Source organism: Haliotis asinina, chromosome 4 (assembly GCF_037392515.1).
Source record: "Haliotis asinina isolate JCU_RB_2024 chromosome 4, JCU_Hal_asi_v2, whole genome shotgun sequence".
Lineage (NCBI taxonomy): Eukaryota > Metazoa > Mollusca > Gastropoda > Lepetellida > Haliotidae > Haliotis > Haliotis asinina.
In genome coordinates this window covers 7,014,565-7,082,500 of record NC_090283.1, presented here as the reverse complement: position 1 = coordinate 7,082,500, position 67,936 = coordinate 7,014,565, and the positions used below count along the sequence as shown (strand labels likewise).

At 39.5% G+C, this 67,936-nt stretch overlaps 4 protein-coding genes and 1 pseudogene across 4 annotated transcripts; all 5 read left to right on the top strand.

The window, feature by feature from the left end:
- The first annotated feature begins 13,780 nt into the window (after nt 1-13,780).
- LOC137282261 (multiple epidermal growth factor-like domains protein 10) lies at nt 13,781-17,048 on the top strand. Its single transcript, XM_067813990.1, has 4 exons — nt 13,781-13,832; nt 14,609-15,565; nt 15,787-15,907; nt 16,937-17,048. The coding sequence occupies exons 1-4, from the start codon at nt 13,781-13,783 to the stop codon at nt 17,046-17,048; spliced, it is 1,242 nt and encodes a 413-aa protein (XP_067670091.1).
- A 3,892-nt stretch (nt 17,049-20,940) lies between these two features.
- LOC137282259 (multiple epidermal growth factor-like domains protein 11) lies at nt 20,941-26,504 on the top strand. Its single transcript, XM_067813989.1, has 5 exons — nt 20,941-20,963; nt 23,553-23,602; nt 24,089-25,045; nt 25,265-25,385; nt 26,381-26,504. Exons 1-5 carry the CDS (start codon nt 20,941-20,943, stop codon nt 26,502-26,504), a joined length of 1,275 nt encoding a protein of 424 aa, XP_067670090.1.
- Nucleotides 26,505-28,519: 2,015 nt separating this feature from the next.
- On the top strand, nt 28,520-43,676 carry LOC137282258 (multiple epidermal growth factor-like domains protein 11). Its single transcript, XM_067813988.1, has 5 exons — nt 28,520-28,555; nt 29,928-29,988; nt 30,475-31,431; nt 42,981-43,092; nt 43,385-43,676. The coding sequence occupies exons 1-5, from the start codon at nt 28,520-28,522 to the stop codon at nt 43,674-43,676; spliced, it is 1,458 nt and encodes a 485-aa protein (XP_067670089.1).
- Nucleotides 43,677-49,221: 5,545 nt separating this feature from the next.
- LOC137282257 (scavenger receptor class F member 1-like) lies at nt 49,222-54,377 on the top strand. The gene is made up of 5 exons (XM_067813987.1): nt 49,222-49,408; nt 49,585-49,866; nt 50,594-50,669; nt 54,007-54,036; nt 54,347-54,377. Exons 1-5 carry the CDS (start codon nt 49,222-49,224, stop codon nt 54,375-54,377), a joined length of 606 nt encoding a protein of 201 aa, XP_067670088.1.
- Nucleotides 54,378-54,733: 356 nt separating this feature from the next.
- On the top strand, nt 54,734-56,826 carry LOC137282256 (ankyrin repeat domain-containing protein 50-like; annotated as a pseudogene).
- Nucleotides 56,827-67,936: the final 11,110 nt, after the last annotated feature.

The window sequence follows — 67,936 nt, the reverse complement described above, 5'->3', positions numbered from 1 at the left end:
CTGGTACTTATGTATGTATTTATTATAACTACACATGCTCAACTCAACTGGCGCTCTAAAGGTATTTTGATTGTTTGTTTTTTTTCATATCCTTACATGTAAAATGGGCCGGTGGTGTTATTTACCGTTGAATAAACGTGAATGAATTAACGCCGTCAGCATTTGGTTGGCCATTATCATATGTAGATATATCCGGTTAAAGTCTTAATATCAACAGGACCATCAGCTTTCAGACTGACCACTTGTTCCACATCGTCTGTTTGGGTCTGAAATTTTAGTCTACAGTCGGCCAGATAAAGAGATATATGGAGAATCTCTCCCAAGTGTCTACTTGTATTAATTATATGAACACGACTTGACAGTTACAAATATCTCAGGATTGCCGAGGACAGTTTTACTTTTATCAACGAGTGTTGATATTTGATATGAGAAGACGCGAGGATGATGTATTTATATCAAAGATCACTTTCTTTTCACTAGCTTTCGTTAAATATGTACATCTCTGTACAGGGTATTGCCATTATAATGTGTCACAGCATTGTGACGCCCTCGCGTTTACAACGTCATACCATTGTGAGCCATGTAACTGATGACTTCAGGGTAGTGTACAAAACCTACTGTCACAACGATATCTCCTGGGAAACATGTTTTGATTTCACATTAGCAATATCTTTGGAACACAGTAGTTTTCGAAGATAATTATATCGTACCTATGTACGTATGCATACAGGGATGTGTGTGTGTGTGTGTGTGTGTGTGTGTGTGTGTCTGCGTGTGTCTGTCTGTGCGTGTGTCTGCGTGTGTGAGTCTGCGTGTGTGTGTGTGTGTGCGTGTGTGTGTGTGTGTTTGACCGTGCACACGTGTGACTGTTGTAACGGACCTCCTCACGGTCGCAACGTCATTCGTGCAGGGATTGTCTTCCTTGTGCAGTATCAGATCCAGAATATTAGTACCGTTAAATGTATGCGGGACCTCCCCTGGGCTGTAAGAGATATTCCACGAAGTCACCGTATCGATTTACGCCATCGTTTATGCACGCGGCGAAGTTGGAGTTGCTTTGGGTGGGCCGGGATTGGTAGGGATGGTGTTGCTTTGGGTGAGGCTGGGTTGTTTTTGGTGGAGTCGGCTTGGTAGTGATACGGCTGTTATGGGTGGCATTGCTTCGAGTGGGGTCGGGTAGGTATGGAATAGGGTGTTTCCGGCAGGGTCTGGATGATACCTTTGGTGGGGTCGTCGCGCACTGATGGGGTCGTGAGATCGGGTTGGGAGGGCTTGGGTTGTGGGTGACGTCAGGTTGGTAGGGATGAGGTTTGTTGAGTGTGGGTGCAATGTGTCGAGTGGCGTTGGTAGGGATAAGGTTGTTTTGGGTTGGGGTCAGGTTGGTATTACTGTGTGCAGCTGGGTCGGTTTGGTAGGGGTGGGATTGTTTGGGTTGGGGTCGGTTTGGAAAACTTGAGGTCAGGCTGGTAGGAATGGATTGTTTTGGTTGGGGTCTGGTTAATCGGGATTCTGTTGTTTTGGTTGGAGTCGGGTTCGTAGAGTTGTATGGGGCTGTGTCGGGTTGGCATGGGTAGGGCAGTTTGGGGTTGCGTTGTTTAGGGTCGGGTTGGCAGCGTTGGGGTTGTGTGGAGGTCGGGTCAGAGTGGCAAGGTTTTGGTAGGGTTTGTAGGGATGGGGTTTGCATTGGGTGGAGTAGGGTTTATGGTGTGCTAAGGGGGTTTGTTGGAGTTGAGTCAGTTTGAGCTTTGAGGAATAGATGGTGGCTCGACTGAGAGAACACTCCATAAATATCATTACATAACTGGGCTAATAATTCTTGGCAAAATATTCTGATTTTGATGTGTATCTTCCTCAAGAACGAAACCGTCTTGTAGGAGAAATATGAAGCTGTAAGGAAATATTTTGAGACGGGACAAAACATGCATAGAAGAAAAGTCACAGTGTAAGTTTGCCTTAAAACACTCACACAACTCTCGCATCACTGATGTAAATATAATTTGATAGACACGTTCTTCCCAACATTTACTTCATACATTTACATTTATTGTTTCTCGTAATATCAACAGTATTATTATTAGCATGACAGTACTACTTTCTTTACAAACATCATCATCATTACAAGTATCATCATCGCTATTATCATCTCTGTCATCATCACTTCTATCATTACCACCCCCATCATCATCATCATCACGATCATAATCACATCATTATAACTAATATCATCACTATCATCATCACTATTATCATCTCTGTCATCATCACTTTTATCATCATCACCACCATCATCATCACGATCATCATCACATCATCATCACTATCATCTTAACTATTATCATCGCTATCGTCATCACTATTATCATCACTATCATCATCACTATTATCATCTCTGTCATCATCACTTTTATCATCATCACCACCATCATCATCACGATCATCATCACATCATCATCACTATCATCTTAACTATTATCATCGCTATCGTCATCACTATTATCATCACTATCATCATCGCTATTATCATCTCTGTCATCATCACTTCTATCATTACCACCCCCATCATCATCATCACGATCATAATCACATCATTATAACTAATATCATCACTATCATCATCGCTATTATCATCTCTGTCATCATCACTTTTATCATCACCACCACCATCATCATCACCACGATCATCATCACATCATTATAACTAATATCATCACTATCATCATCACTATTATCATCTCTGTCATCATCACTTTTATCATCATCACCACCATCATCATCACGATCATCATCACATCATCATCACTATCATCTTAACTATTATCATCGCTATCGTCATCACTATTATCATCACTATCATCATCACTATTATCATCACTATTATCTTAACCATTGATATTATCATCACTATGATGATAAGGATCATCATCATCATCATCATCATCATCACCAGGAGCAGCAGCCATACCACAAACACCACAGACACTACCCTGCTGTTTGTCATTAAGGACATGTCTATTAACATCATTTTTTATTATCATCATCACCACTGGTTTTTTACCTCTTTCCTTTTCACAAATTGTTTCATAACGAAGTAAAGTTTATTTCATGCTTCAGCATTGTCGACGCTGCTACAGTAAAGAGCCTACATTATAACAGCGCTGCATACCCCGTCATGCAGTCTCAACAATCTTGTCACAGCAGGAAAAATCAGTTCTATTATGTGTCCACACAGAGCGTACGCTATAAACACGTCAAAACCCTAGACGCAGTTATACGAGCCGACAAAGAACGGAGCTGAAAGGGACAGTATGGACAACTTTAATATCGCTTACAATGCAGTTTTTTCTTCGTAAGTTGTATTTTGTAGTTTGTTCTGAAATATTTTGCATGAGATTGTCAACGTATAATCAATAAATAAAGTCGCATGACATCTGAACTGAAACTGAAACTGAGGTGTAGGCACAGAAGCTCTGTGGTACTGTAGATGCACACGCGAACTTATAACCTTCAAAGGGGCGATGCATATTAACTAGCCTGATACTTCCATTTGAATAAATGTTGATGTAGGTTTCTTCCTATTCATAAGGATATAAAATCGAAAGTGAATCGTCTTTAAAATTTTGTTTAATCTCTGACCATAATGAAGTTTCCAAACAACTTGAAATGTTCATCTTTCAGTTTCCTCATCACGTATATTAATGAATTTAACGCAGGGTGAAACAGTTTTTACTCTAGATTCCGAAAACTTATTTTCAGAACTATTCATATAAGGTCCGTACAATAATATCTTTATTCCATCTCAGCTTGATTTCTGTTCGCTTTAACGAGTCATAGATAAACAGATCAAATATAAATGCAAATAAAGCATTGATTTCACACGGCTCTAAACTGATCGGAAGACATTGCATATCAAACATATATATGAGAGACATACACGATGCGTAAAAAGGAGTACGTTGATAATGCAAAGATCTTACGGAGAGAGAGAGAGACAGAGAGAGAGAGAGACAGAGAGAGAGAGAGAGAGACAGAGAGAGAGAGAGAGAGAGGCAGAGTTCAGGTTTACGCAGCACACAAAAATATTCAAGCTATATGGTTGCACTATGTAAATATTCGAGTCTGCACCAGACAATACAGTGATCAACAGGATGACCATCGATCTACGCGGTGACATCTGTCAACCAAGTCAGCGAGCCTGTCCACATTATCTCATTAGCCGCCTCTTACGAAAGGATCGACTCTAACAAAGATTTCGGAGAAAGGACAAATGTATACAAAATGTAGAGATGATATTGAGAAAATACACGGGCAACACATAAACCATACAGAGAGAATACATCGACATAAAGAGGTAATAAACAGAAAATACATTGGAAATGTGTAGACCATACATAAAAAATACATACATAAGACATAGACCATACATATTTATAAAATGCATACATAAGGCATAGATCAAACATAGAAAATACTGTCAGGGATACATCATGCATAGAAAATGCATATATGTGGCATACATCAGAGAGAAAATACACAGACAATGCACATAATCATGCAAAGAAAATGCGTATATACTGCGAATCCAGACATTAGACTCACTTATAGCACTGACTATATGTCATTTACATATGTATGGCTACATCGAAGATGAACTTTTCCACGAACGTGAGGGAACCAACTGTAAACTTTATGCTGATGTGATTGCATGAGGACCATGCATCTATCGTGCAAATATCGTTATGGGGTTGGCTGCGTTTTGGTGTAAATGTGTGCTATGTATTTGTCTTTTTCACAGACTTTTATGATTTATTGAACAATCTTACCAACATTACCAATTTATTTGACAATGCACCAGTTCATGTGTAAACAGTACTTTTAAACAGAATGAAATATTTTGCAAAATCTAGTTTAAAACAGTTGACGCAGGTAAGTGGCTACATTTATACTTGGCAGTCTAAACCATTCATGGGTAGTATGCATACACCATATATCATGGTTAGAAATTACATAACAGTTAGTAACATGCAGTTGATACATCGTTCTTACACAGATGATATATAGTCTGTTTTATTATATTATGTTCTATGCATGCCCCCTGTCAAGGTGTTCACTCAGGGTTGGGTACCAGATATCATCGACCGTTGTTTCACGCATAACTGAATCACATGTTCAGTGAAGCCCAACTTGTTAGTGGCCTGCTAATTTGTAAATACACTAGTAAGTGTTTATTGCGATTCACGAAAATCACTTATGTAAAACAAGTGACATGGGTGCCATATTGGCATCATATTGGCATCCTTACTGCAATCCACCAAAGTACACTATGTCTGCAATGTTAAAATATACATCGTGTGTAGCGATGTCTGTTATGACCATGTGTACCATGAAGCATACATATACCTGTCTCTCGATCAAGATTATCTTTGAAAATGTTTTCCAGTAGAAAGAACCAAAACGTGACACCCCACACCCTAAACGTTCCACGTGGAACACACACTTACTCCGAACAGAGAGTTTAGTGGGGGTCAGTTCTGATTTTCACACTTCCGTGAAAGATCTTAAATCGTCATTATTTATTTTTTGTACAGTCTGTGGTAAAAACTAAGCTCTCTAGTTTAATATCGTATTTGTGATAGAGATAAACTGCCTATTTCTGACGTTCTACTCCTTGATATTGCTGGAGTGTTGCTCAGAAGCTGAATTCACTTACACACACCTTTTGAAAGGTGTAGACTTCCATTCTGGTTCCCGTCTATATTAGGACTAACATGAGGTATGCAGTGATTAAGGTACAACGTTAAACGTTAACTGATGATGCTATGTCTTTTATGCTGTTGTTAGTGCAGGATTGGATATTGTGTTCGGCCCTCAGTTGAAACACAATTTCCATTGTGAAGGACACATGCACTTTGTTACCCGTATTTATAGATAGTCTAAATGTAACCATTATTACAATACATGCTTAAACAGTCACTGTGACAGCATTCGGGATGTTTTCTAGCTGTTCATTCACTCGTCTTACAAACAAAGCCACATCTCCCGGCAACATCAGCCATAAGTGTGTCTTCTCCAACACTCAACACTCAACACTCAACACTCAAATGCACTGAGTGTTGCATAACGCACAGTCAAAACTGTACAAGGTTCTCGGGAAGAAAGCAGACCCACTTACATGTAGAACACTACCACAACTCAGACTGGGGCTATAGATTTACACTGTACTTGTACAGAACACAGGACACGATACTCCATATGCAACCAACTCTAGCCTACAAGAAAGCATTTTTCATGAGCATCACGTGTGTTCATGCTAGTAATAAATTAATTATTTAACCCCACCTCTACCACTACCTCCATCACCAGCACTGCTACTACTAATAGTACTACTACTACAACCACCACCACCACCACCACCACCACCACCACCACTACTACTACTACTATTACTATACCACCACCACCACCACCACCACCACTACTACTACTACTACTACTACTACTACCATTACTACTACCACTACACCAACGCCACTACTTCCACCGATACTGCTAAGACACATACTACTTATGCAACACCAGCAGGGTGTTGTCCACTTTCACACATTATAAGTGGGTCGACCACTGACACAAAGTAGAGTATGCACCTGTAAATTATGTGTAGTGACCAATACACACAACTACCAGGAAAACGGTGCCACAATTTTTGAATGTAGTCACTACTATCGTCACCAAAACCACACGTAATCATGATATCGGCAACCACCATAACATATTTATACTATGTCTTCATACTAATCTCCTTGGAAATGATCAATGAAATCTCTGAAATATTTCCAACCATGTGTGAAGTTATGCTTTGTCTGAACGCAAGATTGAGTGAGTGAATCAGTGAGTGAGTAAGTTACGATTTAACGTCATAACTTCAATATTCAGTTATATCGTGACGAGAACATATTTGACAGTTAAATGAAACATGGTTATGAGATAAAACCTGTCGTCAAAAGACAGCAAAAGAACAGGAATAGCACAATTACATCCAAAAACTAATATGAGAAGTTAAAAATGAATAACTCTAATTGGACAGTGCAATATATAACACCAACAACGCCAGATTGAGACACCATGCACGTAGTTATTCAATGTTACTGCGTTTGTATACACACAAGCACATTACGTAGGTTTCTGTTGCTACAGTCACACCCACGTCACAGTGACAGAGGCGGTGTTTCCAGTACAGCGGTCGGAGAGTATATTGAACACACCACAGTACGACTGCATAATCCCCGGTCACAGTTGAAACTGAAACTGTCATGAATATCACTTAATACTAATCATTTTTTTACTGTATAGGCTTTAGGGAAAACTTGCAAAATGAATTCCTCATTTGACGTGACAACGTATGGTGTGGATTGATAACTACTTTATAATGTGCAAGACGTTTCTGGACTATTCATTGCCCCTTCATCGGGTGAATTACAGAACATGATTTTCGAACAAAATATAATATGCGTACACGATTAAAGGTCAAGCCTCTGTCCACCATTTGGTTATTTCGTCATGAGAGTCAAATGTTATATTCCAATGCGTAGCCTATAGCTACATCTATGTAAGGTCTTTGAAAGGGACTTGGAAGGGAACACACAGAGGAAGAAATGCCAACCGGCTTTTTAATGAGGAAATGCACGTTTTGCAGAATATTCTTGACTGAGAAAGTATAATATGGTCACTTACACAGTCTTGAACACAACAGAGGCGACATGTTCTGAACACATACAACATGCTGGCCACTAACACCCCGGATACCCCACGCGAGTCATTGGACTTGTCCCAACGTGTACCCAGTTTCTGCTAGGCGAACAGAAGCAATTTTGAACAAACTCAAATATGTGTGCTTCCTTGTTGGGCATGACAGACCGTTTAGTGGGTGAGTGAGTTAAAATTCATCGGCTTTATTGGGACCACATACTGACGAGATATATTATACACAATAAATACAGGCAGTTAAAGAACCAGTCATCGACGGACTGTAAAATAAACAGAGTCGGACGCGTTAAAGCCCATGAGTATGACATTGATAAAACGCATACCTGATCCCTTTTGAACATTCATTTATTGTGATCGTTTTTAGTCTCGTTGCATGTTTCCTGCCCAATACAAAGTGTACGTCGCCTTTGTTGGTCATGAAACCCTCTCTGTTTGTAACTTTCCCTGTGTAGGGAGATCGAAACTGTAGGGAAATCTCACATGTCAGGAGATCTCAACGTAGGAAGATCACAAATGAAGGGAGAGAGCAACTGTAGGAAGATCAAAACGGAAGGGATATCCGAACTTAGATCACAACTGAAGGGAGATTTCAACTGGAGGAAGACCACAACTGAAGGGAGATCTCAACTGTGAGGAGATTTCAACTGTTGGGAAATCACAAATGAATGGAGATCTCAACCTGGTGTAGATCATAGCTTCAGGGAGATCACAACTGAAGAGAGATATCAACTGAAGGGAGATCTCAACTTAATGAGGTCACAACTTAAGGAGGATAACAACTGTAGGGAGATCAAAACAGACGCGAGATCTCAACTTAGGGAGATCACAACTAAAGGGAGATGTGAACTGTAGAGAGATCTTTACAACTGAAGGCAGATCTCAATTTAGGTAGATCTGAACTGCAGGGAGATCTCAACATATGAAAATCTCAACCTTCGGGAGATCACAACATACACTATGAATCAATAGAATGAAATCAAATGAAACAATCATCGACAGTATTTAGGTATTAATTTACATTTAAGCACATTTTATACTTTTTGCCAACATTAATTTACCTGAATATTATACACCTAATTAGATTAAACATACTGATATGATAGCACGAGATGACTATTTACAGGCTTCCGCCATATAGCTCGAACACTGACTATGGTGTTTAAACCAAACTATCATAAAACAAAACGTGAGTGTGTGGAAGACACAGTTGTGACACATCAAACCACTGAGCAGCTATAGAAATCTCTGACTCTGTCACAATGAACATCCCCAGACATGATCAACAGTCCATTGTAGGTCACATGTGTCAGTCCGTTCTGGAGGAAATGAATTGTGTATACAGCCTACTGACGGAGTCCGTCAGTGTTCGTTGAACACGGATATTCAAACTTGCTAACACCTGAACATCCCTGACGGACCCGCCATGTTGTTTGGTGTGGGACGGACACAATCCCATAGAAGAAAATTTCTTGGGAAAACATCCCACACAAAAATGACCATCATACTGCAAAATCCCATTTTCATATGTTATTGTTACCCTTTCAACCAGTTTTAATTAGTATGTTTTCATGTCAGAAGCCAACGAGATAAATCGATTTACATGTTTTCGTAACAGAGGCCACCAGTTGAATTTGTATACATGTCTCTGTGATGACAGTTTTTAAGTGTTTTAGGTTTCGAAAATGGACATACTTTAAGAGTAACAAGGGAAATAAAATCTAATGATGTACGTTTTTGTACACGGGGAGGATTACAAATAAGAGGGAAGTGGGTTACTGTCCTACGCTCAATTTGGTAAACATTGTATTTCATCTTTCATTGGCGTTCTTGAAGTTGAGGCGGTGAAGGATGAGGACAACCTTTATGGAAAGACAACCTATTTACTCAATGACATTTGAAATAGTCTCCGCTTGCTTGACAACGACAACTGAACCTATGTCGAAACGGCGCCTATACAGGACAAAGTAAAGTAGTGGTATATCTATAAATACAATGTTCTCATTAAACATTGCCCATAAACTTAAGTCGAAATTCAGATATCCCATCTTCATATGAAATTACTGATGACATAAACTTATGCCACCCCAGCAGCAGCGAATTAATTTGTATGAGGCTGACAACACTCCCAGCTGATTTTGTCACCATAGCGTAACCCGGAGGTCAAACATGAAGAAGGCAGGGAAGTTCATGCAGCGATTTGAATGTTTGTCGACACCGGGCTTGTTAGTAGCATTGTGCGTGAATATTTCCTGTATGAAGTAGTTTGAATAAATCTTAGCTGTAGAACATATTCTCAGGGAAAGAAGTACTAAGCAGGAAATATAATAATCATAAGCACGAATATACATTTCAAAATCAACTGATTGGCAAGCATGACTTGTTCTCTGTAATGAGTAATACAGTTTCTATCATCTGCTTCTTTACATATCTAGTAATTTTCTGAACGCCAAGGGACTAGAAACTAAACCCTAGCAAAAAAAGTTACTTACCGGTAATATATTCCAGCGGTTGATCTCACAGCCATATTCCCATTACGTACGTGCTGAAAAAAAATCACCTTTTTCTTTTCAGTCTTTTTTATTATTGTTCATTAACAAACAAAAATAATAGATAAATAAATAACTGATGTCTAATCGACAATACGTTTTAATTCAATCAGTGTGACACCAAAGATAATGGCTTTTTTTTCAAATAATTACGCAAATACAGATTTTCCGTGAGTGAGTGAGTTTAGTTTTACGTCGCACTCAGCAATATTCGAGCTATATGGCGGCGGTCTGTGAATAATCGAGTCTGGACCAGACAATCCAGTGATCAACAACATGAGCATCGATCTCCGCAATTGGGAATCGATAACATGTGTCAACCAAATCAGCGAGCCTGACCACTCGATCCCGTTAGTCGCCTCTTACGACAAGCATAGTCGCCTTTTATGGCAAGCATGGGTTGCTGAAGGCCTATTCTACCCCGTGACCTTCACGGGACACAGATTTTCAGGTTCGTGCAACCAAACAGATATTGTCAACACGCAACCCAGCGGGATCTCATCTCAAATGTGTATGTGTAGGGGCTTACAGACGGTTCGATACAGATTCTTGTATCGTGCTAGACAACGATATCTAAAAAAACGTTTCTAAGCGTCGCACTCACGAAATAAATAAGTTGTTATCCATTCAGTTTCTCCTACGCTTCTAAAATGTCACTCAAACAAGACGCGTATACGATTGTCACCACACAGACAGTCCTGACTAGAGCTGAGTGTGTCATGTTGGGAATATAACTCTGTATACACATACGACGCTGAATGAACTTGAGTGTGTCAAGGTGGGGAATATAACATTGTATACACTGACAGACTTGCCTAGAGCTGATTGTGTCAAGTGGGGGATATAACACTGTATACACTGACAGACCTGTCTAGACTTGAGTGTATTGTGTTTGGGAAATATAACTCTGTATACAATGACAGACCTGTTTAAAGCTGAGTGTGTCATGTGGACAAAATAAAGAAGCTGACATAGAAACGTTTTCATCTTAAATTCATAACATAATTTACGTATAGACACACCTCGGAAGAAGAAATTATTCAAATATCAACACAATGGAAAATCAAACATACGACAGCGTACATTATCAGATGATTATCCTCGAAACTTGAACATACAGTTTTCCTTCGAGTTGATTTTCGACGGCAAGGCGATGAAAACGGACTACTGGACTCAAAGCTCGAAAAAAAAAAGCGCTCATGGTGGAAAGATATACAATATTTGTCAGGCCTTCCTTATTTCAAAAAGGCATAAATTCAGACTGGATTAATTGATAAACCACAATAATGCCCCTGATTCTGTTATCACGCATACCCGTAACAGGCATGGGGAACATTTAGGTACTATTGTACACAAAGGTTAAAAGGTGACACTACTTAGGTAGTAATAACCAATAACTAATAACCAGAAAACTTTCGCACCACTCGACGAGTGATTGGATCAATACCACGATGCGATGCGATGCGATGCGATGCGATGCGATGCGATGCGATGCGATGCGATGCGATGCGATGCGATGCGATGCGATGCGATGCGATGCGATGCGATGCGATGCGATGCGATGCGATGCGGGACTCTAGAATTGGGTTTCACACGTTGTATCCATGTTGGGAATTGAACCCAGGTCTTGAGCTCGACGAGGGCACAATTCAACTAGTAGCCTAACCAGTGCTCCAGGACGTGAAGATAACAAATACATGACATAATTCATGAATACACACGTCTCGAAAATATCATGGCAAAGTTTTAGGGTTTTTCGTGTTTAATGGAGAAAACTAACAATAATCGGGTTATATGGCGGTGGTCTGTAAATAATGGGGTCTGGACCAGACAAGCCAGTGACCGCGCAACACGCAGTCAGGATAAGACTGGATTGGGTTGGTTGTTGTTTAACGCCTTACTCAGCAACATTCTAGTTACATCGAGCCAGGACCCGACAATCCAGTGATCAACAGCATGGACATCTCTCTGCGCAACTGGGATACGGTGACATGTTGAGTCAAGTCAACAAGCCAACCAATCCCGTTAGCAGGGGTTGCTAGACCAGTTCTAGTCATTGCAAATGAAAGAAACGAAATACACCCCAGTGATTAATCTCTAAACTCTCATGCACTGTACAATGACGTCATTGCCCTTACGTCAGGACCATGTTGACTCAATGACGTCAGGAGCGCCAACATGTTCTTGTCTCGGGCTTTCAATGTTTCACAGACCGCTGCATCAGATTATGGATACGATGGTTGCCCTAGCTGCAAGCGGGCGGGATGGGGGTAGCATCATAATGTGGGGAGGACTCAAATTCTCATCAGACAAACGTGCTTCTTATGTTCCATCAGTATTTGTCTTGTGTCGTATTTCCTCTGCTGCTATTTCTTGATATTATTCCAAAATCTTTTATGACCTACACGCCATCCGCAATTTACGAGCATCAAGCCTTTCGTTGGCGGTTAAATAAGTTTGCGTTCGATGCCTGAATCTTAGTGGAGACTGAATACATGTGTTACATTCCATCTTTGGTCAGTATTCATGAGATATTGCTGTATAGAAACAAACTTAAAGGGATAATGAAGACCAAAAATATCAGAGCTATAGCAACAAAATGTTTTAGCATGTTTTCATCAGCCCAAAGGGTTGGCATTATGCTAAACCATCAATTCGTAAACAAACACATATAACAGATTCCTCTTTCACAAAACACCTGATGTGAAGGTGAAAACAATTATGACTTGAGTGCCAATATATGCGTAACAAAAGTGCTTTACGAAAATCAAATTCAAATTCCTAGATTGAGAGTGTAATAGTTTGGTAACCTATTTTATTCAATGTTCTAAATCCACCCATGAGGAAATAGACATAACGTTAACTTCAGAGAATGTGAAAATGGCAGAAGATCACCAAGTCGGGAAACACCAGTGGGTCCTGTAAAAACTTAGTGCCCTTATATAATACACAATAATGTACGTATTTCCTTTCTTTAGCGGTTGATTGTCTTTGTATTGATGTGACTGAAAACCAGGAGCCAGGAATGATACAGGTCCACTCAACTACTCGTGTCAGTATCAGTAACATGAACGCAAACCTATTGTGACAAAAGTAGGTAAATAATCAGCATGGTTTGGACCTGCGTTTAACGTAAAACACAGCTAAATAACACTGATGTTTTAGGCTTAGCGCAAAACTGATAGCAAAATCGTTGTCATTAATTTAGCTCGCCGTCTTTATGCTCATGGACTGGTTAATTTATATTTCCCCCTTGAACGGAAGATGACAGTTAACCGGCAGCATAAATACCGAGTCTGCGTCTTCACGTCACACATTAGGCTGCATCAGTCACCTGGATGCACCCGCAATGGAGATGTTTCCTTCTCGTTACCAGTAAGTGGACTCAATGCATCAAATCAGTTTAAAAATCTCTTTGTGTTGATGACATATGGAACATGAGCATACAATTGGTTTCTGTTTTTAGATACCCTATGACTACTTTGGCGATTCTGTATTTAGCATTCACTGTACTGATTACACAAGGTAAGTTTACTGAGTCTTCATGATTCATCATCAAATGATAACATCAGTATATGAGAAAATGTATTACAATCGCGTTATATGTAAATAGATATTCACAACTATAGTCGAACTTAACAAAGGTCGACTTAAAATTTGCTGTGGGGATATTTCATCTAGCAGATTAAAAAGCGATTAACTGTGAGTGCGAGTGTTTGTTTCTGTGCGTGACTGTGGTATGGATATTCCAGTTGCATTTCATGCTGTATACAAGCAATTTCTCATATAGTGTCTGCTCAGGCTCATTACTAGCACGTTATATGTAAATAGATATCCACAACTATAGTCAAACTGAACAAATGTCCACTTAAAATCAATCGTGGGGTTTGTGTTTGTGTGCATGCGCTTTTTGTGTCAGCGTGTGATAGGAATATTCCTGTTGTATTTCGTGCTGTATACTACTGTATACTAGTAATTTGTCAGTTCAGGTGTTAGCACGAACAATTTACGTAGTTAACAAAATTTGGTGACAATACGTTTGGACTGCAGTGAACTCATATTCATACATCAGTTTATTACCAAGCTCAATTCGCTCGTTCACATTTCACAAAACATTTGAAATCTAGGTATCACGATATCATATGTGTGTGACGAAATAAACAAGTCGATGCAAATCAAACAAACACAGTTTGGTGCATATTAAACAAGCACAACTGTCCAATGCTTGATCAAGCCTACATTGATCGTGCCCGTTTTATGGTCCTGACCTGAATACTGATTCTGTTATTCTTTGATCACAGCAACGCAATGCGCTAATGGACAGCATTGTCCAGTATGTGACAATAACGGAGACTGCTCAAAACCATGTGATGCTGGATACTTTGGTACGACATGTATGTCGGAGTGCAGCAGCAGCTGTCGGGATCAGTTGTGTGAGATCACAGATGGAGGCATTGAAATCTGCACTAAGGGATGTATTCCAGGATACATGGGTACAAGTTGCAAGATACCATGTGAGAAACCTGGGACACAGTGTACGGTGTGTGAAGGTGGATGTGACGGAGGATACTGCCGCCTTAGTTCTTCTGCCTGTGTTTCTGGATGTGCTCACTTTTACTATGGCCTTGACTGTAAGAACTGCTCTGAGAGATGTGGGTCCTGCAACAGGTCCACAGGAATGTGCAACGATTGTCTTGATCCATACAGAGGTCGGAACTGTGAGATGTCATGTGAGAACTGTGAAGGATCTTGTGTGTCTGGATGTGACGGAGGCTGCAAACCTGGCTTCTATGGTCATTGGTGTGATAAGGTGTGCAGTGAAAACTGTCGTCCTGGACCCGACAAACCTGTCCCTGAATGTGGCAACAACACAGGAGACTGTGTCCACGGTTGTGATGACGGATGGCATGGTAAAAACTGCTACTCTAGATGTAGCCGGAAGTGTGTAGGTATGTCCTGCAATGAGTCAGGGTCGTGTGCAGCTGGTTGTGCACCAGGCTATGCTGGGACTGACTGCTCCTGTCTTGAGAAATGCTTCGAAAATGTTTGCTTTAGAAACGAAACCTGCGCCAAAGGTTGCATCAATGGTTATTATGGTGCATTTTGTAACAAGTCCTGTGACGCCTGTCTTGACGGGATATGTGAACGGACACATGGAACCTGCGTCAGAGGATGCAATATTACTGACCAAGGATGCACACCTAACTGCACTTCAGACTGTCCTTTGGAGATCTGCCTTCAAGTCAAAACATGCTCAGGTAATACTGTGAAGTACAAAATCAGAGGAGCATTTAATTGGTAATAAACTCGTGCACTAAAGTATACAATATTACAGACTACATCTATACACATAGGTTCTTACCTTAAATGCCTGTGAAGGTATGAAGGTAATGCATAGAAATAATCATCTGTATACAGGATCGTATGACCATGTTACTATGTACGAGATACAATGTTAACATGATTTCTGTTTCCTCAGAGCCCTCACGTGAAAGCCACACACTGCTCGCAATCACTATCGGGGCATTAACAGCTTGTTTGCTTTGTCTGACTGGCGTCATAGTAGCAATGCGTATTGCTTTCTACAAACGAATTGAAAGGTTTGATAATACGTTGTTTTTTGTACATTTATGTCAATATCAGACTGTGAATTTTTCTTTGCCTTACAAATTCCCCTTATGACCTGACCTGCGTTCCATTCCATACTAAGAACCGATAGTACTGAATATAGAAGATCGTGGAAGTTTACTTAGATATTTGTTGCAACAAAACCCGAAATCAAAACCTGAAACATCCATGTTCATTGTGACAGAAAAACAGATAATATCAGATCACAGCAAAGACGTATGTATGTATGTATGTATGTATGTATGTATGTATGTATGTATGTATGTATGTATGTATGTATGTATGTATGTATGTATGTATGTATGTATGTATGTATGTATGTATGTATGTATGTATGTATGTATGTATGTATGTATGTATGTATGTATGTATGTATGTATGTATGTGTGTGTGTGTGTGTATGTATGTATGTGTGTGTGTGCGTACGTGTGTGTGTATGTATGTATGTATGTATGTATGTATGTATGTGTGTGTGTGTGTGTGTGTGTGTGTGTGTGTATGGCTATGTATAATTGCATGGTGTTAAAAGCTAGGTTTGCAAATCAGAACAAACTGCTGCAATGTGATTACAATGGTAGTACACACTATAAACTCCATACAGCATGGAGGCGAATCAAGATATTAACCAAGCAGTAACAGTTGTCAAGTTACCTAGATAGTACTAGGGTGGGTAGCAAGTACATACAAAATCTTCACACAGCCTCTGGTCTTTACATAATGTGGAACGAAAGAGCCATTCGATAGCCCCTTCATTGCCTCACTCTAAGGACAACGTGATGTTCGGTTTCTATACATTGCTCTAAAAGATTCCAAAATGCACTCGACTCTAAAAACGTCAAACTAAACGAACGTCCACACCAGTACCTGAGTTAGCTAGATACACATTCCTGACGACCAATTATTGTTGAAACACAATGTTAGACGAAACCGAGCGATCACGTTGTTAATTACCGGTGTAGTGCCACCAATGTTGTTAAACAAACACATAATTTCTGTTGCAGGGAAGAGGCTGATGCTGTAGAAGAGGATCATGGGGAGGGACACGACTACGACATTGTGGATGTTGAACCTGATAAAACCGAATCAGGCCCTGTTATAGTATTTCTTCAATAAATCTTTAGTACGAAAGTATCACATCGACTGGCCTATATTGTCCCTAATCTTGTACCTCTGGCAGCGGGCAGTGTCATTTGAAACATTACAAAAAACGACGTAAAAACGAAATGCAAACAACAAAACAAAACCAAACAAACATGTAAATAACATATGTATAACATATTCAAAAATAACTAACATATATTTTGTTCAATACGATTGATGAGTCTCTTGAAACTTGAGTTGTGTTGAAGCGAATCGAATAAACGGGTGAAACAAAAGTACCAGACAAAGAGTGAGTAACCGAGTTTAATTTTACATCGCTTTTAGCAATATTCCAGCAAAATTACATCAGGAAGCACAATACATTGTACACCTGTGATGAATCGAACTCGGCGTGACGAGCAAAGTAACAAAACAGAATACTAACTCCTTTTAACTTGTAATAGATGTGGTAACAAATAAGGTACAACTATGCACAAAGGCCAAAGGATGACACTACTTACTTTTCAACAATTCAACCACAACCCTTACGCGCACCTTTGTTCCACTTGTTGCAACATTCATGATGGGGTCTTCGGTTTGACTAGCAAATCACTAGGCTACCTTGTAGCCTCACTCTTGAAACGAACGAATACATTCCAAGTGAAGCGCTTGGGACTTTGATTAATTTGATTCTTAGTGCTGACTTCCATAGTATCGTGCTTATCATCTCCATGACTATGTAAGCCTGGATTAATTCCTAGTTTCTATCATACCATTCAGTTCCATTAACACCTGACCTCCCTTGTTAAGGTCTAGCATTGTTATCTCATCATCGATATTTGGATTTATTCCTGCCTCAATAAATTATCCCTGGCTTCTATTCGTTTACTACCATGAACTACTGGCTTCCCTTGTTGTTACATTGTAACTGCTGATAACATGATTCACTCGGAGATAGTGAATGAGTGGGTGGTTATGGGATTATGCCACTTTTAGCAAATATTTCAGCAATACCAGTGTCTTCAGCATGTACTAGTTGCCTGAATATGTGCGCTGTAAAAATATCCTATAATGATGATAATAGGAGATGCCTAAAAGAGTGAGTTAATATTTAACGAGAGCATATTTGACACTGAAATGGAACATATGGATACTACATAAACCTGTAAAACAAACTGGAATAGCAGAATTAGAATTAAAACAAGCGTGGGACGTTAACACTAGTAGTACTATTTGGACAATACAAAATGAAAACAAGCTATATATCGCCAACAACTGAAGATAGATCACCAAACTCGGTAGCTTTGTTACCTGCGTGGTCCCTAGTTGCGTCTACAGCACCCAATCGTTGTTTGCGATTGTACGAAATATTAGCCGAAATTGAAACTACATGAGACTACGTTAAAAACATTTTTAGCTGACTTTGGTAAGTTTTGGTAACAATTTGAAAGAGGAGGTTCTCCTACTCCTTTTCTAATGATAAAGGCATGACGTTTGGACATGACAAATGTAATACTCTTCATTGTAACTAATGATGGATCGGTCAAGCTACAAGAAGGAGGAGTTATTAAGCATGATGTGGAAGGTTACACCCACTCCTATCTTGGATTACAAGTTTGCGACAAGCTCCAGAATGCCCATATTCAAGACAAACTTCGGGCCGAGCATAAATTTGCATTTGACGAAAGTCTTGAGTTTAGATCTAAATGACCGAAACAAGGCCAATGCCAACAGTACTCTTTCTGTGCCAGTCTTTTCGTATTCCTCTGGAATAGTTGATTGGATAAAATAAGGACCAGAAGGATCATATCTTATAACAGAGCCCACAACCATAGTGGCGGAGGCTCTCCATGATAGAATGTAATGGTGTATTTTTGCACATTATGAGCCATTCCACAGCTAATTTAAAAAATTGAGGTTAATTTTGTTGATGGCAATGTATTGCTGAACGGTAAAGCGATGGGTGTGTACCAGGTGATGTCCTGCACCAAGTCTGTTCAGCGTCGGTCATTTATGGAGAAGCTTAAAGGGGAATCCATTAAGGCCGGGCAGGACAACTTAGGAATGGACAGCGAGTCCTAACTTGACATACAGAGGGGAGCAAGCTACAAAGACATATTTTATATCAATGGAAAGATCTCGAGGAGATGAACACGAAAAGTTCATTTGCCAGTGTGTTCACGTGTTAATAAGCTCACAAATTGGCTCTGAAAATGCATTTCTGCAGAAATTTCTGGCAGAAGTTTTTTTTCCCGCAGAAATTTCTGGCAGAAATTTTTTATTTCACTACCAGAATTATCTTAATTTAACAAAATTAGAGAGTATAAGTAATGATACTGCTGCATGAGTGGTAGTTTCATGTTTACTCCTAATAATAGGCACTTAGCGTGATCAACGGATCTGATATTTTTGTTTCGATACCAGAATTATCTTAGTTGAATAAGATTAAACACAATCGTTAAATAATTTAATATAGACTTTCTTTAAATGATGTTTTCCCTGTTTAAAGCCTATTACTACCAGACAACCGAGAATTTTACAGTGTGAATTTAACCGTATTTCATTATAGCTTTTACAAGTTAAAAGGCTTATGCATTATTCCCATCCGTTTCATCATAACACAGTTGTAACTTCTTAGTGGATTCACGTCGTGCAAGATTAATTTAACAGTATCGGGGTGCATTTTCTAATCCCAATAAGCCTACATTGTTTTTGTATGCGACATGGGTTGAAGGCGAATAGAGACGAAACCGGACATATACTATATACATACAATATAATAACAATGTAAGACGTGTGAGCCATAATTTGAATTCATCAACATGCCCGTAAAGACCAGCGTACCAGATGAGATGATAAACAATGCATCAGTGTTCAAAGTGACAATACCCGCGAAAATGTAATTGCCTCGTTGAAACAATAATTTATGCCGGAGTGGCCACCGAGTATTCACACCTGTTAACGTGGTTTATCAGGTTGTCTCTATAAGCGGTCATCGTTCCGGTTCGGTTGGCCTTGAGTGGACACCGCGGTTAATAATTGCGCAAGCCAGAGAGCGGCCACTGGGGAAATACGGCGAAACAATGCCAGCTGGTGCTGCATGGACAATAGACGTTTTATAGAGTATATCCAGTAAGTTTTGTCGGTTCAAGGTCACATGCAACACAAAACAGTTCTTTGCAGATTCTGAATCGGTTCGGTAACAAATTATCAAAAATGCAAAATAAAGTTATGAAGTTGAAAATAATGCGATTGAAAAAACGCTTCCCCACCGCAGGGGAAAAAGTGGTTTCACCACCCATAGCACATGTGCAGTGATTATTTTGAACCGGAAAGCCAACTTGAACTCGTATAAACACAAGTGATGTGTGCAAGATTATCGTTGCGGTCGAAGTGGGAGAACAAGAGATGTTTCTTGTGGTTACAAGCATCCTGGTTCGGCAATAATAACAATACACTGGTACAGAACATGCATATTTGCAACCCATGCTTTTGAAAAAAAATGTATAGTATGCAAATTTCATAGTTCAGTTTGAAAACTGAAATGTTTTAAATCATGTATATGGAAACAAAGAATACATTGATTGTGACAAGCAGTCTATGTCATAGACAAAGTGCAACGTCTGTTTATTGTCACCTGTCACTCTGCTTGTCTGCTAATGCTATGCAGTGCTCAACTTCAATCATTTACCAACTTAACACCTATCAGGCTATACACCGTAAACAAACTACACTGCTTTATGGCTCGTGCACCTGGGGGTCTGTCTCTGTCACATTATGTAATTAGACAGACAGGCAGGTGCGATTCCTGTACACATGACATGTTATTACGTCTGTGGTTTGCAAACAAACTACCTCCATTTTCCCGGATGACTGGGTCTGACGGAATTGAGTGCAAACTCAGATTGTCAGTTTCAGGGTCTGTATGTACAAAACCCAACATTTCAATATATAATATTTATGGATAACAAGTTCTTCTATTGTGTATGCTTAGAAGTGATTGGATGAATCATAATGATTGGAATATTTTCAAACTGTTTAACGCTGTATTTTGCACGAATCCACGAGTGAGCAACATAGTTCTTACTATTCCTGTTTAAAAACATGTAACTGATAATATGCCGACGGTACACTAGAAACTGCCATCACAGACACATTTATACAATTTAACATTTCAACCACTGGCCTTTGTTACGAAAACACGCCAATCAAGTTATCTCACTAGCTTCTGTCATGATGAGACGATAATTCACTCATTAGGGTCTTGGTTAAAAAAAGGTAGGAATAACAAATATAAAGGGGATATTGTACCACATTAGTCATTCTTGAATGGAATTAACAGGTGTGAAAACTCGGTGGCCACTTCGGCAAAAATCATTGTTTCAACGAGGCAATTACATTTTCGCGGGTATTAACACTTTGAACACTGATGCATTGTCACATAGGTATTGTCTATCATCTCATCTGGTACGCTGGTCTTTTCGTTGATGAATTCATGTTGATGAATTCAAATTATGGCTTACACGTCTTACATTGTTATTATATTGTATGTATGTAATATATGTCCGGTTTCGTCTCTATTCGCCTTCAACCCATGTCGCATGCAAAAACAATGTAGGCTTATTGAGATTAGAAAATGCACCCCAATACTGGTACTGGTACTAATAGGCTTTAAAAAGGGAAAACGACATCATTTAAAGAAAGTCTATATTAAATTATTTAACGATTGTGTTTAATCTTAATCAACTACGATAATTCTGGTATCGAAACAAAAATATCAGATCCGTTGATCACGCTAAGTGTTTATTACTTGGAATAAACATGAAACTACCACTCATGCAGCAGTATCATTACTTATACTCTCTAATTTTGTTAAATTAAGATAATTCTGGTAGTGAAATAAAAAATTTCTGCCAGAAATTTCTGCGGGAAAAAAAAACTTCTGCCAGAAATGTCTGCAGAAATGCATTTTCAGAGCCAATTTGTGAGCTTATTAACACGTGAACACACTAGTAAATGAACTTTTCGTGTTCATCTCCTCGAGATCTTTCCACTGATATAAAATATGTCTTTGTAACTTGCTGCCCTCTGTATGTCAAGTTAGGACTCGCTGGCCATTCCTAAGTTGTCCTGCCCGGCCTTCATTGCATCTGGTGTACATGCAGTGTGTGGAACATAACATCAATCTAACCAACGGCATCGCCTGGATGAAGTCAGCTGGTCTAAAATGTGAAACTGAGGCGGCCTTTTGCTGACGAAGACCATTCACTTCCCATTCGGAATCTCGAACATTTATAATACAATATTTCCATGAAATGCCAATTGTGCAATGAATTTACAAAGACTGTCCAATATCTTGCCAGTGGATGATCTTCCTTGTGACAAGCAACATATCTGGAAAGCATGAAAAACATGGCCCATCCATGGGTATACACCCTGAACATGTCCAGGGCGTCATAAATATGATGCCTTCAAACGTCTGTGGAAAAGGCCCATATACAACCTCAGAAAAAATCCAGCTAACATACTCGATCTTGTCCTTTTCGATGAAGCCAATTAATTCATTTGTATCAATGAGTTCTCTGTCCCTTTGGACAGCAACCTGATTGGCAAGATTCAGGGAAAAACCAAGCATTCTAAATGCAACCCAAGTACAGTGGAGGCTGTCAAAACCGGCGTCTGTCCTATCCGGCAAGTTGTCGAGACTGGCATAAAATCTCAGTCCAGTCTGCACCTTGTACATTTATCTTCAGCTCTACATTTCGGCACATTGTCTAAAACAGATTAATTCTTCAGTCCCAATGAGTGCCGGTTCAGACACATTCCACTGTACACTCTCGCCAGACTCCCCATTGTTCTTGGTGCCCTTTATTTGGTACCTCCTGATGTCATGACGCAGAGATGGTACCCGGGTTCTCCACCATATAACGGTAATGCAGAAGGCTGCAGTGTTGGGGAGTCTACATAATCTCCGGAAAGTTCTCGGTGGGCTCGACTTGGCAGCATATTGGCTGCGTGTGAAGGGGGAAACATCAGAAATCGGCTTCATACATTGTGAACATGTACATAATCGAACCCGGGTCTTTGGTGTGACGAGAGAACACTTTACCCACCCACAAGACACTGATCGGCCCCGCCACTTGAAAAGAACAAATACACTGCATAAATACACACTTAAAAATTTCATTGCAAATTATAAGCATGGTTTGGAAGTGTTACCCAACCAAATAACATTGATATTTTAATCTAAAAGTAAAACTGTTTTCATTAATTTAGCTCGCCCATTTAGTGCTCATGAATTGATTAATTTATATTTCCCCCTTGAACGGAAGATGACAGTTAACCGGCAGTATAAACTGAGTCCACCTCAATGAGTCACACATTAGGCTGCGTCAGTCCGCTTGATATACCCGCTATGGAGATGGTCCACTGTTGTCATCAGTAAGTAGACTTAATGTATAAAATAACAGTTTCAATCTTTGTTATGAGGATATATGGAATATATGCATAGAATTGCTTCTATTTTAGATACTCCATGACGTCTTTGTCGATTCTGTGTTTAACATTCACTGTACAGATTACACGAGGTAAGTTTACTGAAGTTTTCTTGTTCATCATCAAGTAATAAGATCAATATATGAGAAATTATTTTAAGGCACGTTATATGTAAATAGATATCCATATTCTAACTGAACAAATTTCGACTTAAAATCAAACGTGTTTGTGTTTGTGCAAAAGCGCGTTTTTCGTTCCCGCGTGTGAAATGAATATTGCTGTAACAGTTGTATGTCGTAGTGTATACTAGTAATTCCTCATCTTGTGTCTGTTCAGGCGTTAGCACGAACAATTTCCAAATTTAACAAGATTGGGAGACAGAACGTTTTGACAGCAGTGAACCCATACTCATATATCAATTCATTTGAAATCTACATATTACGATATTATATGTTTGTGACGAAATACACAACTTGATGCATATTAAACAAGCACCACTGTCACATGTTTGATCAAGCCTACATTGGTCGTGTCCGTTTTATGTTTCCTGACCTGAATACTGATTCTATTATTCCCAGCAACGCAATGCGCTAATGGACAGCATTGTCCAGTATGTGACAATAACGGAGACTGCTCAAAACCATGTGATGCTGGATACTTTGGTACTAAATGCATGTCGGACTGCAGCAGCAGATGTCGGGATCAGTTGTGTGAGCTCACAGATGGAGGCATTGAAATCTGCACTAAGGGTTGTGTTCCAGGGTACATGGGTACAAGTTGCAAGATACCATGTGACAAGCCAGGGACACAGTGTGCGGTGTGTGAAGGTGGATGTGACGGAGGATATTGCCGCTTCGGTTCTTCTTCCTGTGTTTCTGGATGTGTCGACTCCTACTATGGTCTTGACTGTAAGAACTGTTCTGAGAGATGTAAGTCCTGTAACAGGTCCACAGGAATGTGTAACGATTGTCTTGATCCATACCGTGGTCTGAACTGTGAGATGTCATGTGAGAACTGTGAAGGATCTTGTGTGTCTAGATGTGACGGAGGCTGCAAACCTGGCTTCTATGGTCATTGGTGTGATAAGGTGTGCAGTGAAAACTGTCGTCCTGGGCCCGACAAACCTGTCCCTGAATGTGACAGCAACACAGGAGACTGTGTCCACGGTTGTGATGACGGATGGTATGGTAAAAACTGCTACTCTCGATGTAGCCGGAAGTGTGCAGATATGTCCTGCAATGAGTCAGGGTCGTGTGCAGCTGGTTGTGCACCAGGCTCTGCTGGGACTGACTGCTCCTGTCTTGAGAAATGCTTCGAAAATGTTTGCTTTAGAAACGAAACCTGCGCCAAAGGTTGCATCAATGGTTATTATGGTGCATTTTGTAACAAGTCCTGTGACGCCTGTCTAGACGGGATATGTGAACAGACACATGGGACCTGCACCAGAGGATGCAATATTACTGACCAAGGATGCACATCTGACTGTACTAACGACTGTCCTTTGAATGTCTGCCTTCAAGTCGGAACATGCCCAGGTAAGACTCTGAAGCACAAAATCAGAGGAGCATTTTTTTGGCAATAAAATCGTGCATTAAGGTATACAATATTACAAACTACAGATATATACATAGAAGCTTGCCTTAAATGTCATTCTTGTGGTGGTAATACATACAAATAATCATCTGCATACAGGATCGTATAGACCATGTTACTATGTACGAGATACAATGTTAACATGATTTCTATTTCAACAGAGATCACAGATGAAAGCCATCCACTGTTTCCAATCACCATCGGGGCATTAACAGCGTGTTTGCTTTGTCTAACTGGCGTCATAGTGGCAATGCGTATTGCTTTCTACAAACGAATTGAAAGGTTTGATAATACGTCGTTTTTTGTACATTTATGTCAATATCAGACTGTGAATTTTTCTTTGCCTTACAAATTCTGCTTATGACCTGACCTACGTTCCATTCCATACTAAAAAACGTGAGTGCTGAATACAGAAGATCGTGGAAGTTTCTTTAAATACTTGTTCCAACAACACCCGAAATCAAAACCCGAAAGATCCATGTTCATTGTGACAGAAAAACAGATAATATCAGATCACAGCAAAGACGTATGTATGTATGTATGTATGTATGTATGTATGTATGTATGTATGTATGTATGTATGTATGTATGTATGTATGTATGTATGTATGTATGTATGTATGTATGTATGTATGTATGTATGTATGTATGTATGTATGTATGTATGTATGTATGTATGTATGTATGTATGTATGTATGTATGTATGTATGTATGTATGTATGTATGTATGTATGTATGTATGTATGTATGTATGTATGTGTGTGTGTATGTATATGGCTATGTATTATTGCATCGTGTTAAAAACTAGGTTTGCAAATCAGAACCAAACTGCTGCAATGTGATTACAATGGTAGTACACACTATAAACTCCAACAGCATGGAGGCGAATCAAGGTAGTATCCAAGCAGTAACAGTTGTCAAGTTACCTAGATAGTATTAGGGTGGGTAGCAAGTACATACAAAATCCTCACACAGCCTCTGGTCTTTACATAATGTGGAACGAAAGAGCCATTCGATAGCCCCTTTATTGCCTCACTCTAAGGACAGCGTCATGTTCGGTTTCTATACATTACTCTAAAAGATTCCAAAATGCATTCAACTCTAAAAACGTCAAACTAAACGAACGTCCACACCAGTACCTGAGTTAGCTAGTTACACATTCCTGACGACCAATTATTGTTGAAACACAATGTTAGACGAAACCGAGCCATCACGCTGTTAATTACCGGTGTAATGCCACCAATGTTGTTAAACAAACACATAATTTCTGTTGCAGGGAAGAGGCTGATGCTGTAGAAGAGGACCCTCCAGCAGATGATGGGGAGGCACACGACTACGACCTTGTGGATGTCGAGCCTGATAGAACCGAATCAGGCCCTGTGATAGTATTTCTTCAATAAATCTTTAGTACGAAAGTATCCCATCGACTGGCCTATATTGTCCCTGATCTTGTACCTCTGGCAGTGGGCAGTGTCATTTGAAGCATTACAAAAAAACCCCGTAAAAACGAAACAAAACACAACAAAACAAAACCAAACAAACACGTAAATAACATATGTGTAAAATATTCAAAGATAATAAACAATTATTTTGTTCAATGCGATTGATTAGTCTCTTGAGACTTGAGTTGTGTTGAAGCGAATCGAATAAACAGGTGAAACAAAAGTACCTACAGATCTTTCAACACGAGACAAAGAGTGAGTAACCGAGTTTAATTTTACATCGCTTTTAGCAATATTCCAGCAAAATCACATCGGGAAGCACAATACATTGTACACCTGTGATGAATCCAACTCGGCGTGACGAGCAAAGGCACCAGGAAAAGAAAGGAACAAAACAGAATACTAACTCCTTTTGACTTGTAATAGATGTGGTAACAAATAAGGCACAACTATGCACAAAGGCCAAAGGATGACACTACTTACTTTTCAACAATTAATAACCACAACCCTTACGCGCACCTTTGTTCCACTTGTTGCAACATTCATGATGGGGAATCGAACCTGGGTCTTCGGTTTGACTAGCAAATCACTAGGTTACCCTGTAGCCTCACTCTTGAAACGAACGAATACACTCGCTTGCGGACTTTGATTAATTTGATTATTAGTGCTGACTTCCATAGTATCGTACTTATCATCTCCATGACTATGTAAGCCTGGATTAATTCCTAGCTTCTATCATACCATTCAGTTCCATTAACACCTGACCTCCCTTGTTAAGGTCTAGCATTGTTATCTCATCATTGATGCTTGGATTTATCACCGCCTCAATACATTATCCCTGGCTTCTATTCGTTTACTACCATGAACTACTGGCTTCCCTTGTTGTTACATTGTAACTGCTGATAACATGATTCACTCGGAGATAGTGAATGAGTGGGTGGTTATGGGATTATGCCACTTTTAGCAAATATTTCAGCAATACCAGCGTCTTCAGCATGTACTAGTTGCCTGAATATGTGCGCTGTAAAAATATCCTATAGTGATGATAATAGGAGATGCCTAAGCGAGTGAGTTAATATTTAACGAGAGCATATTTGACACTGAAATGGAACATATGGATACTACATAAACCTGTAAAACAAACTGGAATAGCAGCATTAGAATTAAAACAAGCGTGGGCCGTTAAAACTAGTAGTACTATTTGGACAATACAAAATGAAAACAAGCCATATATCGCCAACAACTGAAGATAGATCACCAAACTCGGTACCTTCGTTACCTGCGTGGCCCCTAGTTGCGTTTACAGCACCAAATCGTTGTTTGCGATTGTACGAAATATTAGCCAAAATTGAAATTACATAATACTACGTTAAAAACATTTGTAGCTTACTTTGGTAAGTTTTGGTAACAATTTGAAAGAGCAGGTTCTCCTACTCCTTTTCTAATGATACTGGCATGACGTTTGGACATGACAAATGTACTACTCTTCATTGCAACTAATGATGGATCGGTCAAGCTACAAGAAGGAGGAGTTATTAAGCATGATGTGGAAGGTTACACCCACTCCTATCTTGGATTACAAGTTTGCGACAAGCTCCACAATGCCCAGATTCAAGACAAACTTCGGGCCGAGCATAAATTTGCATTTGAAGAAAGTCTTGAGTTCAGATCTAAATGCCCGAAACAAGGTCAATGCCAACAATACTCTTTCTGTGCCAGTCTTTTCGTATTCCTCCGGAATAATTGAGTGGATAAAATAGGTACCAGAAGGATCATATCTGATAACAGAGCCCACAACCATAGTGGCGGAGGCTCTCCATGATAGAATGTAATCGTGTATTGTTGCACATTATGAGTTATTCCACAGCTAATTTAAGCATGCCTAGGTTGTTATACACTCTCTGAAAATTGAGGTTAATTTTGTTGATGGCAATGTATTGCTGAACGGTAAAGCGATGGGTGTGTACCAGGTGATGTCCTGTACCAAGTCTGTTCAGAGTCGGTCATTAATGGAGAAGCTTAAAGGGGAATCCATTGCATCTGGTGTACATGGAGTGTGTGGAAGATAACATCAATCCAACCAACTGAGGCTGCCTTTTTGCTGACGAAGACCATTCACGTCCCATTCGGAATCTCGAACATTTATAATACAATATTTCCATGAAATGCCAACTGTGCAATGAATTTACAAATACTGTCCAATATCTTGCCAGTGGATGATCTTCCTTGTGACAAGCAACATATCTGGAAAGCATGAAAAACATGGTCCATCCATGGGTATACACCCTGAACATGTCAAGGGCGTCATAAATATGATGCTTTCAAACGTCTGTGGAAAGGACCCAAATACAACCTCAGAAAAATTCCTCCTAACAGACTCGATCTTGTCCTTTTCGATGAAGCCAATTAATTCATTTGTATCAGTGAGTTCTCTGTCCCTTTTGACAGAAACGTGATTGGCAAGATTCAGGGAAAAAAACCAAGCATTCTAAATGCAACCCAAGTACAGGGGAAGCTGTCAAAACCGGCAACTGTCCTATCCGGCAATTTGCCGAGACTGGCATAAAATCTCAGTCCAGTCTGCATCTTGTACATTTATCTTCAGCTCTACATTTCGGCACACTGTCTAAAACAGATTAATTCTTCAGTCCCAATGAATGCCGGTTTAAACACATTCCACTTTACACTCTCGCCAGACTCCCCATTGTTCTTGGTGCCCTTTGTTTGGTACCTCCTGATGTCATGACGTAGAGGTGGTACCCGGGTTCTCCACCATATAACGGTAATGCAGAAGGCTGCAGTGTTGGGGAGTCTACATAATCTCCGGAAAGTTCTTGGTGGGCTCGACTTGGCAGCATATTGGCTGCGTGTGGAGGGGGAAAACATCAGAAATCGGCTTCATGCATTGTAAACATGTACATAATCGAACCCGGGTCTTTGGTGTGACGAGAGAACACTTTACCCACCCACAAGACTCTGATCGGCCCCGCCACTTGAAAAGAACAAATAAACTGCATAAGTACACTCTTAAAAATTTCATTGCAAATTATAAGCATGGTTTGGAAGTGTTACCCAACCAAATTACATTGATATTTTAATCTAAAAGTAAAACTGTTTTCATTAATTTAGCTCGCCCATTTAGTGCTCATGAATTGGTTAATTTATATTTCCCCCTTGAAAGGAAGATGACAGTTAACCGGCAGTATAAACTCCGAGTCCACGTGAGTGGGTCACACATTAGGCTGCGTCAGTCCGCTTGATACACCCGCTATGGAGATGGTCCGCTCTTGTCATCAGTAAGTAGACTTAATGTATAAAATATCAGTTTCAATCTTTGTTATGAGGATATATGGAATGTAAGCATAGAACTGCTTCTATTTTAGATACTCCATGACGTCTTTGGCGACTCTGTGTTTAACATTCACTGTACAGATTACACGAGGTACGTTTAGTGAGGTTTTCTTCTTCATCATCAAGTAATAAGATCAGTATATGATAAATTTTATTAAGGCACGTTATATGTAAATATATATCCACAGTCTAACTGAACAAATTTCGACTTAAAATCAAACGTGTTCGTGTTTGTGCGCAAGCGCATTTTTCGTGCCCGCGTGTGAAATGAATATTGCTGTTGTATTTCGTAGTGTATACTAGTTATTCCTCATCTTGTGTCTGTTCAGGTGTTAGCACGAACAATTTACATAGTTAACAATTTGTTTAGACAATACGTTTTGACAGCAGTGAACCCATACTCCTATATCAATTTATTTGAAATCTACATATGACGATATTATATGTTTGTGACGAAATACACAACTTGATGCATATTAAACAAGCGCAACTGTCCTATGCTTGATCAAGCCTACATTAGTCGTGCCCGTTTTATGGTCCTGACCTGAGTACTGATTCTATTATTCTTTGATCACAGCAACGCAATGCGCTAATGGACAGCATTGTCCAGTATGTGACAATAACGGAGACTGCTCAAAACCATGTGATGCTGGATACTTTGGTACGACATGCATGGAAGAGTGCAGCAGCAGATGTCGGGATCGGTTGTGTGAACTCACAGAGACTGGTATCCGGAATTGCACTGAGGGATGTATTCCAGGATACATGGGTACAAGTTGCAAGATACCATGTGACAAGCCAGGGACACAGTGTGCGGTGTGTAAAGGTGGATGTGACGGAGGATACTGCCGCCTTAGTTCTTCTGCCTGTGTTTCTGGATGTGTTGACTCTTACTATGGCCTTGACTGTAAGAACTGCTCTGAGAGATGTAAGTCCTGTAACAGGTCAACAGGAGTATGTAATGATTGTCTTGATCCATACAGAGGTCTGAACTGTGAGATGTCATGTGAGAACTGTGCAGGATCCTGTGTGTCTGGATGTGACGGAGGCTGCAAACCTGGCTTCTATGGTCATTGGTGTGATAAGGTCTGCAGTGAAAACTGTCGTTCTGGGCCCGACAAACCTGTCCCTGAATGTGACAACAACACAGGAGACTGTGACCACGGTTGTGATGACGGATGGTATGGTGAAAACTGCTACTCTAGATGTAGCCGGAAGTGTGCAGATATGTCCTGCAATGAGTCAGGGTCGTGTGCAGCTGGTTGTGCACCAGTCTATGCTGGGACTGACTGCTCCTGTCTTGAGAAATGCTTCGAAAATGTTTGCTTTAGAAACGAAACCTGCGCCAAAGGTTGCATCAATGGTTATTATGGTGCATTTTGTAACAAGTCCTGTGACGCCTGTCTTGACGGGATATGTGAACTGACACATGGGACCTGCGTCAGAGGATGCAATATTACTGACCAAAGATGCACACCTAACTGTACTTCAGACTGTCCTTTGGATGTCTGCCTTAAAGTCGGAATATGTTCAGGTAAGACTTTAAAGCACAAAATAACTAAAACAATTCTTAGGAAAGTAGGGACAGGACTACCTGAGAATATGTAATACACAGTGTACACAGTGTGTAATAGATGCCTGCCCCACAGATTTATCATAAATGTTTGCAATGCATGTCTTGCACGTTATTACAATCAAATATTAAAATACTTTTATTCTGTTCAAGAGCATATAGTCATTTATCTTACCTCACTCATAAATGTCGCTGTCTGACTGGCTTAGCGCTGTTCTGTTATTTGCAATGTACCCCACTGTCATTCGGTACTTTGTGGTAATAATTCTCTATCTCGAACAACATTGATTTTCGTATGACGTGCAGAAATTACTGATGTTTAGCAAACTCTAAATCTGTTTTCATTGTGAGCAAAATTTAGCAATGGCTTAAAAAAATGCACCTGTGCTTCAAACAGTTCAAAATTAACATTCCATCAAATCTGTCTTGATGTACGTTTCATAAAATGTAAAAATCATTTTTATTAATATTATCAGTTTTACTTATAAGTCTGAAATAAATCACTGTTTATTAACCTGTTCCTATGAATGTAGTTGCATACTACTAAGTGTGAGTGTCGTACTGGGTTGGCCTGTGTCGCAACGACTTGACCTGAGATTCTAACGATTTGACTGGATAACTGATGACCTCTCACCAACGTCACCTTGTCACGGAACTACATTTCCATAACAAACACTACATTCATTAACTCTACAACCTATACTGAGTCAAAAAGGAAACTTTACATTACTTTACAGGAGATGTTAAAATGGTTAAGTTGTTTTTATTTCATTGTGAGATCTGTGTGATGTACTCGATACACTGACAGTGCCACAATCAGTTCTATTAAGCTACAGAGCCGTTCCAAAACATGGGATACAGAATGTAAAGTCAGAAAAATAAAAATTCGAAATTTCTCAGTTAAATATTGTGTATGGCCGTCGCATTCACCACTGCCAAACACCTTCTCCTCATCGACTGCATGATGCTTGTGAACACGTGGTTGGGGATTCTGCGCCATTGCTCTTGCACAGCAGCGCCAGGTTCCTGCAAACTCCGAGGTTGGTTCGGATCCCAAGACCACAAAGCGTTCTCCAATGTGCCCCCCAAACGTGCTCTATTGGATGAAGGTCAGGGGACCTCGATCACCACTCCATGACGTTGATTCCAGCGTTTCCGGAACGAGTTCAGGGGTGAGCACCTGGTCGCGGTAAGCTGTGAGGTTTCCACGGATGACCAGAAGTCGGGAACTGTTGTTCCCAGAGAAAGGAACCCACACCATGCAACTTCCACCCCCGAATCTGTCGACTTCCTGTACGCAACATTGGGCATACCGTTCACGAGTGAGTGAGTGAGTGAGAGAATATTTAAAGTCACATCGGCAATATTTCAGCCATATCGTGGCGATACCGTTCCCGATGTCTCCAGACTCTATGACTCGATTCCAATCTCTCTGGGTCCATCGGAGGTGACGTTGGACCCACATCAAACGTTGACGTTGATGAAACGGCGTCAATATTGGCCCCACGATATGGACGCCGAGAATTGAGATTGCCAGCCTGCAACAAATTTCGAATGGTCTATGAGGACAATCGACCTCTAATCAACCCAGCCCTGGTTCGTGTAGCCGGCAGAAATCTGTCACGTAGGTGACGTAAGACGATTTGATAAGACGTAAGTCTTCTGCTCATGACGTCACAGGTGGACGACCCGACCTTGGGCGATTAGAAGTGGTGCCAGTTTGTTGTAGACGACCTCGCAAGTCATACACAGTACGACGGCTGCTTCCCATTACTCTTGCGACGTCAATAACTGATCTTCCGGCTTGCAACATGCCAACGGCACATTCACGTTGCATGTTAGACGTGGATGGCGATTCACTGGTCGATGGCAGTGGTCGACTTGCAAGTCACGTTTTCTGATTGAAAGACGGTGAACAGTTCCGATGTGGTGGCGAGGCAGTCCATGCAATTTGTCCTTGGGTCGTTGGCAAGAATGACTCGGAGATTGCTAGCTGGGCGGGTAGATGTAGATAAAATCGACTATTTCGTTTTCTACAAACTCACGAAAGCACAACAAATAGAGTTCCAAAAACTGGCGAGACATCTGGTAGCACTCATAGAAGGTGTGGCGCGATCGCTCCAGGATTTGTTTTTCTTTCTTATATGGCATTTCCTCTTCGCTTCACAAACTGACAAACGACCCAATCGGATCTCAGCATAGGCTTCGCACGATAGCGTGGTTCCCGGCAATGTTCTATGCCTGAGTACCTGTTTGTCTCTAAGATGGTGTGCATCTTCAAGTGGGATTTTCCTTGGTCCATCTACTGTTGTTTTTTTTCTGGATTCTATTTTGTTTTTCCGTATACCTGTCCTGAGGGTTGGGTCCAAAAGTGTCCTCATACAAAGAATGCACTACGTACCTCGTCTTGTTTGAAAATACGTATGTAAAAAACATAGGGATGTTTTACCTCGTTTCCCTGTGCCATCACTGCGTATATTACAGCTTCATAACAAAGGTCTTTTGTGTTCATTAATCAGACTTGTTACGTGCAAACGTGAACATATTTTGGCAGTTATAAGAAGTATTGGCGATGTAGTTTACAGAAATCTATAACTTTGCTAATAAGGAGTATTTCCTCTCTTGGGCGTGATGACAGCCTATATTCGTCGTTGCATACTTATCATTTGGCAGAGAGTATCAATGTTTTTAATCAATTCCCAAAGTTCTGAACTTGATGTAGACATGTCTGTGGCAACATTTTTAATCAATGATATCTCATGTCAGGAGAATTCCCGAACCAGCCAAGCACTGGTACCCCTTGGGTCGCCAAAAAATGTCTTCGGGATTTCGAATTATGGGTTGGGGCGATATCTTGCTGGAATACATTTTTTTGCCGGAAAACGAGACATTCACAGTGTTGTTTGATATCATTTATAATTATTTGCTTTAACCTCAAACTGTTCACGGTACCAGGTACATTTTTCCAGGATACCCGGGCATTTAGGTGACATGAGATCCCATAGATGGACTTGGGGTGGGTGCTTTAGCGTGCGCTGTGAGCAGTAATGACGATGCCTCTCAGTTGAAAAGCGTCAAGCTTTCATTCGGGGTCTATTACTGAAGCATCTAAATATTCACCTCAGAATTTGACCCGGTTCCAATCCTGCACTTCAAAATACGTATGTGCCTAGGCCCAGAGACGTCTCTTTTTTCAAATGACATCTATTGAAAATTGGTTTCCGGCTTGGTACGTAGCATTTAAGGCCAAATTCATGTATACGCCTTGACACAGACATATGACTGATGCGTTTGCCTAAAATACCTCGGAGTCTACCCCTTAAAAAGTTCAGAGTCACAAACCTGTCTCTCAGGCACAGTCTACGTATCATTCTGTCTACACCCTTAGAAGCTGTACATCGGGGCCTGCCGGATCTTTTACGATCAGTTACACAACCACGAGTTTGATCACATCCTGAATGGTATCAGTGCATTTGAATTTTGAAACCGTAATCTGTTGCACATTCTTCCAAGCCACTCTCTGAGGCTGATTATTTGCCCCTTTTAGCTTCTGTCCAATGTTGCCGTCCAACCATGCTTTTTGGTGACCAGATGCCTGGAAACAATATACTCACTATTTAGAACAGAAGGGGATCTTGGAACATTTGGTGTAAAGTGAATCTATGCCTTAATGTTAATAATTAGGCATGAGTTTTTATCATTTCGGAAATAAAATACATCAGCCAATGCATAAAAGGTTCATTTTGACAACTTAAACTAGTTACTAGTTTCATTACAGTAAATCATTATGGTAGAAGTGCAAAATGACGCCTGAGCTTACTCACCTCCTTTCCTGGTACTGCATAGGAAATCCGCTTGAAATGGGTAGATAAATGAAAACATGCCTATACCATACATTATCACTTATTTCCAATGGCTACGTAACATTTGCATATTAGATGTATCGTATCAGCTCTAACTGATACACAGCAAAAATAACTTGGTTTCCGTTCTTGCGGAAACCTGATGGATACTGGGTAATGTAGGTTTCCGCTGGGTTTCAGTTTCAGGAAACGCGCAATGAGAGTTTCCGCATAGTTTCCACAACTGAAACTAACAAGTCTTAGTTTCCGTCATGTTTCCGTCAACTGAAACTGTAGTTGGAAGTTTCCATTTAGTTTCAGTTTACTGAAAACTTTATAGCTGGAGTGAGTAAGTTTCTGGTCTTGCGGAAACCTTGTGGATCTTGGGTAATGTAGGTTCCCTCTAGGTTTCTGTGCAAGGAAGATGACAATGAGAGTTCGGTTAGTTTAGAAAGCTGAAATATGTTGTATTATCTTGTTATATTTATTACATATTTATTTGAACAAAAAACAAACTCTGGAAATGTTATGATTCAACTGTTTCATTTCTTAGAGAAGGTCGCATTTTAATGCAACAGAGCAGTTGCAGTAGTACACAATTCTCTGTATTAAGAAACTGGCGCGCTCAGAGAAGAGTAACAGAATTCTCTCCACACAAGCATTGCTCAGGAAGTTGGCACACTGAATGAAGACGAGCTAGTCACTACACAAAGTGCTTTGTTCTTCTGTAGATGTTTGTTGGTGTATGCGAGTCCTGGTTAATATCTGGCGAAACATCTGAATCCGAATCAATCAGGCTCTCACATTGTGGTGGTAATAGCTCTCAAACCTTGAATGTGCTGTTAATATCTTGGTCACTGTCAGTGTCTGGAAAGGAAAAAGACATTCAGTTTGAATCATCAATTCAACTGAGAGACAATTCACTGAAGAAAAGCTTGTAAAATCTTAACATTTCCAATGAATGAAACACAGCAATATATATGATAATGCAGATAACATGTATTACAAATATTAAATACGTATTACCATTTGCTCACTTTCAGTTATTACAGTTACATGTATGATACATACATTAAATATATTAAACATGGATAGCAAAGTGACAGTGCAAACTCGATTTTTAGTGAAATCTAAAAATTCTTTGATGACTTACCTGATGAAACATTTGTCATTCACCCGAAAAATCTTTACAAACTAACAAACATCTTGTCGTTACGGAGATGGAGAAACGTGTTTTTCTTGAAACAGACGTCTGGCAGTGAGGACAGAAAAGCCGTATTTCTCCTGGAATTTAAAATATATGTATACATTACGCTTTACACTTTGAGTGAGGTCAAAAAGGTTTGTTGTATGCACTTACATAGTGTCTGCTTCATTATAAAGCTATATGAATAATATTGTTATAATAGAGATTCCCTTACCGGGCATATAACAGATAATATAGCGTGAATTATAAATACCAATGAAGGCGTCTTGTCATTCTCCGAGTTTGTTGGTCCACAATCCATATCTGTAAATCAAATAACTGACACAATGATTCTTTCAGAAATATGAAACTTGAGGTGTGATGATAATGTCAATGCATTGTAGGGCTAACACATGCAACATGTACTGATGGACAAGGTTTTAATGGTTATAAAACAAATATCAAATCAAACTGATTAACTGGGACAACTGGATACACAGAACTGTCACAGAACATAAGATACTAGATAATTTGATGAACTAATAAATGTATGATGTGACTTGGTTGAAATATTTCTGGAGTACAGATTGTATGAATAGATATAACGAAGACATATATACGGAATATCTCTGGGTACCCATGTTAAAACAAATATTGTAGAAACCAACCATATTTCAGAAACTTATTTCTCGTGATTTTAGGCTGTCTTTCTTGACAATTACTTGTCGCAATGTCCACAAAGAACTGTGTCCCTGCAGCAGAAAGTGCCACGAATAGTCTGCAGAAATTATGCATGTTCAAATCATAGCCAAAGGGTCAGTGGGATTGTACTTTATTCTTCATTCACATTGACAAATGAATTAAAGTTTGAAAGAAATTGTGACACATCACCAAATTATATTAGCAATAGTAGTAAAGGTATTCATCAAGTTAACGTAAAGGGTAGATAGGGATAGTAGATCTGGGTGTATAACTGAAAAGAGCAAACAATGTTAATATTTCTAACCCCCGTGAGCACTGTGCGTAAATTACTTACATGGTACGTGGGAAGGGGGGGGGGGGTCCATCCAGCAGAAATATATCCGGATACTACCTTCTCCTGACAGGATCTTAGAAAATAACTTATTTGCCACAATAAAGTTTCCCATGAGTGCTAAATCAGTAGGACTCGGGCCTGTTAAAGGAAGGTGAACACGTTTTCACAATTAATCACTGTTAATAATCACAAGGCCTACATATGGATGCTTGACACTGAGAAGAAACAATCAGTGACGCTAAAAAACTGAAAAGACTGCTAAAACCATAACTGCCCACTGTTGTCACTTTGAGTACTTACATTCAATCCGCTGAATTCCACTTTTCACACTCCCCTTTGGTGTCGGCAATGTAAACAAATAAACGAATGGCGACAGGATCACGTCCACGCGAGACTATATAATTGTTACAAAAACAACTCACAACAGGGCGTACCCTCCTCTTTTGTTGTAGAACGCGGAAATGTACTGTCAAATGGTCACATCAGATTTATTTTAAAAAAACAATGACAAAACTGTGTATTTCCCGTGAGTGTTAGCGAGACGCCATCTTGTTTGGCGGGTAGGAACAAATTTGTTTTCCTAGCAATTATTTTCCAAACTTTAAGCATAAGATGGCTGCGTCGTGTAAACTTTGCCATGGCCACCTCACTTTCCTCAAAAGCACTCGACGAAAGAATTCGCGACTTGGAGAAGAAAGCAGAGAACGGATGCGAGGAACTCGGAGTACCTCGGATGTGTCAGGTAAGACCGAGGGTTTCTTTTATTGTCAAATAACGTTTAAAGAATTATTGCGTCAATGACAGAAATCCGGATAGATTCTAAAGTTTATCCCGCGAATGCATATTTTCGCTCGTATTATTTTTAAATGTTATCGTAAAATCTAAGTAAAATAGGCCTGAAAAATAAGTTTGTTTATATTCCATTTCAATAGATCGACATGGTATAGAATACACCAAGCTTGTATTTTTAAGTAACTATCTTAGTACTAACCACAAGTATTTATTTAAGTTTAAAGGGGCAGACTTTTGATTTTGGTGCTCCTGTTAATAGTTTGCAAATTTTAGCGTTGCAACTCGGTTAACACTTGTACAAAAGGTGTTGGCGGGGGTGGGGATGAATTACGATCTGCATCACAAAGATCCGCCATATGTAGTGGTTCACTCATGGGTTTACTGGGTATTGCAAGATATATTTCACCAATTCAGATATATGTTAAAGAATGATAAAAATGATGGGCTTTTACAATGGCAACATTTCGGTGTAGTTTCTTAAATGCAATCCTGGATCATTAGTGAAATGGAATTGTTTACCCCCAAATTCGCTCAGAGGGGTCAGATGTGTTTCTGAACTATTTGAGGCAAGCACTAAATTCATATAAGAAACTGTTAGCTTTGCGTAGGATACATTTGAAATTTCATGTAATTTTTCAGTAATTCAATACATATGTGTTGAGCTTAATCATATATATACCTGTTATATACATACCTGTTATATTTAACGTATTTGATTTAATCTTTCAGGCTGTTGTGAGAAACATCTTGACACGACTGCTCCTGGAGGATCACCCTTGTCTATCGAAGGTGTGTGCTCATGTTACTAGGTAATTTCACATTGAATATTTCATTAATTCACTTCCCTACGTACGTTTTCTCAAAATGAAAAAAAACATGAAAGTATCATTTGCAAATGGATTTGAATAGCCGGTAAACTAAATCAGTTTAACATTACACCTGTGTGAAATTGCCATCAAACTGACCCCTTGATTTTACAATGCTTAATTGCTGCAAGGTTATGTCATGTGATATAACTAAACTTCTTTTATCATGATCTTTATGTCAGTTGTTCACTTACCGGTTGCATAACTTTGGCAAACAGGATGTACATAGAATTTGCATGAAATAACACAATGGATGGTTAGCCTTTTTGGAGGTTATTTTAAATCATTTAACTACAAAATGGTAAACTTTCAGAACAATATATGTATTCAAAGTGATAAATCTGTAGTTTACTTGGTTGTATAATTTTCACTGACGATCTTTAATTTTAATTAGACATTGTGTTGGATGCATGATTGAATGACGTGCAAGGAAAATGACATTTGTTTTTATTTCAGTAAAGCCGATGACGAGGACTCTATGAATACAGTAGTCAAAGAAACAAGTGGCTATATCACGATCAAGGATGGTCAATAGGATCTTGTGAAGGTAATTTTTACTCACCTGCCTGTCATTATAAATAGCTAATGATTTAATTAATAGTGTAAAGACAGATTTATGGGTGTTAACTTCAGTAACCCAGCCAGCATGGCATATATAAATACCTTTGCCTAACAGATGAACTAAAATATGTGAAACATGCTGTATAGTACTTTAAACATTTATTTTCAGAAGCGCTTTGTAGAGTGTGGCGGAACAGGCGTGATGATCTCAGTAGACAAGAAACCGGAAAGAAAGTGTCACACAGAACAGCAGCAGCAAAAAAACAAAACAAAAAAACCCCAAAAAATCCGTAAGTATATCTATTCGAATATTAACATGTAGCAACTCTTCTCATTACAATGTCTGATGACAGATTCTAAGTTCCGGAAATATACATTTAAAACGTTTATGGATTATTGCTTTTTACATTCTTAAGATATGTAACACATGATTCACATCATAATTTCATAAATCATAACATAAGAATCAAGTCAGTTAATGATGATATATAAACATGTTACTACACTTCAGTGACTACATGTCACTTCAGAGCAACAGATTGTGTGTCCATAAGAAAATAGGATATGTCATTAAATGTGATGAACTGCTTAACTTGTGTTGGGGTGATTAATGAAGTAAATGATTTTTCACGACACTTCCTTTTTAATAATTTGCAATCTATCTTGGCATTATGGTTTATCTGTTGATTGATTTTTGTTTAATTTTCAGAAAATTGCACTGCGCATGAAAAGCCTGAAAACTATTGACTGGCCAGATCGACGAAAGGAAAGGGTTTCAACTATACTTACCTTGGAAATGACTTCACTAGTTGTGAGTGATGAAGATGCCAATTTATTGCTCTCTTACCCCTTTACCTGGGAATCTAAACTCAAGACGTCTGCACTGGACTCAGCCACAATTTTCAACGCCACCACCAAAGCTAAGGCCAACAAGCTAAGACCAGGATGCGGCATCCAACCAGAATGACAGAGATATCCGCTGAAGGATGCCCAAGTGGGCTAGTAAATAGCTAATCGATCACCTGAACGCAATTTTATCTGTGATCAATTAAATTTGAATTATTCTCAATGTAAAACTTTAATAGTTTTGATATTCTGATTGTATTTCAATTAATACAATTTTATTGAATCTTAATTTTTATCTATTTTCAAAGAGACCTTTATTTACTTTAAATACTAACCTAAGTTCTTTATTGCATTTCATTGTTGTATTGTATTGCATGGTGTGTGTTATTATATGTTTAGCATTGACTGACTGGGGTGTGTTTTTCTGTGTCAGCGTGAGGAGGTGCAGGAGGAGTCAAGGGATGCAACTGTTATAGCATGTTTTTAGAAATATTTTTGTCATAAGTTACAAATGTTGATCTGTTATCTAGTGCTATATCTTTTTATTATTTATTAGATATATGTTTGATCCATATTTGTCTGAAAATAAAACAGTGAATCTTATTGTATCTTTTGTTTTTCTTTCTGTATACTCGATGATTGTACACAAACTCCTTATATTGTCTTTGCCAACCAGGAGTAACAAGAATGTTTTATGCAATGACACACATTGAATGACTCCTGTGACCCGAGTAAATGAAATGCTGTGGAAAGTTTTCTGGCAACAGAAACTCTGCGGAAACTATGTAGGTCAGTTTGTAACTGAAACTCTGCGGAAACCTGATGGAGTCCTGATAACTGAAACTCTGCGGAAACATGATGGAGTCTCGGTGACTGAAACCCTGCGGAAACCTGATGGATCTCTAACTTAACTGAAACTCAACGGAAACTTGTTGGAGCATGGGTAACGGATACCGTGCGGAAACCCTTAGAAAGTGGGTAATTGAAAGTTTCCGTCATTGCGGAAACTCAGTGTAAAAGAACGGAAACTCACTGGATTCTTGGTGGAAACTTAAGTTTCAGTCCACTTTCCATCAGGTTTCCGCACTGCGGAAACCAGGTTATTTTTGCTGTGATACGTGTGCAACAAACATACCCGAACAATGAAATGATGTTGGGACACTGAGCTTAAATTTGGGAATGTAACGGACTTTTGTTATGTTGCTGTACTATTGTACTTTACGTTCTTCCTCTTTTTATGCTTTCTGGTTCTAATTTTGCTTCAGATCATTCAAATAAAGGACTTTCAATCAGTCAATCTTTATTCAGAACTGGAGGTCACAGGCCCATAGTACAGATATATAAAAACAATTCAACTGCAGAGTGGGTGTCCTTTCGAAGTAGCATGATAAATTAACAGAAAACATTGTCTGTACATAGTACAGAAGATCATATCTATTTTTATCTTCTAGCTTAACAATAGTTTCTTCCCCTTCTAACGTTTTCATGATTTATCTTTTGTACGGAAGGAAGAACATGATATTGTATTTCCTCTATTTTCATTGAAAATGTTTCTAAAATGAGAGCATTCGAAATAGTTACATGTGTACTCTAATATTTTCATCATTGTGTTCATAGCATATATAATCATATACTGATCACGGTTATACTGTATCTTCGTATCTGTTAATGTTTCGTTTGCCAGGTTTATATATTCACTGTCATATAGAAGGGATTTATTTAATTTCCAAAAACCTTTTCCTTTTTCCTTATCAAGTACATTGAAAATGACACACTAACTGCAGAATGGTCCAATTGCTAACCTGGTGAAATTGCGGTTTCTTGTGTTATAAATGTATCTTTTCTGAATAATAAAGAAGCCTGGCCCGTCACGTTTATTTCTATTTGTCTTTATGGGATTCTCTCTATACATCAACCAGATTTAGGTTTCTTTTCATTATAATGCAATACAATATATCCAGCTTTTAGGCTCTTGATATTTTACAAATTTGCAAGGTATATATTTGGATTTAGAACTAAATTCTAATCGCCACAAATCAAAAGACAGCCATTGCCAGTGATGTTTATCTTTATAAAAAGAGTGTTACAAAATTGTGGTTGATTGGTATTTGGACCATGTATGTTTGCATGGGCAAGACGGAAACATTCCAATAATATCAAGATCGTTTCCATTTTCACCCTTAGTGTACGTATGTATTTAAATGATCATTGGGAAGCACTTCTAGGATATATCTGTACATCCATATTGCTTCCCACTATATCATCAACACCTGGACTTTTGCTATTTTTCATAGCTTTTACTGCTGTAGCAACTTCTTGTTTCTTAACTACTGCTATTCCTTGGAAGTGACGTGTCACACTGTTGATGTTTTGTTATTCAGCAGGTATTCAGCCGAAGTTTGACATCAGTTACATCACAATAGGACTGTCAGCAGTCATCCTTCTTACCGGCATGCTCTGTGCATTTTGTTTTGGGAAATACTGGTCAAAGAGGTGAGTGGAGCAAGTGTATTACCCTAGTTCGTGCCAGCATTAATATTTCTACTATGTAACTAACAACGTATACTGGTTGTGCATACACATAGCCATTTGAACAAAACAACATTCTACGACGAGATATATCGGCTTGTGTTCATGTGCCTTTTGTGACATGCATCATTGAAGTCCGCATGATCTTGCCATGTTTTCAATGATGCGAGTGTTATATTCCTAATTACCCCTTTTCTTTTCCTGTTGCTTTGTTCTCTACAACTAATTACACGAATCTTTTCAAATGAATTTACAGGAACAATGGAGAAGACGCCTGCGAAGAAGAGTATCAGCTTCCACCAAACAGATATTACGAAATTAGAGATGAAGATATGAACCAAGAATGTTACTTCTCTGAGCCTGGGCCGAGTGATGTTACTCCTTCGTTGGCAGAACAGCTTCGGGCAGCTCATGATAATGGAACACACAGCGATTGTTCTTCAGAAGACAACCCGTCGTACACTCAATTAATAAGGGACAACAGCGTCGGCGATCAACCAACGTATGTCAAATACATAACACCAGCTGTGGACACGGATGTCCAGTGAAATATATTTGTGAACGCAATTTTCCTCACTACCAGTTACGAGGTGTGAAAGGTCAATGACCTGCAGCCCATAGGCTACAGTCGTCCTTTTGGATCTTATATGACAAACCGATGCTCACATCGGTATTTTTGCAAGTAGTTATGATACTCATGTCACTTGTACTTTTACGCAAACACCTGCAATGACCAGTATTTAGCAGCGATACATGGACAGATGTTTGTGCAATTGTTAAAGGGGTTTTGTTGATTATAGTTTGCGCCATCCAGAAGCCTAATAACACTTGATGGACTCCGACGTAAACTTGCCCCTTAACCTAATTTTTCTGTTCATAGTTGATTCATGTTCAGTCCTAGTGAATGAAGTAAACTCATGTCAGAGTTTTGTACGTATTTGCAATGTCGGTTTGTACATTTTGACACTAGTCCATTGTTTGTTTATGGTTATGCCTTGGATTGTTCAGCTGTTTCGTTCTTAGGCCTGTACATTTGCTATAATTCACTATCTAGGGGTTCTCACTATCATGTAAATGCAATAGTATTTGGATAAATGTCATATTATCAACCTCTCGAATAACTGTAAATAGACTCAGTTCCCTTACTTCATTTTGAAATGTATTTTTTGCATACTGCCGATAAAATGTTGTTCTTTTTCATTTCAAAGTTTGCTTTTAAACTGTTACAAGCTCGCATGTGCCTTTAAGTCTAAACACAAGTGATCAATCGTTACTGCACCAAGTCAGCTGACTATGCTGGCTGTTACGTCTGAATCTATAATAATGCACACAATAAAGTTATGTCTGCGGGGCAGTGTATTCTGTAATGCGTGTGTATAAATAGCCTATTGTACCTGACTGAAAGACGTCCTGCCATCGAAACATGCTAATTTCAATGTACATGCTGGCTTTGACACGCATGTTCAGTTTGATAGCACAACTGACTGGAGCGATTGATTAGGAGAAGTTTGTGACTCGAGATTGTAAGTATTTACAGGAATACTTTGTTTGACGAATGTGAGAGTTTTGTCAAAAGTGTATATGTTGTACCAGAGTTAACGGTAAACTACGGAAAACGTTCATTGAAAACAGGACCTTTGCCTAGCTACTGCTAAAATATCATGAGTAAAAATGAACATGTAAACAGCGTTACCATCACCCCAACATGGCGGCACGTAGATCGCTTAGGGAATATTTCTCTCGAATTAGCAGTCTTCAACGTGTGTACAATCAAAATGGTACAAATAAATGAATGCATTGAATTTGCTTATCAATATCTATGTGTTCAAGAATAATTCTTAACCTTCAACACATAGACATTAATAGCACACACAGTGCATTCAATGTATTTGTACCATAAAGGTTTTGTCCGTGTGCTAAGTACACTGTAGATGATCATTTAATGAAGCTACAAAACAATAACTGAAGCGCACGTAACATCAATTTAATGACAGTAAGATGATAGATGATTTAACTTCCACATCCTTCGTCTGCCCGGTGGAGCCTTCAAATTTGACAAACTGCTGTAAAGCCCCTTGAGCTTTATCGTGAACGGTATACATCATACATCATTTGAATGTTGATGTTCATATAGAGGTAGGAAAAGATGATTGCAGAAAGTAAAACCTCGGAAGAGGTCTTTCTAACGAAGAGTCAACCCTGTCCTTACAAAACAGAAACCTGAAAAATTCGGTTCTTCTAGGAAAACAATAGATGACCTGATGTAGAGTGAGGAGCACTCTTCAGGTTTATATATGTGTTTATGCATGTGGTTGCATCTAAAATGAATTACTGCACTAACTTGGGGAAACTGCAAGCCTTATGCAAAAGAGATGCATGAGGATCATGCATTGAATTGCTGAAAAGCATGTGCAAATACCCAGCATGTGAGGAGCTGCGTTTTGATGTAATTTGTTTTGAAGTATTTGCCAATTTTTATTTGCTGAGTTACATCATTTATTGAACTCATGGCAATTATCTTTCAAACGGTGCATTTGAAATGAATACATTTGTTTATATGTAAACAGTACTTTACAATATATACTGAAAGGCAAAAGAAACGTACTTTTTAGATGGATTTGGTATCAGTGATGTACTTGAACTAGTTGGTGAACTAGTTGTCACTTGAGGTCTTAAAACAACATTTGAAAAACATAATTTTTTTACTAAACGGTACGTTTGTACAACACACCAACTTTTTGTATGATTTCAAAACGTTTCACTGTTTTTGGACAAGGAGCATCTCAACCAAATGCAACATTGAAAGCACACCGTCAAATCCAATGATTCACAATATCTTTGGAGACTATCAAGACGTTTCTGCAGTCTATTTACACTGTGTGTAAAAGTACCTGCAAACGGTATGGAACATTTTGCAAAATCTAGTTTAGATAATTTTAGTAGTATTTTTTATCTTTTTTTCAGTGATGATGGCAGGAGCTACCCCACACACCCCAGCTAAGAATAGTCAATCTGTATTAATATCAAATATGCCACGTGGGCGCATTGTCATAACGCATAAAATATATCATATGTGTGGGGTTGAAGCCAGTAACAATGGTAAGGATGGATTGCCTCATTATCGCCCTTGGCAATGGTATTTGCTTCTTTCCTGAAAATCAGAACATACCTTCTGTCAAGAAATTACTTATAATGTGCAGCTAATTTAGGCCTGGAGCAAGCTCTAAATCAACGAGGAACATGACGGCGAAATTCGCTTTGCGGCGTCTCCCAGATGTATTAGATGAAACTATAAGACATCGAATCCAATCCAGGCGTCCTTACGATATTTTCTTCCCTATTAAGGAAACACATCTTTAGGTAACTTCAAGGCTGTTTACTAGGGCCCATGCAGGAAGCAAATGTACTGTAAGTCCCCATGGTCCCCAGTATGGTGATCTACCTTCAGTTGTTGGCAACCCTATAGCTCATTTTCATATTTTACTGTCCTCTATAGATACATTGCTTTAGGTCTAATCACTAGTTTTACATTCTACTCTGTGACATTCTAATAAGTTTTACTGTCCTTCGTTGACAGGTTGTTACAATTGTATGTGCTATTGATCCATTTGCTTACACGATGCCATTTAGAAAGTGGTCAAATGCAACATATGTCATATTTGGGATTTCACTTTCTTAGTAAAGTATAAATTCTAGTACTTTTTCCGGTTGAGTCCCATCCGGGATTCGAACCCGCACCCTCAGACTCCCAAATCTTTCACTGATCCATTTGTATTTATATAATTAATCGTTCTCGTCACAATATGGCTGCAATATTGCCGATGTGACGTTAAACATGAACTCACTCACTCATGAAGGCTATTTAGTGGCCTTTAACACTATGATAAACATAGAGTAACTATTCTGGCTCAATTATTTTGGATCCGTTGAAGTTTTGAAACAAGCACTTCCGAAGTCCCGGCAAGTAAACTGTAAACTTTAAGTAAAAGAAGGATTAAAAATATGGTGATTCTGTTGTCAGATAATGTCTTATTGCTCCTATATTTCTCAGCTGAAGGGAACAGACTCGCTCTAGATGGTTGACGTGATTTTCAAGATCCAGCTCAGGATCAAGGATGACTCCCAAATCTTTCACTGATAATGACAGCGTGATAAGACTGCTTCCAAACTGAAGAGAGTGTAGATTACTCCGTGACCGGTTGAGCTTTGAACCAAAAAGTATACATTCTGTTTGCTTTAGTCTGTATTGGAGCATCCATGTCTTGATATCCTGGCAACATTGTGTTGCTTTGGTAGCTGTTGACTTAGACGGTTCAGGGTCAAAGATGTTAATTAACTGTGAATCATCTGCATATTGATGCCGCTTTGTCTGGTGAGCGTCAATCACTTGACCAAGCTGAGTTGTATACATGTATAACGTAAACAACAATGGACCAAGGACTGAACCATGGGGAACGCCACATGTCAAATGAACCGGATCAGACAGGGAGCTATCAAGAAGCACACGCTGCTATCGTTGTGAGAGGTAGGACTTGATCCACATCAAAGCAACTCCAGAGATAGCAAAATTGCATTTCAGTCGAGACAATAGCATACTAGCACAAGCAAGGCTAACTGCCAACTGTCCACGCCTAGTCGCAGATGCGAGTAAAGACCCATGCTTGCCCTAGGAGTCATGATCTGTGGTCAGGCTCGCAGACTGGTTTGGCACATGTCATTACAATTGTATACATCGATGTTCGAGCTGTTGATCACTGGATTGTCTGCACCAGACTCGATCATATACAGACTGCTGCCACATAGCTGGAATGCCGCTGTAAACAATCAACCTTCAAACTTCACATAACAAACGATCAATTCAGTCAAAGACTTATAATTAGCTTCTTGTTTCGGCCATATGTATGCTCATGTGAATTTGAAGTAAGGGGAATAATTTCAGATCATGATAAGATTAGGTAAAGAGTGAAACGAGCAGTTTCTGTAATTAATAATACCGTCTAAGACCATCATCGATTTCAAAAGTTGTCCGAGACGGAAAAAAGATCACAAAGAGATCATTTCCCTGTGAAAACACTTTTGATATTGCTAATAGTGCTTTCTAAAGCAATGATGAAAAATATGTTATAGTTTTGAGAACATGCAGCACTGCTCGAAAGGTGTATACACACTTATGAACTTGTGTAAATTAATTCACTCACCGTACATTACTGGATAGTGCATTTTCGAATTTAAACTATTTTTAGACAGGGTCACAATGTCATCGCAATATACCTTTACCCAGAAGTGAATGTTATATTACCGCATTGGTGTCCACAGTGTCCATGAAATATATCATTGCAGGCTTAAGATGAAAGGGCAGGATATCTGTTCAAGAATGCTGATGCTGATCTTACTGTCGATCACACTGGGTGAGTGCATGGAACTTGGTCAGCATTCTGTATTTATGAGAATAGCCAGTAATGCATAATTGTACTTACTGACCAGTGATCATCTCTTGCCATGTGTTAAAGTTTACTGTGCTATGTTGTATGTGTCAAATACTATTACATTTTGTATCTTTTCACAAATATATGTTCAATTCTAAGATATATATCCGGAGTAGACAGAAGCCGATGTTTACAGATGTTTCTATATGATAATTAAATGCATTTGTGCCGGGACTGAAACTTTGTGCCGTTGTAGACAGAATGCCGGTGTTTACGGCCGATATTGCCAGAGTCCACTTTAATCTCCAAACCTTTGGAAGAAATAAAGCTCATTCATTCATTCATTCATTCTATCGATCGCAGTGTGACAATAACGATGTCTGTGTTAAGCATTGACGTATATTTTGTAATGTAATGAAAACTAAAAACCGAATGTCACTGAAATAGAAAATGTGCAATTTTGTCATTTGCCGAAGATATAGATATATTTATCTTGCTTGTGTGTTTGTTTAGACTGTTGTGAAGGATGTAATCCGGGATCTTTGCTTGTAAAGTTGTTTATGCTGTTGCAGCACTGAATGTCAGTGGTAATCCAGTCTGCCCACCAGGAACATACGGAGACACTTGTCACAAAAACTGTTCTGAACGCTGTAGGGTATATTCTGTTATGAACCGAATTTACTGTGACAAGACGAGTGGGACTTGTGCGGAAGGATGTATTCCAGGCTGGTATAATGACAAGTGCAACCTGAGGTGCAGCAAAACCTGTTCCAACAAAACATGCAATCACCAAACTGGGGAATGTATACTTGGATGCATAGACGGCAGAAAAGGAAGATTTTGTGAAACTGAAGGTTTGAATAAAACATGACATATGTGTAGCCTTTTAATAAACAGATATATCGCCACATAACAATTTTGTCATTTGCCGAAGATATAGATATATTTATCTTGCTTGTGTGTTTGTTTAGACTGTTGTGAAGGATGTAATCTGGGATCTTTTCTTGTAAAGTTGTTTATGCTGTTGCAGCACTGAATGTCAAAGGTAATCCAGTCTGTCCGCCAGGTACATACGGAGACACTTGTCACAAAAACTGTTCTGAACGCTGTAGGGCATATTCTGTTACGAACCGAATTTACTGTGACAAGAACAGTGGGACTTGTGCGGAAGGATGTATTCCAGGCTGGTATAATGACAAGTGCAACATGAGGTGCAGCAAGACCTGTTCCAACAAAGCATGCAATCACCAAACTGGGGAATGTATACTTGGATGCATAGACGGCAGAAAAGGAAGATTTTGTGAAACTGAAGGTTTGAATAAAACATGAAACATGTGTAGCCTTTTAGTAAACAGATATATCGCCACATAACACAACTTAACGTCAGACGTGATACGACGTTTTCCACGTTTTCCCTTTCATCAAGAAGAGCAAATTAATATGTTTAATATCATATTGATATGTTTCTTATGTTTCAATATCTTAAAGAGGCAACGAAAGGAAAATGTGTCGACACAGATATGTCCTGCAACGAATTATTTCAAACCCAAATCACGTTTTTGTTTTCCATATCGGTTTGAGTATATTTTTCATTTGGTATCTTTTCAGCTAGTTTGTTTACTTCCGTTTAACACAACTGCAGATCCATTTTCTAGCAACTTGAGGGGCGGTGGGGTAGCCTAGTGGTTAAAACGTTCGGTTGTTACTCCAAAGACCCGGGTTCGATTCCCCACATACATTGAAGCCCATTTCAGGTGTCCTCCGTGTCATTGCTAGAATATTGGTAAAAGCGTTGTAAAACTAGACTCACTCGCTCTATTAACTTGAAAGATGATATGCTATTTTCTAACAGTGTATTGACGAGTAGTGAGTATTTATCTGTACCCCACAACGTGCTGGACCAGTCCACTTCATTGATGTGCACAGCAGGCTCGTCAGTACATATATTCTCTTGCTATGAGTGTAAGTAATACACCGTCGTCTTAGGAATAACCGACGCAAGTGGTGACATTATGTAACTTGTAATTCTCATTATACAGTTACGAACGGAAGACACGCAGGAAAGGCACAGCAGAACTCAGAACAGTTGGCAAGAATTGTTTCTGTTATTGTTGTGTGCGTGGTTCTTCTAATCGCCCTAATTATAAGCATCGTATTGTATATTAGGTAAGAATACACTTACTCACATATTAATGATTGTATGTTTATAAGGCTAATGTATCCGTACCCAGAAATATTTCATTCTCCTGGGGTGCGAAGGCTTTTGTAGAACGGGAACACGTAATGCATCAAAGCAGATTCCAGTGTGTGCAGGGAGGGGATTTTGTAAGGAGACAAGGTGAATTTCATTTATGTATCTGTCAACAAAACATTCTTTGCAGCAATGTGACTTTTGCCAGACAATGAAGTAATGTTTTGAACATCTCACGTATCTTCTGGGGTGTGGGTGTGGGTGTGGGTGTGGGTGTGGGTGTGGGTGTGGGTGTGGGTGTGGGCGTGGGCGTGGGCGTGGGCGTGGGCGTGGGCGTGGGCGTGGGCGTGGGTGTGGGTGTGGGTGTGGGTGTGGGTGTGTTGGGGTGGCCTCCGTCTTATTCTGTAAGAGATTGCAAACACTTGTAAATGCCAGAATAGTACAATGTAATGTCGAATTTTGTCATACAAAAATCGAAGTTTCATTAACTGTTGTCTTTCCTTTGCAGGCAACATAAATGCTGTAAGTATGACATTAACATAGATATCATTTCATGCCCTACTTGGGGCATGTTATTGTTATTAGTGTTTTTAGCCCAATATATATAAATTTATCATTTAACCTGATGGGCAAACATTTGCTACTTTTCGTTTATTCCCGATCCCTAAACCACCATTTCATCACGACATATGATAAAGGTTCATATCACATATCAGGTCCAACAAATTAGAATAATGAGCGATAAGAATAGATATAAAGTGACAATTATTCCTCCTTTGCTTCCAATGAGAAACCCAAAATTATTTCTCATGGCTGTGTCAAACAATGACCGTGATACTGTCTTCGGGAGTCTTTAATGTTGAAATTTTGAAATATGTAAAAATGAAGCAATGAAACGTAAACCTAAGAAAACCGGACTTGAGACAACTAGTGGTGATAAACATATGAATGGATGACTGACGTTCAAACGACACTATTCGTTTGTGAAAGCATGTATCCCTGTGCTATGGACAGCAGTGTGTGATGTGTGGCGCGTTACAGCAAGTCGCGTCGGGGGCGTGAAACGACAGTCAAGAGATTGACAGACCAAAGTATCCGTGTAAGCTAGACAAGGACGTGGGCTCAGCATGTGGCATACCCAGATTCGATTGACAACGTGTCACCACTGCAGAGTGGAGCGGATGCACATGGATTCATCACTTCCGTGATAGATTTACCATTGCCACCTACAGCTGCAGAAATAACAAGATTCCGAGGGATTTCAGTCCGTCTACACGTCGCGGGTATTCGCCAAAAATAGTCATTTTAACTGGGCATGGTCAGCTGTGATTTGTTTTCTGAGTGAGTGAGTGAGTGAGTTAATATTTAACGTCACGTTGGCAACATTGCAGCCATGTCGTGACGAGAACAAATGTGACATGAAAAGCTTCTCCGCAGATACATCGTGGGGAACTTTATGCAGTGCATTGGGAGGTGTGGTTGCCGTAATGTAATGATGGATGACGTCATCTCCCATACCGGGCGAACGGACATGGTACATATCCAGAGCAATGAAAAGTGGGATCAGGTGGTCAGGCTAGATGACATATCATCGTATCCCAATCGATAGAAAATGCTAAGTCTGTTGATCAATGGCCCAGGCTCGTTTTGGTACGGGCCACTGTCATAGATCTGGAATATTGCTGAATGTGGCGTCAAGCAACAAATAAGCAAACCGTGTAACAGATGAAATTATTCTGCAACGCTTCGGTCAGATTATGCATCAAGCAAACGTCGTTGTCCAACAGATCAACCTTACAAAACTGATAACGACGTTCTGTAGAATTGAAGCTACAGTGTCTTAGTTCTGCCAGTACCTCCAAGTAGGCCATGAGATGTAAATCCCATTTAACATTTATTATCGCCAGTAACAAACACAGAACAGCTACAGTTCATACACAAGCACTGCAGAGTGAGAGAATGATGTCAGGCCCTTGTGGATTCTTTTGGAAACCACACACTATTTTGAGAACAAGTGAACTGTCAATAACACTCAGTTGTTTCGTGTGTGCCACACTTCAATATGACCTGTTGATGATTTATGCTGTGTCACATAAAGTATTACAAAAAGTATTTACCTGGTGACCACTTTTTCAGTTCCATTTTTTCCTGGGTTTTGGTTGTTTTATTTTTGTTTTCTTAAGAGTGCGTAAGCGCGTTTTGTACGTTGGCGAGATTGATCATAATGCTAGTTACTTGTTGTGACCATACTTACTTATGTCATGGACCACTGTCCCCCATGTTAAACATCGGCCAGATTGACGGAAATACACAACGCCATCACCTGACAATTACGTTCGCATCACCATCACTGTTGGGGTGGTTCGGTAGCCTAGTGGTTAAAGCGTTCGCTCGTCACGCCGAAGACCCGGGTTCGATTCCCCACATGGGTACAATGTGTGATGCCCATTTTCTGGTGTCCCCCGCCGTGATATCGCTGGAATATTGCTAAAAGCGGCGTAAAACCAAACCTACTCACTCACTTAGCATCACTGTTTTTACTACAATGAAACTTTACTATAGTAAATTGAATCCTGCCACAATAATTGTATCGGCTCTGTAGTTGCGTTTGTAGTTATTTGTGTCCTGGAATCTTCTAGAACGGCATAAATTGACACTGCATAACGTAGAGTTACTAGGAAGGCTTCAGGACGACCACGTTCTTCTTTGCCTCTTATTGCATCAAGACCAACGTTCACTGAAGATAATCTTTTCACCCTTAATAGCCGTCATAGACCGATGTACAAGCTTGGCATTTGATGGTGCCAGGTGAACATCATCATCACTGACATTTATGTTATCACCACTTTTACAATAGTTCGTATACCGCCAATGTAGTAACAGTGCCACTCTACACTCTTTTGCCGGATTTCTTAGTTCTTAAACTATGTTAATATGAGAAACAGTTCTGTGTAGATTTGAAATCGAAGCATATCATTTACGAGCCCACTCTTTAGTGGACTGACCTTTTAACTTAGACTATGTTTGGCCTTACAAGCCGATCGCTTGTTCTTGAATCAACATAGTTTCTAAGTGGAAGTACTAGTAAATCCGCCAATAGAAACATTAGCCCAGTTCAAAGGAAATATAAGATATGAACGGTGACAATAATTAGTCGTGGTTATCGTCCGAAACAATTTGCACAGAGCGTAAAAATGCGATTTCGTTCAGTAGCACATGCTCCTCATTTACTCACTCAGTCGTGTGCTCTTTGTTTTCCAGATACGACGAACAGACCAAACCCAGCTGCAGGTGAGAGTATTATATATATCACATATCTTTGTTCCAATCGTCAATTCATCTTATACCATCAGAGGCTGTCCTTATGTGTATCTCTTTTTTCGAGCCAAGGTATCAACCTCTTAGAAAAGTCTGCCAATTACAGATCATTCGTAATCTACTGTCTGTTACAAATAGTAAACTGTGTGTGAACGTATACTTTAATTAATTAAGAAAAGTATACAGTATTATATTATCAGTTTTTCATGTAATATTCACCTGTGACGCAAAAAGAACAGAAACCATTCAGAATCACATGTTATCTTATATTATGACTTCTCAGGTGGAGTTCAAGATCCACTGACGGGAGGTAAGAGCAGAACTGGCTTTTTTGGGTTTTAGGGTTTTTTGGTTTTTTTTGTTGTTGTTGTTTTTTTTGGTCATCGCTGAGTATAAGCACCTGTTTGCGCTATTGGGAAACGTTTGCATGTGTCCATCACGTCAGTGAGCATTACCACCTGATCCTGTTATGTCGCCCGACGACAAACATGGATTGTTATAGACCGTTTCTTACCCGGATTTAAATGGGTCCGATATATGAATGGATTTTTACTATATTGGCATTGTAGGAAATTGGCAAAATGCTCTATTGAGAAGGCAATCTTATGTATCTTCGTCAAAGAAAATGGCAAAAGAAATCCAAAATATACGATATAGAATCTGGCTCTAGATGGTACAGAATATGAGGCTCCAACCGTTGTCATCAGCGATGGTACTAAAACCTGTAATGGACTGGTTTGTAATTTCTACGAGGAAACGGGAGCATAACATGTTTGAACAGTACTTATCGAAACGTGAGTAACAAATAAACGCGTGACGTGATTTAAAAGTAAAGTATAAGTGATCAACAGCATGAGCATCGATTGGGAACCGATGACATGTGTCAACCATGTCAGCGAGCCTGACCACCCGGTTCCGACAATAATGTACTACTGTGATGTGTTTGTCGCCTTTTATGGCAAGGCCTATTCTATCCCGCACCTTCATGAGTCGCAATCCCTTTGTAATGTAATGGCGTCATAGAAAAGTGGGTAACGTTCGGCAGGAAAAGAAACCGCCTCAGAAAGGAAAATGTAAGTAGACCAGAACAATCTAGAAATAAATTTGTTATGGTGAAAGAGTAATAAACAGAATAAACGTGATTGCGGAACAAAGTGTCACATGAATAAATTTCACTCGTGACACCCCACTCCATCTCCTCATCACAGATTCAAACCACTGACATCCGCCGTCCCCCAAATCCGGCGCCGACCTTTATATTTGTTTCATCTGTCCTTGATCATCGGCAGAGTGACGCTACATTCATAAACATCTTACTACTCTGATTGCAATGTTCATCTGAAGTCATAATTAAATGTAAGTGTTTTGTATTGAGTGTATATCATTAAAGAACAATTCGTCCCCTAGTTGTGAAGACCACTCTTTATGTTCATCACATTCTTACATATCGTGGCACAACCAGGAAGGTGCATGGACTTTCCGACACATTAAGTTGACATCACACGATATAACTGAAGTATTGTTTGAAAGAGCATTATATAAGTCCAAGTTACTTCCCTTTGTTACTTTCAACACAGGTTCACATCAAAGGGCGGTTATGGACCCCTCACTCTACAAAAGTCATTGTTAACGGGAATCTGGAAAACGTGAAACAGCTCATGAGTGATGGCAATATGGATGTTAACTGCCGCGGGTTTTATGGACTCACACCATTGATGTTGGCGGCTATGTCAGGGCACCATGACGTATTTAAATATCTTCATGAGGTAGGAGCTGATATCACACTAACGGATTGTGATGGTGACCAGATTCTTAGCTTTGCCTGTGTGGGGGGCAATATAGACACCGTAAAATACGTGGTCTCTAAAGAACAAAGTCTTATCAAGAGAAAGAGGACAGACGGACGAACCTCCTTGATGTGGGCAGCAAGGCGGGGTATGGAAACCATATTTCTGTATCTTCTTGATAATGGGGCTGACGCTGACTATATGACCAGGACAACATCCTTCATTATGCCTGTTATGGAGGACACACTGGAATCGTGGAAAAGGTCCTCACTGATACCGAGATTAATATCAGCAGTAGTGACATATACGGAAAGACTGCATTGATGGTGGCAGCACAGCAAGGACATAAACAGGTGTTTGACATACTTCTCAGAAATGGAAGTGACATATCGCGTGTAGATAAAGATGGTAACAATGTGCTCCATGCGGCGTGTCTTGGAGGCCATGTCGAAATGGTGGAACGTGTCCTCTCACATCGAGGTTTTGACATCAACTGTAAGAGGAAGGATGGGGCAACACCTCTGATGATCGCGGCACGTGGTGGACACAGTGCCGTTTTTGACCTGCTTGTGGGAAAGGGGGCTGATACATCACTAGTTAACGACATGAAGAACAACATCCTACACTTGTCGTGTATGGAGGGACATGTAGGCATTGTGAACCATATCCTGTCAAAGCGTATGGTTGATATCAACAGTCGAGGGCAACATGGAAGAACGCCTCTGTTGTGGGCAGTACGGCGGGAACGAAGTGCAGTGATTCGGTTACTGGTGAATCTAGGTGCTGATCTATTACAAATGCACCATGACGGAAACAACATCCTTCATACAGCATGTGCAACAGGAAATCAGGAAATTGTGCTGTATGTGCTGTCACAGAAGAGGCTTGACATCAACGCACGTAATCATAGTGGCGAAACAGCCGGAATGATTGCAAATCAAATGGAATTGGATTACATGTTCCTGTAACCATTAGGTATAGGGCTGAGAAATCATTACTACCGACACAGACGCGTATGTCATGTGCGAGAGTTTATGTTTCAGATCACTGAAGAATGTAGCGTTGTGTAGGATATATACAAATGTATACGGATATTAGGTCCATATTTAATCGAACGAATTCAGTGCTGATGGTCAAACACTATCTACACGATCTCCTGATCGCCTCTGGAGGATAATATGCAAAGCCAAGAGCCTTGTCTCGTATTCCATCTTTCCTACCAGTCAAAGGGGAGATGTTATGGTTTCTCTCTAGACAGCGACATGGTCGGGCACGTATGGCGACCTATATGACGTGACCGAGAATATCTCGAGTACAGTATCGGCAAGAACAATATGTGTCTGAGTCGGGTGTTCATGTTAACCTGCGAAAATGTGCCAGCGAAATGTTCTGAAGTACGACGCTAAAACCTTCGCCCCACTCCTGAGTCCACACACCGGGATACCGGTTATGTTGTAAGACGTTTGGTAATTTTGTAGTTCGAACCTGTCCTTTGATACATTTATTTGCACTCATTCCACTAACAATGAATTATGTCTGACTGTAAATATGCCCCGTTGTGGCATTTCATTTTCACTGTCAAAAGATACATGCTGAAAAAACACCTCCATGTACGTGTCGAGAACATTCGCTATGTCTTAAAGCAACCACAATAACAAGATGAAGGCACAATGCATAACTATTCTTATGTTGCAAAATTTCTTAATTCTGTTGCATGTAAATATTTATATACTCTACATGTGGTATTGTACTTCTTCGTATTTATTTGTTATTTGGTTGGTTTTTAATTTTGGATGTTGTTTCTTTGTTATACAACATCTATTGTAGTTGTTCGTTTAGCACCGTTTACTGTGGTCGCGGTGACGTCGCTGCATGTTGGCAAACACGCCATTGACATATGTTTCATTTTAGGTGTATTGAAATGTGGACGTATCTTTCAACACCAGCAGTGTATTATAAACGTTGTGTATCCAATATTTCACTTTTGCTTTACAATTAAATTCCATAACACTTTATTTTTCTTCATAATTATACACGTGGATCGTCATGTATTGTGCCACAATATTTGTTCTGCATCAAGCCACTTGCTACATGTTGATATATGTATATTTGCATCTTAGTGATATATTAACGAATTAGATTGATTAAATCAATACATTGTATTTGTGTTAGGATTCGTTTTTACTTGCTTAAATATATTTCAGTCCAAACGATGGTAACACCTTGTACTTGCTTTTACCCTGAAGGGCAATAGGTGTTAAGGGACTGAAACACGGACTGGTCCGACATACTATCCTATGTCTGCGTGGGGTATCCTTGTGAAGCTTTTTCTCCGTTGCTTTTCACTATAAAGCAACAGCAGCAGTTATCATGATCAGACCAATCAGATACATATGTCGTTATGCACATCTGTGCAAAAGTTAAGCTCCACCCACACTTTGATGTAACTGTTTTATTAATACATTCCTCTTGGATATTTAATGCATATGTTTCATGGCATTTTGTGTTCGATAAAAAGCCACCACTGGTATAAACCTCTGAAAAGCATAACAAGAGACAAAGTGGATGAAAATGTTGACAAACCATGAACGATGGACCAATGGATTCTTGCACAATCATGAATTATGTACTGCGAAATCGCTCTGTGTAATTTCATCAATGTCGGGTATAACCACCCTGCACACGGTTAACATGTCTGACACGTCTTCTCATGCTGTGAACCAATCGTTGGATTCTCCACATTTGAATCCTCTGCCACCCCTTCTTTTATTATGCCTGAGCCAGTTCTTGCACAGTTTGCACATGGGGATTCCTCCTTCTGATTTGCTGACCCATTATGTCCCACACATGTTCAATGGGATTTATGTCTGGGCTTCGGGCTGGTCAGTAAGGAAGAGTCACAAGTACGTTCTTTCGTAAGAACGATGAGGCCTGGCATTGTCATCCATAGATATTGGTCTGGATGCTAGTGGATGTCCATCAAAATGTGGTACGACCTTTTTATTGTCAAGAATTTGTTGGTATCCTTGTCCATTAAGGTTACAACGAGCCTGAACCAGCTGCAGTTTGCAATCATGGGAACAAGGGCCCCACATTGTAACCGCCAAATGGAACTTTCTCAGCAATATTAAGCTAGACGAAGGCGGTACCCCGTGCTCTCCACACTCGTGTCCACCATCGATAACATGAAGCAAAAACCTGCTTTCATCTGAGCCGTGGACACGCCTCTAGGCTCTCAAGTTCCAGTGTTTACGAGCTCTACACCAGTCTAGTCGCAGCCGCTTGTGTGTGACAGTCAGTAATGGCCGTCGTATTGGTCGTCTGGCTCTTAGTCCGGAACGGTTGGGTCGTCGACGAACAGTGCTGGACGAGACTTTTTTGTGGTCGCCATCCTTCACGTAACTGCCGATTTTTCTTCTAAGGATTCATTCGTGCTTACCTCACAAGGCCGCGGTGATCTCTTGCACTGCTTTTCCGAGGTTGGCCTGACCTTGATCTGTCCTTGATGTTACCACTGATTCGGTGCTTGGCAATCAATCTGCTTATCACAGTATGGTTAATGTTCAAAGCTCTACCGATGGCACGACACGACAAACCAGCTCTGTGCATATCTAATATCTGCCACCATGTGCCCTGGGATAGTTTTCGGCGCATAATTACACCACGAACGTAATAGAGCAAAAATATGGCTTGTCAGATCTCTCCATATAAACTGTGATTTTCAAGTGGAAGGGGTGGTTAACTCATACCCGTAGATGCACGCATTTCACACGCACATTTTGATATGATTTTGAGCAAGCATGTGGAAAGTGGGTACTTGTTGGAAATTGCATTGGTTGTATTCATGAGGTTTGTTTATGCTTCAAATTCCCTTTTGAATTTGATGCCGTTTAACGTTTACACAGATGCATACGTGTAAAAGTCTGCCCACCTCACGGTTTTTGTCCTACCCAGAGTGAGGAAGAGAGAGTATTACGACCTGATCACCTGTCACACCGTTTGAGGCAGTAGACCCGTTCGTCTATACCCTTTCCATTTACAAATGTTTCTCAAGGCTTCATGTGTCGATTCAGATTGTCCTGAGTCGTATTGTTTTATGTTTATATTAGAAATCAGCTGTAGTTGTCTTCTTACCTTCTTTTCATTTACATTCGAACCTAATTTACATATGTCATATCACAAACTACGACGCGTACAACTTTATAGATGACAACTTCTAATTCATTGCATGGAGCCACGTTTCGATTCAGGTTCTTACATCGTTATCAAGTTAAAAGTAAATGCCCAGTCACCTGTATAAACATCTCTGCCTTATTAAACCATCCCTTACATTTGTCCATCGCTGGCTTCTACTCCCTCATCCATTGTCTACCCACTGGCTTCATCACCTCAGTCCCCACCCCATTGTGTTGATTAACTTGTTATCTTTGTTGGCCTCATTATATGTACTTTACCACCACTGTATGTAACATTCCTGCCTGACAACGGTGCAAGAATCTGTACCGAAACGTCGCACTATCGTAATAAAGAAGTTGTTATCCATAAAGTTTGTCAATCTTGTACTCCCCAAAATCTAAACTGCCACTCAAAGAATCGAACAAATGTGCCACTGTATAACACCGCTGTGCTTCCGGAGAACCTGAATTGTTGTCACGTCAGGTAGTGGACAAAACAGCTATAATGATATGCACTTAGAGTTTGAATGTAAAGCAAGAGGCATGATAAGGTCCACAGTTTTATACTCATAGCTTGCACACGACCCTTGGGTTACGTAACATTTAAGTGTTGGTATACTTACATCATATGTATAAATAGCTCATGCCCGTCGATATATTTATTCCTTGTCAAACATTCAGGCGTTTGCCACACCTTCATGTCCAACATTATGACATAGAAAGCAGGCTGGATATGATGAATATGAGGCTGTAATAATCTGCCCAGCTGCAACACAAAACACACTTCTAAGAGCAGAGATATGACAGTTGGTAAAACCAGTAGTGTGAAATAACTACACGTGGCGACTGACCTATTTTAACAACTTATATTATTCGTGTGTCATTCTACACAGGTCATACTATTCCCCGGGAATACGAATTTTGATCACTATACAGTTTTGTACAATGGAACTTTCGCCTGAAAGGTTGTTTATGCATGTGGTTGTTAGGAGCACGAATCGCCTATGCAGTAATGTTCTTTACCATTTAACCATAACAAAAGCATTTTTATTGCATCACTCACCTCAAAAGAATTTGATATTTCCTATCGCTTCTCTTACACTGTTGCGCTTTGGAACTGGATTATGAAAGAGGTTATAGTGTTAGTGACAGCGTTTCCTATAAGATTACCTGAGTTCACAGCTGAACGAGACAGGAGGCCGTGAGAAGTACCTGCCTTGCCTGACTCACCGCGATACACCCTATGCACCCCATGGCAACTCTCGGAGATGAATGCACCCTACTTGTAAAGCGGGGATTACAAATGTATGCTGGAAACACTCTGTTGCAGGAGCAGACAGGCAACGTGCAGTTGCTAAAATACGAAGAACCATTCTGTGAATGTCCTTTCTAATTGATTACATGTTCATGGATGTGTTAACTCGCGAGTTTGGGGAATCAGCTCGCTTGGCAGCTAGGAGGTGTAACTATACCAACCCACACACAACACGAGAACCTGAGTAAATAAACAAGGAGTTTATTGCGCCACAGTCACAGGATGATTTTTACATAATTAGGTACAAATAATTATTGGATCATATTGACACGGTAATCAGGTGTCAAAATACATTATCATTATAGGCCGATATACAAAGTACATAATCATCATACGTCGATGTACACGACACATACTACATAAATCGAGATACATTTCTAACAGATAACATCAACACAATTTCGTTCATACATCTTATAATACTAGCATATCCAAAACAACATTACGCAGTACATAATGAAATACACAGTGTCGAACACACTCTATACATTATACCAGGATCATTCAACACGGGAAAGTATTTACTCAAAATACAATAATTTAAACAATACACGACACGCTCTACGACAGCCACGGAACCACTATTATCAAACAGACAAAACATGAACAGCAATACAGGGAGCGATTTGGGTTTTACAGCGCTTTTAACAATATTTCAGCAATAGCTTAGGACACCAGAAGTGATTTAACATATTGTGCCCACGTGGGGAATCGAACCTGGGCTTTCAGCTTGACGAACAAACGCTCTAACCACTAGGGTACCTAGCCGCTCCTGAACAGAGCAATAGAGAGTAATACAGTCTAAAAGATATTAACGACTACGTTCCACATAAACATAACGACCTTGCCAAGGATCTTAACATGTGGTCATGATAGCAAAAATGTATTGCAGAAAACATTGAACAGTAATGGTAACGATTTGCCAAGGTAGAAGAAAGTAAAGGGTCTTACCTGAGTGTGAATAAACAAGGAGTTTATTGCGCCACAGTCACAGGATGATTTGTGACTGTGGTCGTCCCTGTTTTATACCCTTTCCCAGTTGTCATAGCTAATCGGGTTTACTGATAATATTGCTGATAAGTTGTTGTATCTCAATCCTATTGCCTAATTCGAGTACCGATAACGTACCTACTGCGAAGTTAAGTTACTCTATCTATCAGAATTACATAAAGATTTTCATAACGTATTTGACCACAACGGCGTTGACAAGCGAAAGACACGATGCATCTGCTGACACATACAAGATATTGGTCTTGGACATTCGTTATCGGTGTGACCACGAGTGAAGTTCACGATAAATTGGATTAGCCTATCTCTATCTGTTAACACTTACAAGATACTGGTCTTGGACCTTCGTTATCATTGTGACCCCTGGCAGACTGAAGATGTGGAACGAGTAGCATTTCAATATTTCAATAAAATATTCTGTCATAGAATCTTTATAAAGTATTGTGCATTTCCACCATGTTAATAATATCCCCCCGTTCGTTTTAAAATTTCGTCCCGAAATTTTGTATGAAGAATGACGCTATACAGATTTACGCAACCAGAGATGGGTAGATAGAGATAGCAGGTAGTGTCCCTGCACGCTTCACAGAGCCGACTGGCAGTATGTACCCATGATGATCTATCATTATATATGCACAAAATGGCCGCTGTAAAATTGGATGCAAACAGGAGGCAATTCTGAATGGCAATAGAAAGGAAGAAGGTAAGGTGACAGCCTTACCTAAAGAAACGTCAGTGATGGTAAGCCCTGTCATGTCGACATATAATCTAGGACGAAACCAACCTGCTATTTGGAGATTGGTGATGTTCACCGGAGCCTCTATGTTGTATTGCGTGATGCATTTGGTCAGTTGGGCAATGGGTATGAAAATGCACTTTGGGACCATTTGTTATGTACAGAGCCTTCAAAGGGCGGTGGTTAGGCAAACAATGGATGGGAGATGGCGACTATCAGGATACAGAGGATGTTAAAGATGGGCACCCTTCCTTAAAACAAAACACAAGAAAATGTGAGTTACTTAATGTGTACACCAAATAGAACAACATATAGGGTTTGGGTGAAACTGTCCGGACAATTTCCAGCACTTTAGAACTATGTTTGATCTAGATGGTGTTGACATAATTAAATTTAGGTATGAAGGACACATCCCAAATCCCCGTGATGTACTTTATCTGAAGATATTTATAGGTAGCTCGTGGAATATGCCAAGCAATGGGTCTTCACAACATATGTATACGTTTACATGTAGCTAATGATAAAAGCACGAATATATCATGTTCAAAAAGAGTACTTATAAATTTGACGCTCACATGTTCAAAAAGAACGATATGAAAATGTGAGTGAGTGAGTGAGTGAGTTAATATTTAACGTCACCTCGGCAATATTGCAGCCATATCGTGACGTGAACAGTTAACAATGAACAGGGCTATATGTATATTATAAAAAAACTGTCAACGAAGGACAGTAAAACAACTAGATTATCACAATTTGAAATAAAACTAGCGTGGAACGTAAAAACTAATATCACTATTTAGACGATGCAATATACAAACAGGCTATAGATCGCCAACAACCGAAGGTAGATCACCACACTAGGGACCATGGGGACTTACAGTACCTTTGCTACCTACATGGACCCTAGTTGGATTTACACCATCCCTTCAGCCGTTGGCGATTGTAAGAAATGCTAGCCACAATTAAAAGACAGGAATACTACGTCTAAAAATCCTGGTAAGTTCAAATCTACTTCAAATGTTTTTGGGACTTACGTATCCTCTCAGGGGGGACAATAATTTTACAGTACTTTAACCCCCTTCGAGGATACAGCCACTAACAATCTTAGTTACCAATTCAAACTTCCAATCATAAAATATATATCTATTTACAAATCACTTAACAAATCTAATTCTTTTAAAAATGCAATAATTAAATGAGAATTTACGTTACTAAAAAGATCCTTCATAGTTCGTGATTTAAAATAGTTATCCCTTGTGATGGAATACTCAACACAGTCAAGCAAAATATGCTTGACTGTAATTCTTTCATCACAAGGGATGCAGAACGGAGGATCCTCACCTTTCAATAGGTGTTCATGAGTATACCTTGTGTGGCCAATGCGACATCGTCGCATGATGACCTCCTCAACTCTGGACTGACAACCCAAGTGGGTATAACCAACACAGGGTTTTATTGCATGTAATTTATTTATGCCCACTTGGGTGTCCCACTTCTTCTGCATCAGACCACGGATAAAAGACCTAATAGTGGTTTTATAATCTGACTATGGAATAAGAAGTGGTGTCACAAATTTGTTGAGTGCTGCCTTTGCAGCAAGATCGGCCATCGTGTTACCTGAAATTCCGACATGGCTGGGTAACCAACAAAAGACGATGTCGTATTGGCCAGTAGCAAGATCATTATACAGTTCAATAATTTCTATTAAAAGTGGATGTTTACAAGAAATATTTTTAATAGCCTGAAGACAAGAAAGAGAGTCGGAATATATTATATACTGCTTACATTTAGGATGTCTTTGAATATATTTAAGAGCTGTTAATATGGCGTTAGCTTCAGCTGTAAAAATAGAGCTGTGGCCTGGTAACCTAGAAGTTATTGTTCTGGATCCAATGACAGTGGCACAAGCTACAGCGCCACCGTCCTTGGACCCATCTGTAAATAAGGATTTGTAATTGCCATATTTACTTTTTAATTGATTATATTCCTGTTTATATTGTAAGTCATTTGTTTCTGATTTTTTAAATTTTGCCAGTGTTAGATCAACTTCTGGTCTAACCAACTGCCACGGAGGAGAAGAAAGAAGACGGGAAGGAGCTATAGATTCTAGCTCAATGCCAGCAGCAGATATGAAAGGTTTCACTCTTACACCCAAAGGCGGAACAAGAGAAGACTTTTTATTGTATAGATCCTCATGAAGAGGATTAAAAACACTGTTAAATGCAGGATTTGATTCATTAGAATATAGTTTTGTTATATACTGTAAGGATAATTTTATACGTCGTTGGGTAAGGGATGGCTCATCGGCCTCAACATAGAGACTATCGATGGGAGAGGTTCTAAACGATCCAAGACAGAGTCTTAGCCCTTGGTGGTGGATAGAATCTAATACTTTTAGGTTACTGTTACAGGCACCCCCATAGACGATGGAGCCATAATCAAGTTTGGAACGGATTAGTGATCGATATAGATGAAGGAGGGTAGCTTGATCCCCTCCCCATTTAGAATTGGAAACGACTTTCAACAAGTCAAGGGCCTTCAAGCATTTAGTTTTAAGGGATTTAATATGTGGAAGAAAGGTTAAGTGAGCATCAAAAATTAGACCCAAGAATTTAGCCTCCTTGACGACCTTGATGGGCGTGCCATCAAGAGATAGTTCAGGGTCTTTGTGTGGTTTGTATTTACGGCAGAAATGTACGCAATTAGTTTTCGTTCTAGAGAACTTAAAACCATTTTCAAGACACCATTTATTTATCTTGTTTAAACACAGTTGCAGTTGCCGTTCAATAGTATGCATATTTTTACCACGACAAGTTATATTAAAATCATCCACAAATAACGATCCATCTATTGAATCGTTTAAAACTTTTGATAAACTATTTATCTTTATACTAAATAATGTAACAGACAAAATACTGCCTTGTGGAACACCCTGGTCCTGATGGTAAAGATCAGACAGGGTAGAACCCACTCGAACCTGAAATTGCCTGTCTGCTAAAAACTGAGATATAAAATTAGGTAAATGGCCCCTCAACCCAAAGTGATGCAAATCTTTTAAAATACCATGTTTCCATGTTGTATCGTAGGCTTTTTCCAGGTCAAAAAAGATTGACACAGCATGTTGGTTATTTACAATGGAATTTTTAACGAATGATTCCAACCGAACCAAATGGTCAATAGTACTTCTATTTTTTTGAAAACCACACTGAATGTTCGTGATAAGATTATTCGTTTCTAAAAACCACACCAGTCGATTATTGACCATGCGTTCCATGGTTTTACAAACGCAACTCGTCAATGAAATAGGCCTATAGTTTGATGGATCAGTATGATCCCGGCCAGGCTTAGGTATGGGAACAACAATGGCATTACGCCACGACGGAGGAAAGTGTCCAGTTGTCCAAATATTATCAAAAATATTTAAAAGTGTTTCAAGACATGAGTTGGGTAAATGTTTTAAAAGCTGATAGTGGATATTATCAGCTCCAGTTGCTGTATCATGAGCTTGTGCTAAAGCAGTATCAAGCTCATGTAGTGAAAATACTTCATTATAATCTTCACCATTGTCAGAATTAAAATTAAGTTTCAATTTTTCTTGTTGATTTTTATATTTTTGAAATTGAGGATTATAATTAGATGATGAAGAATGGGCAGCTAAAGTTTCGCCCAACTTATTTGCAATGTCAGATCTATTGGTTATTATATTGGAGCCATCTTTCAGATGATGAACACAAGATTTGGAACCTTTACCCTTAATTTTCTGTATCATGTTCCACACCTTCGTCATAGGCGTACGTGAATTGATCTTTGAAACAAAGTTCTTCCAAGACTGTCGCCTATTTTGCTTAAACGTACGTCTAGCCTTGGCACTATTTATTTTTACGTTATTCAAATTGTGAACTTTAGGATACCGGCGAAAGTATTTCTCTGCTTTCTTCCTACACTTCCTGGCCTGTTTGCAATCGTCAGTAAACCATGGTTTACGAATGTGGGGTGTCGCATAGGACTTAGGAATAGTTTCATCAGCTATTTGATTCAGTTTATCAGAGAACAACCGAATAGGGTCAACAGCATTAACAAAGTAATCAGCTTTTAATTCGTCAGTACAAAGTGTCCTAAATAAATTCCAATTAGCCTTGGCAAAATCCCACCTGGTTGCCGGTGGATCACCAGTCGGATTTATAGCAGAGAGAACTGTGGGGAAATGGTCACTTCCACAAAGATCGTCATGGACCGACCATTCAAATTCAGTATAAATATTTGGGTCACAGAGCGACATATCAAGTTCAGAGTACGTGCCTGTACCAGGATGCAAATATGTGGCTGATCCATCATTAAATATGCATAAATTATTATCTGCAATAAAGTCTTCTATGATTTTCCCCCTGGCATTAATAGTATTACTTCCCCATAGAGGGTTATGACCATTTAGATCCCCCATGATGATACAGGGTCTCGGGAGTTGGTCAAACAGATTCTGAAGATCGGACTGTTGTATGGGAGAAGATGGGGATATGTACAAGGAGCAAAGAGTGAAAGTGACGTGTAAAGAAAGACGAACTGCGACGGCTTGCAGGTTGCATTTTAGGGGCACAGGGCTATGAATGACATCCTGTTTCACCAAAATGGATGCGCCACCTGTGGCTTTATATCCCGGAGGTGAAAACGAGTGATATGAGTTGTACTGACGTAAATCCAATTTATCCTCATTTTTGAGATATGTCTCTTGTAGAGAAAAGGCTGATGGTTTGAAATCCTGTGATAGTAATTGAAGATCATTAAAATTGTTCCTAAGACCCCTACAATTCCATTGTATTATGTTCATGAAATTATTTATGGAGGTTCAACATTA

Excerpts from the sequence above, each read along its gene's own strand:
- LOC137282258 (XM_067813988.1), top strand. The coding sequence starts at position 28,520 with ATGTCCTGTACCAAGTCTGTTCAGAGTCGGTCATTA. Across the intron at positions 28,556-29,927 it reads CTGTTCAGAGTCGGTCATTA|AGATACTCCATGACGTCTTT; the intron begins ATGGAGAAGCTT and ends TGCTTCTATTTT. Across the intron at positions 43,093-43,384 it reads GGGAAATACTGGTCAAAGAG|GAACAATGGAGAAGACGCCT; the intron begins GTGAGTGGAGCA and ends ATGAATTTACAG.
- LOC137282257 (XM_067813987.1), top strand. The coding sequence starts at position 49,222 with ATGAACCGAATTTACTGTGACAAGACGAGTGGGACTTGTGCGGAAGGA. Across the intron at positions 49,409-49,584 it reads AAGATTTTGTGAAACTGAAG|CACTGAATGTCAAAGGTAAT; the intron begins GTTTGAATAAAA and ends ATGCTGTTGCAG. Across the intron at positions 50,670-54,006 it reads ATTGTTTCTGTTATTGTTGT|ATACGACGAACAGACCAAAC; the intron begins GTGCGTGGTTCT and ends TTTGTTTTCCAG.
- LOC137282259 (XM_067813989.1), top strand. The coding sequence starts at position 20,941 with ATGTACAAAACCCAACATTTCAA. Across the intron at positions 20,964-23,552 it reads TACAAAACCCAACATTTCAA|GACGTCTTTGTCGATTCTGT; the intron begins TATATAATATTT and ends TAGATACTCCAT. Across the intron at positions 25,386-26,380 it reads TTCTACAAACGAATTGAAAG|GGAAGAGGCTGATGCTGTAG; the intron begins GTTTGATAATAC and ends TTTCTGTTGCAG.
- LOC137282261 (XM_067813990.1), top strand. The coding sequence starts at position 13,781 with ATGACTACTTTGGCGATTCTGTATTTAGCATTCACTGTACTGATTACA. Across the intron at positions 13,833-14,608 it reads CACTGTACTGATTACACAAG|CAACGCAATGCGCTAATGGA; the intron begins GTAAGTTTACTG and ends CTTTGATCACAG. Across the intron at positions 15,566-15,786 it reads TCAAGTCAAAACATGCTCAG|AGCCCTCACGTGAAAGCCAC; the intron begins GTAATACTGTGA and ends CTGTTTCCTCAG.